We start from the raw sequence: 57,882 nt of genomic DNA on the forward strand, positions 1-57,882 counted from the left end.
TCTCAGAACTGGGACATTTCCTCAAACCGTGTCAACATTGAGGTACGGCACGCTAAAAGAGTCCACTGTGCATTGTCCTATCATCACCAAACTTCTGTCTCATGATCAGAGTCTAAGCCTGTACAGCTCTATGTGTCAATATTTCCTGAGTCATTATTTTTGTTTTTTTAGGCAAAAAGCATGCAACGCTTCAAATACATGTGCACCACCCAGTGCTGCTTTGCAGCCCTAGAAATTTTAGTCTTTAATTTAGATTTTCATCATACAATGTTCTCTCTGTCTCGCTCAGACTCCTTTTCATTTTATGTCTTTTGATGACTATCTTGGTTTTTCACTTCGGCGTCTTTGTCTCACTCTGTCTCCATCTCTCTGCACTAAAGCCTCGGTCTCCCTCACTTTCCCTGACTCACTGACTTGTGCTTCTCTTCTATTACTCGCCCCGGGGTGGCCAGACTCCACAATGTGTCGTGTGTCACCTCACCAAAAGGCGAACAATGAAAAACTAAAAATGTCTGGAGGAACCCGGGGGTGTTGCTGTATGTGAGAAAAGGAAGTGTTGGAGGATTAGGACAGAAAAAGGAGGACAAGAAAAGGATTTGTATCGGAGGAGCCAACAAGACACGTTTGGTATAGTAGAGGCAGAGCAGCGGGCTGACCTGGAACGTGCCGATTGCACACATAGAATTAATAGCTGCTCATTTTCTCTGCTCCCCATCAAAAAGAACCCGCTGAGGTGGGCTGTGAATGTGTGTGTCACAGTGTTGCTGCTCACAAATGTGGAAGTGCAGTGCTATTATGTGTGGAGAGCCTGCGTGCCTTCTATTGAATTAGCATGGAAATTATAATGATTATAAAAGTTATTATTAAAACCAGGGACATTTCTTTACTAAGTTTGATCATCATTTTGTTCATAAAGTTTTTATATGTCACATGTGTAACAGCCAACATTGTGAAATGTGTCTCTAAGACATACTGTGCAGGTTAGTTATACGAGAAGCAACGGCATCAGACTGTGCTTTATGTTTTTGAATGGCGCACCGTGGTGAGAGCGGATGCAGAGCTCATCCCTTCTGTTTTGGCTACATGTGGTTTCTGTTTTATTCATGTATGATAAAATAGATGCATTCAACCGCGGATGATAAGGTTGAGGTGTTTTTAGTATTAATTATATTATATATGTTTAACAAATGTAAGGATGTAAATCTGAAATGTTGTTTTATCACATAATTTAATTCCATGTCTTACACAAATATGCATTTTAGTACATTTTATTACTGAATTTTAAAATAATAGTAAAATTCCTTATTTAGTCATACAACTAAATGTATTAACAAATTACATGGCTTACACAAATACATATTTTAATACATATTTATATACTGAATTTTTAAAGCGACATTTCATTAGCGACATCGGGTTTGCAATAAATAAAAAACTCAGTCACCATTTTCCTGAACCACTTTTTAATCAATGTTCATTTGGTAGATGCAGTTATAATTTCATCACAGCAGGCTTACTGGAGCTCTAACTTCAGTATGGATGAACACGTTCATTGTACAGCTGCAATAAATGTAGAGGAGATATTAAGACATTGGGAAAGAACTTGATAACATTGTGTGACAGTCGTCAATAACCTGGACACTTCAGTGGTTTTAATAACAACTTGCTTGTTTACCAGCTCTGGGACTGAATTTATCCTGCAAGTTGTTCTCATGAACACAGACACACCTCTGGACTCGTCTCCCACTTCTCACGGTAAAGTGCTGCAGAGAAACATTCTGACACAATTTAATGGCCTTTCAAGACGTGAAGACCATCGCATTGGACCGGATATGGATTGCACAGAATAGCAAAAAACAAATGATTTCAGCACAGAGCGCTCATTCAAAACCAACCAGTGCTTAAAGTTAGTGATCAGAGTCTTCAGGAGTCACCTGAGCTCAGGACTCTGCCGCTCTGTCGCAGGACAAACACTTTAACACACAGAATAGCTCTTGTATTTGTCAGGTAAGCATAAGGCTATAGCTAGAAGCTATAAAAACTGTGATCTCTCCTTTTTCTGACATTTTATAGACTAAATGAAAATAATCATTAGTTTCTTATGTAGGTTAGTGGTAATGATCTGCCTGCTGGAGACATCCTGTGTGTTAGAGTGTTTATATCCTCACCAGACAGAACTTCACACATACAGATGATCTGATGTCAAATCATATGATACTGTGACATGCAATACTTTTACAAAAAACAAAATCAGTTTTAAATAGGCACAAGGATCCATATGGCACAATACAACAAAAATAATCTCAGCTGTGACGACAACAAACATTAAAACACGACAGAATTAAAACAATAACATCAGGAATCCCCACAACAAGGGTCTGAAATCAAACCTGAAATGAAAGTAAACTGAGTTCTGTGGAGGGTGAATGTTAAAGACACCAGAGTTAGTGGACGGTGTTTCCCAAACAAAACAACTTGTATTTCTGTGTCTGCAGGTTTGACTTAAGCAAACTTAAACTTCTCTGATCACTTCTCACAGCTCTCAAATCTCTGATGTCTGAACGACTGCGTCCGAACTGTCCAGAGTCTTTTTCCATCGCACCTTCATCTCATTTTTATTGATAAATAAACCTTTGTCTAATTTTCTAGCAAACTGAAAGTGCACAGTGAAGGTGGTTGGAAATGTTTTTACTGTAATTGGCAGCATCACGATTATCTGTTTTTTTTTGCTGCTCTTTGTTTTGTGCGACACTTTGAGTGCACGTCTGGTCTACAAGAGCGATTATGTTGTTCAGAACAAATCTACATCTGACCAATCGGGTTGCTTCATGTTTACTGAGCGGATCAACACAAAGTGGATTCTGGGCTGAAGAACTCACACGATTCTGGACTAACTGTGCAGAACACTGCTCAGTCCAATAATGTTCAGACCAAGCAAAGTGTTATTGATATAGATTCAAACGCACTTCCCTTCATATGAAGTCATTTCTGTCTGTCATGTGACTCTTGTTCTTCTTGTTAAATCTCATAATTCTCCTACAATCAACTATCAAAAAAATCTGCAAGTTCTGTACGTTTTTTCAACTCGTTTCCGAAGCAAATAAATGTTCTAATAGCAATATAAAATGTACATTTTTCTTGTCTCTACTGCAGTGACCTGTCTTATAAACATTTTGGAACTTAGATTTTTATTTTTTTTTTTTGCAGTGCAGCTCCTTATAATCCGGAGGCGTTCTTCTTCATTTCATCTGATGTCCTGCAGCGAGCGAGCAGCCGAGTCTGGATGCTACACGTCAAAGATGAGTCTGAGATGATTTCAAAAGAGGAGAAGCAGGAGTTAGGGCCATTTTCTCTACACTGCTCCAGGATCAGGACTGGGCAGCGCCATGACAACGTCAGAGCACATCGTTCTAGGATCCAGGATATTGAAGTTTGTCCCCCAGTGGGATCAGGCATCCACAGAGGCTCCAGGATTTGAAACTCAAGCATTCAGCAGCTCTCCAGACTCAGAGTTCACCATCATGTTATCTGGAGCCTGGTGGCTCCGACCCTCAGGGGCCAAGGATTCTCTCGAGTTCTTTGAAAGCGAAGACTGAGGCGTCAGTTCCTTCCTCCCACAGTCCTCGGTTCTCTCTACCCACAGCAATGGATTTAAAAAAAATTAAAAGCAGGTAAAAGCAGGAATGGAAATAAAAACAAAAAAACGGTACTTTGATTGGTTTTCACATCTCTGGGAGCAGCGACATGAACCGGACCACGATGCAGAACCAGTGGGTCGACATGTCGCTGTGATGATGGTTTGCAGGTGGAGGACGGGCTGCAGCGGCGGCGGGGGGGCGGGGTCAGGTGACAGGTTTGCTGCGGGCGGCGGTCTCGGCCTTCTTCAGTTTGCCCTTGCTGAAGGCCTGGATGGAGCTGAGCAGGGCGGAGCGACCTCCCCCTGCGCCATCAGAGGAAGACAGAGGAGGAGGAGGAGGAGGAGGACAGGAGGAAGAGCCCGGCATAGGAGGAGGAGGGGGAGGAGGAGGAGGTGGAGGAGCAGTCTGGGCTCCTGGATGAACGAGAGAAGAAGGAAAAATGAAGGAATGAGAGAGAGCAGCGGTTTCTAGTCACTTTCACTTTCCCCAAGTCCCCAGATGTTGGTTCCACAAAGATCTGTTCGACTGAGTCACGTCAGTTTCTCTCTTCGGTCTCAGGAGCGTTTTCATATCACAGCAATTTGTTTGCTGAAGATTAGAAAATGAGGAGAAGACGTTACATCACCAGACGTCAGCTCATTCCACAATTTACTAAATCTTTTAGTGTTAATAATTATAACAAACATCACTTTCTAATAAGAGACCTTTTACAAAAGGGTTTTAACCAATAGCTTCAATAAAATAAAATGGTTACTACATGATTTTTGAATCCTTTATTGATCAGTTATACGTCATTAACAAGAACCAGATTATCTTCTTATATCGTTAATAAAAAGGTTGATTTTTGGTCTTTTTGTCAAAATCATCTACTGCTGGAAATATCAAGAACCTGCAGATCAATGGTAAATGCAGCACTACTGAGATAAGGGAATTGATCAAGAGTTAAACGGAAGGGATCTAAAGGTCCTTCACACCAAGTCCGTATGTTTGGTAAGCATCTTTTAAATCCGTGATTAAATAAAAAGATGCTCAAAGATGCTGCGGGAGTTTAATCAATTAACCACATGTGAGCCTATATTTGTTTAAAGATATTTATCTCTGATGGTCTTTTGTAATTTAGATTTAAAATTGAGTTATGACATGTTTGACAGAAATTCATCTGATGCAGTATCTTTACAAATCGCTGGTGTAGCTTAACGGCTTAACGAAGACTTATAAAGGTTTGGTGAGATATTTACTTACAAAAGCTTTTAGTTACAAATACTGAACCTTTTTATAAAAGATGACATATTATTAATTCTGTGGCTTTTCCAGAGTTAATCTTTGTGAAACCACCACCTGCAGATCCGTGTCCAGGCTGAACTCAATCCACCACCAGTTCAACTCAACCTACAGTTCAGGTTGTCAGTAGTTTTTAATGCTATTGACAACGTTCGATTCCGGGCTTGATTTACATAGATCAAGTCAAGAGCTCCATTGGATCCTGGTTCTGTGTCTTATACATTTGAGCTGCTGTCCCTGGGTTCTCCAAACAGAGCTCAGTCTATTTGTTTGGTCAGAACCACTTTTGAACTGATGGTGAGTTGAACATGAACCTGGAACATCTCTTCCACTTCTGACACTTCTCTTCCCGAACCAGATGAAACCAAGGAGTGACGACAGGCAGCAAAGAAAAACGCTGCGGAGCTCAAGCGTGAAGCTGAAGCTGCGGCCGGCAGCAGCAGCTGGAGTCCAGGGAGACTCTGGGTGTGTTTTTGATGTAATACTCAGATGATTCTACACAAAGTATAGAGAAATTGAATTTGTGTGATCAAGCTTTGTGAGGACGAAGAATTATCTGAGTAAAAAATCAAACAAAACCAAAGAAATGCTTCAAAATGAAGTATTGAAGAGTTTGGTCAACAAACAGCTCTATTAGACTTTAAGGGGGGAAACAACATTAACAACTAATAGCTTAAAAGAAATGATCAGTTCAATAAGTGTTTAACATCTGAGACGTCTCCAATGTGAAATCCCAAAACACATGAAGCGCAAACGGGAACAGAGAAGGAAACAGATGAACAGACAGACATGCCAACTGACAGAACAGACGGGTCACAATCTCCAATGAGAGCACCAGGTCTGAGTCGGGGGGGGGGGGAGCTGGACCGGCTGAGACGTTTTTGGAAATCATTGCAGATTGTGAGGTTTTCATAAAGATGTGCGTACACCCTCATCCAGGCAAGACACTTCTTCACATACGAGAAACTTTCTTCTTTCGGTTTTCTATCTTTTCAGATGTTTAAAATTCATCTTCATCATCCGCCGGCAGTTTGGTTTATCATGATATGGTGTTAGAGAAAATTGAGATGGAGATTGTTTCTAAACTAATCGCTTCACCCTCAGGTTGAATGAAGAATCAAATATATGTATATATATATAATTTATGTCATAAAGGAACTAGGGAAGATCTCATTGAAGGAAAGAAACAGGCTTATTGAGAACTTCTTGAATTATAATCAAACTACATCGAGAGTATGTTTGTCCAGGTGAGCTCTCATTTCTCTTACAAACATTTTGATCCAAGTATCATAGTTTTGTGATTTGTGAATGTGAATACGAGCCAGATATAAATTATGATAATCGATGTATTCTTCAGACAATGATCATAAAGAAATTGAGGTAGAGAAATGTAAAAGTATAGTTTGTCCACCAGAGAGCGCTGTCAGGTTGATTGTTTCACTCCAGGATGTGCTACTCAGTAAAGTAAGAAGTAAGAACTGAAGTAAGATTGTTTAGGTTTAATAACAAATATTAAAGAGGCAATACATCATTATCAAACTTTTTCAAAAGCGGCTTTTCGAACATCTGGGCTGAAATGGCGAATACGCTGCGATGACCTGGTGACTGTGTGCGACCATGAGAGTGTTGTGGTTCCTCAGGTTTCAACTTCATCTTCTTCCTCACTGGATTTCATAACGTTGCGACAGGTCTTTGTGACCAGGAGCTTGCTGGGAGGCCTGGGTGTACGACAGCTTTAAAAACCACCAGAGACCTTCATCATCATCATCATTATCATTAGCGCCATTAAAGCTTTTACTTTACCCAGCGACATGGTCAGAATGGAGCATGCTCTATGGTGGAGACAGCAGAGGAAGGAAGAGGAGAGAGAGGCACATGACAGTTATCTGTTCAGTGGACCAATCGGCAATTACACAGTATCGACAGGACGGAGAGGAGAGAGGAGAGGAGGAGAGGAAACAAGGAGAGGAGACAGTAATACCAGGGTAGGAAGCTGAACTCAAATTTGTGTCAGCTTCTCACAAAAGCTGAAAAAAGAACATCTTGTGGTCTTCTCTATTTTTCTTATTGTCTATAAATCGCTGTAGGCCTCTTTCTCTAAAGCATCTTCATGGCCTCACTCCCTCATGTATCTGTGACGTTCAGGACAAGCTGGTTTAAAGTGAGATCCTTCAGCAGAAGTTTTTCTATCTGTGAAATACAAACTAATACCATGTGGGTTTCATTCTGCACAGGGGACTTTTTGACACTAAGAGAAATAGAGAAAATAACCAGACTTAGATTTCAGCGAAGTATAAAATCGAACCTTTGTGGTTCCCACCCTGAGTTCAGCTAGTTACAGACACAACAAGGTCATGAGGACACAGAGCTACAGCCGAGACAGACACCTGTCTCCAAACCAGGCAGTCGAACCATGAGAGAGACGGTGAAGAGACAAACAGGCAGGTTGAGGAAACCGCTTCAATCACTTAATCACACGTGCAGATTTCTGGTGCAATGATGCTGATACATGTGAGAGGACGGTGCTGCTGAAGAGCTACTGACCGAGTAGGTTCCCTCACCAGGGACTGGTTCCCTCACCAGTCTTCAACAGACAGACAGACACACAGACAGACAGAAGGGAGGACAGACATCTATGTGACAGACAGACCGACATACCTGTGGTTGATGGGGGGGTGGGGGAGGATGGGCATGTGGGAGGGGAACTGGCTCCAGAACCTGAAAATACAAAGAGGAACTGGATTTTAATCTTCATCAATAACCAAAACAGGTTTAGACGGGTCATTTTATAGAGAGTTAAGATTATCTGTATTTGAAGAAAGGTGCCACATGAAAAACAAACAGAAACAAGCAGACTGAGCTGCAGGAGGAGCAGTGACCTACCAGAGTTATTGTTGTTTCGGACAGAGAGGTCTTCTTCATTTTCATAAGCCGACTGTCTGGACTTCTGCAGAGACACAAACCGAACATGACCTCAGGCTTCACTGTGATGCTGCTTCAAACATTATCGGGCAAACGAGGTCTCATGTCTGGAACTAAACTATTCAACATCTCATGTGCATGTTGTGTTTGAGGGAAACACTTATGGGAATGCAGGCGGATGTCAAAGGTCAACGTTAAGTAGGTTGAACCCTGAGGGAAGCTGTGCTGTGGATTTGCTTTGCCACAGGAAGTGAAGGTTTTATTCGCCCCCTCACTGGCACAATTTCAGTCTTTATAAATGGGGGTTCTGTCCTTAACCCTAAAGCCATTTTTAGAAATGAACTTTGGACAACATAGCCCATAAGCCTTAGTCACAGAGGGTTACGTAATGGACTCCGCTGCCTACCTTCCTTGCCAGAATCTTCCTCCTCTTCTTCTCTTCCTCGGAGCCGTGGTGAGACTGAGCTCTGGTCAACCTCCTGTGCTGGTGCATCTTCAATCAGAAGTTCAGACACAACGTTACCCTCCCTACAAACAGCAAACTTCACAATCTGCTAACGAAACCTTTTAATAAAACCTGGACGGAAAAATGATAAAGTCACGGAACCAAGAGGCTTTCCCCAGATTAAAAAAGTCTGTAAACAATAAAAAAAATCCCAGAATTCAACATATACCGTATAATCTGGTCAAACTGCACCTTGAGAGGCTAACACCATATTAACCAATCAAGTGTTATCAAGAAAATACTGCATCTACTTAGTGAAAAAACTTTATTTAACTCCAAAGCCATTGGAGGATTTGAAAGAACTACTGCTGCTGCTGAGGGTCAAATTGGGTTTATTGTATTTGGAGTTTTGCTGCTCTTGAAATCCGCATCCTGTGCCCATGATGGCAACAGCAAGTTCAAATAATACCACGTCGATGTCAGCACTGAGTTTTTGTGGTTGCAACATGAAGAGGTTGTGGGAAAACTGTGTTGCAAGGTTTTTCCACGTCTATTTTGTCGTAAGAGCCACAACTCCTCGCTGAATCAATATTATGTTGCCCTTATCTGGAAGGTCCCTGTTGATGAAGGGTCGTGACCCCAACGTCTCCAGTCGAGCTGCTCAGCAGTTTGAAACAGGAAAAGTAAAATATGAACTCAAGTAGTAAAGGAGCTGCGTGACGCACCAGCCTCTGCTCCTCCTGCAGCCGCCTCTCCAGACTCTCCTTGGCCGTCTTCAGCGCCTCCTTCAGCCGGCTGGGAACCTGGAGGAGGAAGGTGGAAGACATGAACCCAATCTTTCTTTCAGAACATTTCCCCTGACAGAAAGAAAACAAACGAGCGAACCCAACTGACAGAGCTGATATCAGACCGAGCCTCCTACCTTGATCTGGAGTTTTTCTGACTGTTGGAGCTGGACATCACTGAACAACCTGCAAAACACAAACCGTTACACAACAGAGACAAAAAAAGATGCTGCTCTGGTTCCTGTACATTTCCGTTTTTAACATTCCAGCCGTTCCTCTACATTCAGGAAGAGGATCTTGTTTTATACACAAACCCATCGACTGTCCTTTCTCTTATGGACAGAGGCTTTACACTGATGTTTTGTGTTGACGCTCACTTAAAAAAACTAAACAGCCATTGCAACTTGTGCATACGACAAAATTTAAGAAGACACACAAAGTGAACTCAGCAGATTTAGTGTGGATGTGGTTTTGAGTCTTGCTGCTGGAGTGAACCTATGAACTCACGGTGTCTGGACGAGCTGTGACACCGTCGGCATCCCGCTCTTAAAGGCTTCTGAGGACAGGATGGACTGCAGCACTGACACTGAAAACACACACACACACATACATTAAGATCCGTCTCCCTTCAAAGACACAAATTTGTGTGCATAAGTACGAGGTGTGTTTGCGTGTTTACACGTACCCACAGCTGTGTAGGGGACAGACGGGAACTGATCCACGGGAACGCCGTCTGGCGGGCGGCCGTACGTCATCTCGTACAGTAAGTGACCGAAGCAGAAGACGTCGATGCTCTCTACGGTCTGCAGACACACATTTATTATCTTCTAAACATTGGGTAATGGATAGAGGTTTGTCATCATAGACACAAACAACCACTAACACACACAGCATCACATTTGTAGGCCATGTCAAATCGCCAGTTAACCTTACTGACTTTAACGAATCATTAACTGAACCCATGAGTACATACGTTGATCTTCCTGAGGGGGGTGAAGCTGGGTCGTAGTGTTGAGGGAACTCCCAGCATGCCGTTCTCCACGTCCATCAGCCGACACACGCCGTCCTCCACGACGACGTTAGACGCATGAAGGTGACCGTAAAACAGGCCACCATCGTGCAGGAGCTTCAGACCCTGCACACAGGCACACACAGACTTTAATAACACCTAGTGGTGACTGTGTGTTATTCTGTGTGTGTGTGTTTTTGTGTGTGTTTCTGTGTGTACCTCCAGGATCTGACGGCCGTACAGTTTGATCTGCGGCAGTTCCAGGCCCTGGCTCTTCTTCGGGTTACAGTACTTCTTCAGGTAACTCTCTCTGGGCTTCACCTGCAGAGAGGGAAGAGTCAACCGTTTCTACTGGAACTACTTTCTTCTATTTTCTGCTGAAGAAATAGTCCCAGTGAAAATCGCCTTGTATCCTCTGTGGTGTATCCAGAATTACAAAGACGCAGTTTCAATGAATAGCATAAATTAAATTCTAGTGTGTTGGGATGGGATAGAAATCGGAGATACAGATATTTCTCACAACCACAAATGTCATTCGTGAAGTGATACTGAAAATTGAATTCATAGATCAGATTAGCCCTCAGAGTCCTGGGCTATTTTGGCCGTTTTTGCCTTTTCATACCACATCAAAAATGTTTTATAAGATGCAATATTTCAACGCAATGAGCAGCACAAATTAAATTCTAGTGTGTTGGGATGGGATAGAAATCTGAGATACAGATATTTCTCACAACCACAAATGTCCTTAGTGGAGTGATACTGAAAATTGGATTCATGTATCAGATTAGCCCTCAGAGTCCTGGGCTATTTTGGCCGTTTTGTGTATTTTCATACCACATAAACGTACCTTACAGATGTGATCCCTCAGAGATCCTCGCTCACTGAACGGCCGGACGAGCAGAGCTGAAGACTCACTGGTGCTGGAGAACAACAGCGGACAGAGATATGGCGCCTGGGGAGGAAGAAGAGGAGGAGTTTACCCTAATTGAATTCCACAGTTAATCAGAAATGAATATCTATCTGTCAATCTCATATTAATAATCATATTACAAAAACTTACAGTTGAATAGGAGCATGTGATCTTACTTTATCTGAACCACTGTAAGGTCACTTTAGCAGGAGTTCACGTGAGTTTGTATTTCCATCGTGACTGGATTTAGCAACAGCCTCATTTAATAATAATGGTTAAACCAAGATATTCACATCGTCACATTTTCCAGCTGGGGAGTAAAACATCAGAGAACCAGACATCTCTGCACTTGAGAGGAAATGATGCAATTGTAGCAGCAGAAGTTGGTCTTCTTCTGTGGTTTTATTCCTTAAGAGTGGAAACTTTTAATTGATTTGTTTATTTTATAGGGAGTAATGTTGGCAGCCTGTCCGAGTCCAAGTGTGTTTTGTATTGTTTGTGCTCCTTTTATTTGTTACTTTTTTGTCCTCAGAATGAGTCAGTCTGTGGTGGTGCAGTCAGGCTCCTCCTGATAATTGACAAACACGTCGATGATACAAAACTTTTTCCTATTTCACACACACACACACACGCACACACAGTTACGTACAGAGAGGCTGGTGAGCAGCTTCATTGCTGACTGAAGGTCTTTGTCCGACAGGAACTTATCAGGACCGATGTCGACCTGCAACAGACACACAGATCTGAGCACTTCGTACAAAATCAACTCTTTTATTGATCGGTAAAAGCCGTTGTATTGAAGATTCATGTGTAAGTGTTCAATGTTCTGGACTCACCCAGCTCAGCAGATACCTCTCTTTGGGCTGCTCTTTGTTTTTGATTAAAAAATATTTCTTCCTAATCCTCCAGCCTGAAAAAAACAGAGCATCCATTTGAGTGTATGGTGATTATTAAGATAAAATCCATTCTCTAGTAGAGAGGTTTACTTTATGTTTGTCTCTGCACGGTAATTTCAGGTTTGTTTACATGTACTGACACCATTTCATCATGATAAAACTTCTCTTGTGAAAACTGAACTGATACCAAAGTGCGTCGTGTTGACAGAACTTTGTCTTTGTTAAAATGTTAGTCACTCAGTTTAAGCTCGAACCCGAGTCTTACCAATGTCTTTGAGAGGCTCCAGAACCTCCCACTTCAGGTCCGACCTGAAGAACATGGAGACCTGCTGCAGGGCGATCTCTGAGCCACAGACAAACAGAGAACGCTTCTTTAGTTCACTTATGAAAATTAAATTCTTTCTTTTCTCTTGGTTTTTAATGAAAATGAGGAATAAAGACCTGTGTAGTTGGCACAGTAGTTGTTGGGGTCCAGGAACTTCTTGATGGTCAGGGAGCTGCAGAGCAGTGGATGCTGGGTAATGGAGTCCAGGTAGCTTTGCAGTCCTCTCTGTCTCTCGGCTATGAACTCCCTGTCCATGTTTCCAAGCAGCTTCTTAGGAGGAAGAGGGAGACTGATCCCACACACCTGGAGGCAAAGAGAGAGAAACTGGTTCACCTCTCATTCATTGTTTGTTTTTTCTTATCACGATTCAAATTCCTTTTCTTTGATTTCCTTTTTTCTCGTGTTTCATTAAAGTATTTCATTCAAACTCCCACACAGACAAACAAACAGACTTTCAGGAGGTTTCCGAAAGTTCTGCTGTTTATTGACTGAGGTCGGGGGCTGATGGGAGATGGGGGTCAGAGTGGGACCTGGACAGGAAATGAGCAGACAAAACCTCAGCAGAAAAACTGCTAACTTCCTGTTATCCAGGAATGAGGCGTCCCGACCATGATACGAGACACAACCAGAACAGTTTGACACACGACTGGTTGAAGGTCCAAACTGCTGAGTTTGATGTCCTGGGCCTGTTTGGAATGTGAACCTTTAAAATGAAGCAATGTCTATTCTAACAACCCCGGTGCTCGAGTTAAGATGTTTATGATCTGTGAGCAGTTTCACATCTAACCTTCTCCGGCTGAGCAGCTTCAATGAAGGTCAAAAGAAGTCAAACTACCTGATATTACAAATGTATGTAGATCCCTCAGATTTACCCTGAGACCTATTAGAAGGAGACTGAACTCACATTTGAATCCACTATTCTAACAAAATCATTCATGGGTTTTTAGACAGATTTAGTTTCCTTCGGTTGTGGTCATGTTTAATAGTAACTGCTGGAGACCTTCTACAGGGGAATTGTGTAAACTCTCTGGAACGTAGCAGATTTATACAGAATGTAAATCTATAAAAGTCGCACTCACTCTGCATTCGAACACATGACTGATCAATGGTTAACGACACTGTGGGGCTGAGACCTCAGGTTTTACTGCAGCATGTCAGTGACCAGGCGTAAAGGTTCTAGTTTTCCATTGTTTTTCAATGGGAGCTTCTCATTACAGCGCTAGGAGCTAAATAGTTAAACGATTATCTCTCCTCTATCACAGGACCAGACAAGACTTCTGATGACACACTAACCACAGCTCTGACATGTCGTAACAGACCGGAAACAGAAAGGAAAATGAGCCAAGAAGAAGCTGGGCTGTGCTTCAGAGAGCGTGAAAGTGTGAACCGCGAGACTTCAGGGCAGCTTTTCTTATAAACTGAAACCAATCATCTACAATTCACTCTTTTTTACCATCATCCAAAGTCGACCAGCAAGTTTCAAACACGTCAGAACAATTTAATCTTCTTACTTGTGTCACCGGTAGAACTGAGAGTCATTTCAAATCATTTAAAAATTCGTCTCAAATGAGCAAAAATAATTCTCAAATAGCAAACAGCCCCGTGAGAACTTTGTCAAAATAAAATAGACTCAACTGTAAAATAGCAGAATATGATACTTGACAGTTTTTACTCAATAAAGGCTCCGGCACATCTGAGTCAGTACAAAGGAAGTACGTTCAATACAGCACTAGTCATCGCCTCTTTGAATATCCCTAAACTATGAGTTGAAAACAGAAAAACACAAAATCAGTCACCACAGGAAAACAAGGTGACATCCAACATACAGATGTTTGGTGGAAACATGTGAAACTCACCATCAAGCTGCTGTGGAGAACATCGAAGTCACTGTAGCGTCGAATCACCTGCAACACACACGTGAAACTGTCAGTCACAGTCATCACTTCACCTTTATGTTAAATCCACTTTCCATCGACCTTAAGAGAGAAAGTAAATGGCTTGAACTGAACAAAGATTAAGATTAAGATTAAGATTCATTTATTTATTTGTCCCAAACACATGCACAAGCACACTCATGCAAGGAGGGAAATTTAACCTTTGCTTTTAACCCATCTGGTGCAGGACACACAGAGCAGTCAACCCAGTATGAACATTAAAAAGGAAGGGAAATAAATCCAAGAATGAATTATGAATAAATAACAAAAATACAATACGTTACATAACCGATTTAAGGTCATAACATATATTTACACCTAGTCTAGTCTGAAGGAGGAATATTGACTCATTATTCATTCTTTTAATCCAGTTCTCAACAAATGCTTCTTTCTGAGTTCTCTATTTGAACACACATTTCTCTCCAATACATACATTTTACACACCACGTTGTTACATTCATCAACGATACCTTGAAATAACTCATATTTAATAATAGACTAATATTTTCTAGTATTTCTCGACAAAGCTGTCTATCACCCAGGTGGATTCTAACTGATAAGAGCCTTTCACAGACATATCGTTATCAGCCTTTCTTATGTGTGTCAATTTGAAAACCTTTATTTTACAGAATAAACAATGTAGAAAAGATGTGTTGTTCAATTATTACATATTTGGTTGTATTTGTTTTCTCTTTATTTACAGTTATTTATGATATCGTTTATGGATAAACTGTAAAGTATGAAACCTCATCAACATTTCCTTGTTGAGTTGAATAACATCATCTTTAATAACAACATCATCAATTGTCATTTTACAAATATATATCAGCCGATATACCTGTGTTGACATTTTTTTACCAATATATTGTATCAGCAAAAAACCTCTGATCCTGCTCTAGTAATTATTACAGGAGCAAAGGAGGAAGTTAGATGTGAGAGTCAGAAGAGTCACAAAGTCCACATGAGGAGGAGTTTGATTTCAATGTGTCAACAAAACACACGAGAGCCAATGTTTGTTTCACGTGTGACACTGATAATCAGAGTAGTATCTTTTATCAGAGTTTGTTTTATTGACAACAAATGTCTGGTGGACCTGGTGGAGACGTGATGTTGTGATTGGTTTATTTACCTGCCAGCTGTTGTCTGAAGACACGCCTCTCTGGACTCGGATGATGTATTCCTGAGAGATGGAGAGAACAAGGCCATCAGAACATGTTATATGATGCTATTCAAAAGAAATTAAATGTAAAAATAATCTGACATTGAAGTGGTTGAAACAATAAGAAAATACAGTTGTGGTTAAATAGTGGTACTATGGCTACCATAAATTGGTACTTTGAGGGTATCACACATTAATACACCAATTTACATTAGGTCGACAACATTGTATGAATTTTCTCAGCCTCACTGAGCAAGCTAAGCCCAATTCACTCACGACAACCAGGAAACTCTGACTCAAGTATTAACAAGCAGCTGTAAAGTTCAGTGAAGCCATAATCTTCACCACATCCCAGAAAACAAACTTACCGGAAAGATACAAACTTACCACAGTGCCTTACCACTTATAAGGCAAAAACAAGTCTGGTTTAAAAGTATAACCATGGATCCCACAACTCCAACTTTTGTCTAGTGAAACCTCTGTTTGAGACGCTGTGCCTGGTAGAAGTGCTGGTTCGTTGGTAGTGATGGTGATGGTGCGTACATTGGTTTGATGGACTGGGTAACTCCCGGCTGTGGTGGCCACTGACTCATCCAACAATTGGCTTTGTTATTGTATGGTTTTGATTAGTCTGTTTGGATCAGACACCAAATAACCTTTGAGTTACAAGCAGAGTTTTCAATGATTGTGAGGATGTCAGTTCTCTTATTATCCTGTTTGTTAGCAGTGTAAATTAATGCCAATCATATTTTGAATGCATTGTCCAATCCTGTCATCAGTTGGGAGCCTTATCATTTAACCCAGGGAAGATTCTGTTTAATGTTTGTGTTTTTCATCTCAACTAAAGATTCCCTGACATGACTTAAAATATAATGATGGAATTTTATCACAATAAAAGAGGGCCAACCGACCCTCCTGTGATTATTACAACTCATATATTCTTACTGTAAATGAAAAACACGGGTGTAAATCAACAGTGGTGCTGTGCTGCAGAGGTGCAATGCTACTGGTCTATAAAATAAAATAGATACCAAGTAGAAATTATCAAGTTATATATACATTTAATTACATGTTCTTGTGTGGGAGAGACCGGAGCACCCGGAGTAAACCCTCATGTACCTGTATTTAACGTTTTCACACTGTAGTGGGAGTATATGTCCATCATGGCAAGATTTTTGGCACCACAACAGAAAATGTACTAGAACATATCTACACAACACAATCTATACAATTCATAGAGGTAAGTTTGTGATGTGCTGTCATCACATGGGCGGTTCTATTATTCACATGGAGTCAGCGAAGTTAACGGTTTCCATCGTCCCGGGGGTGTGTGCAGCAGCACCGGTCTCATCACGGGATCAGAAGTCCACAGCAATCACCTGCTCCTTGGAAGGAAGTGGAGGTAGCGGGTGACAAAGCTGCAGCAGCAGTGCTTACCAACACTGCTACTGTTACATCCAGGTAAGGTACCGCGGCACCAAACACAGCTCGAGCAGGACTGGCCTCATGCAGTGCTGCTGAGGTTACGTTCATAGCGACTGCAGCGTTGTACCAAGCTGTTTCAACACTGCATGCAGTCGTAGCACTGGTTGAATGCAGTACTGCTGAGACGTTGCGCAAAGCATCTGCAGCATTGTGCAAGAGTGCAACCACGTTGATCACAGCTGAGACACTGGCCTCAGCGTGGAGAGCGGTGGTGTTAGAAGCAGCCGCTGCAGACCCGGTGTGTTGCAGAGCTACCCAGGAGTCGTACACAGCCTCTGCAGCGTTGTACAGACTTTGAGAAAGACAGATCACAGCTGCAACACTGGTCTTTTCCGGTGGTGCAGCGGCGCCTGACAGAATAGAAGAGGGACAGGTCCGTTCCAGTTCTGCCATCGCATGGAGAACAGTGTCTGCAGCGCTCGACAACGCTGCGTCCACCTGGGACACCGCTGCAGAACTGCTCGGGTCCAGTGACGCCGCCGCAGGTCCGATCTCATCCTGGTCTTCTTCAGAGCTGAACAAAGCTGAAGGCTCTGATTCTGCAATGGCCGATGGATTGGCCTCTGTCTCTCCAGCGCTAGTTTCTGATCCGAGTCGTTCAGTGATAACCATGTGGGGGGAATTGTTATCCTCCTCAATATGTACATTTCTCTCTCCAGTTAGAAGGAAAAGGTTGAGTACAGCCCTCAGAGTGATAGTTACAGTGATGCCGAACAGGACACCCAGGCTCAGGAGGGACATGTGGCTGGGTGTTATTCCTATGAAAGTATGCAGGGATCCCAATTAAGACAAATCTGCTTCTCTGGTTTCGTGGCTGCACAAAGTAATCTTTATTTCGTTTGTTTCACAGGTGGCCTCAGGACCATACAGTGCTATAGTAAAGTATTAAAGGCTTGGAGGACCAAAGGCATCGTTTTGTACCAGATGGACTATAGACTATATGGATTATAGGTCAGGGGACCTTGTACCATGCCGGCGTATCTTGACAGTTTCATCACTTCGCACTGCCCTGCTGACCTGAGCTCACTTTTAATGTTTCGATAAAGTTATTAATTAAATAATAACCAGAGTCATTAGGACACATACAGCTCTTGAAGTTTACTTTGTGTATGTTTGACTATCTCTAGAGTTTATCTGATATTTTTTCATGGACTCACACACGAGAGGCACACAGCCATGACAAAAGGTTGAATGGGAAAATCCTGATTCATGATCCGACACCATCCTTTAATAACTAAATGATAAACTGATTGTACGGCTTCTGATATATAGGTAAGAGGTTCCAGAGATGAGGTGTAGCAACTGCAAAGGACAGGTCGACTCTATTTTTGATCCTAGATCTCGGGACGTTCATCAGGTTGGTTCACGTTTAATTAATTCCATTATAAAAGGACATGTGGAGTCTGTTAAACTTGCTAGCTCCGCCAAAGATGTTATGTCCACATTTATCTGAATTTAAGTGTGATTTTGTTGTCTTTTTTAACTTTCCACAAAATTGGGAGATTGCAAACTGCATTGGGTGAAGTGGGAAGGAACTATTGTTTAGAAAAAGTAATAAATTGTTCAGCAACAAGTTTTTCAAATACATTCCATACTATGGGACAGATACTGATGGGCCTGTAGTTGAGTGTCAGAAGAGGGTCGGCCCCTTTGAACACAGCAGCAGGTTTCCATGCATGGTGCTGTGCTACAGAGATGCAATGCTAGTGATATATGAAATAAAATAGATACTAAGGTAGAAATTGTCCAGTTTTAATACTTTTAATTGAATGTTCTTTTGGGGAGAGACCGGAGCACCCGGAGTAAATCACACTGTAGTGGGAGTAGTTGAAGACAGCTTTAGTTTTCACTGGTAACATTTGAATGGGACAGCCCGTCATGGAAAAAAACTTTGGCACCACAACAAAAAAAGTTTGTTTGATAAAATATCCAAACAAACCCATATATATAAATCATAGAGGTAAGTTTGTGTTGTGCTTTCATCCACGGGCAGTTCCATTCACATGGAGTCGCCATAGTGAACGTTTTCGATCGGCCTGCGTTTGTTCAGCACCGGTTTCACGTTGCCAAGTCCAACGCCATCACCTCCGTCCTTGAACAAAGCCGAGGCTGACACCGTAGCGTTCAAGACAGCGACTGCGGCGTCGAACACGGCTCGGGCCGGACTGTCGTCATGCAGCGCCGTCGCCACGGTGTTCACAGCGAGTGTAGCGTCGCACCAAGTTGCAGCAAAACTGCCGGCAGCTGGACCACAGACTGGCTCCAGAGCTGCTGAGAGGTTTTTCAGAGCATTTGCAGCAGTGTACAACTCTTCAGCCAGGTTGTGCACCACGGAAACACCGGTCTCCCCCTGGAGGGCCGTGGCGTTGAAGGCAGCCACTGCAGTGTCAAACAGGGCTGCATCAGAGCGGGTCTGGTGCAGTGCTATGGAGGAGTTGTACACAGCGTCTGCAGCATCCAGAAAGCTCTCAGAATGCTGGAGCACGGCTGCCAGAGTGGCCTCGTCCGGTGGTGCTAAAGCTATTTCCAGAGGGGAAGAGGGGCAGGTTGTCTCCAGTGCTGCTTTCCCAGCGTGCACGGTGTCTGCAGCTTCAAACAGAGCTATAGCAACTTGGAACAGAGCTGCAGTGCTGCTCGTGTCCAGTGAGGCTGCGATGTCCAGCACAGCGGCTGCAGGTCCAACCTCATTCTGCTTCTCTCTGTCGTTGAACACAGCTGCAGGTTTCGACTCGGAGTCGTCAGCCTCATCGACGGCCGGGAGGAAATAGTAAAATATAAACCTCACAGTTTTGGTGACTGTTATGCCTACGAGGCCAGCGAAGGCCAGGAGGGGCATGATGCTGGGTTAGGGGTTCTACTCCTGAGCTAATGAGCTTCTTTGTGGGTTTTTAGGCAGGTGGCCTCATGATAACAAAGGTAAAGTAGCCGGTATCAAAGGCGTGGAGGATTATAGGCGTGGGGGGGTTATGATTTTCTCCCATCCATGCTGATCTGTTTTGAAACACAACCACTCTGTGCCTTTGATTCAATCACAGGGTTTGGACGAGTCGATAATGAAGATGATGAACAAAGGTTGTTTTTTTCTGAGTGATGTTTTGTTTTTTTACAGTGCTCTGAGTACAACAGACTAATAGAAGCTATAATATTGACCAAGCAAATTGTGTTTAATGATCCAAAGCGATGCTGCATCAACATCAACACTGACCTTAATCAGTGTTGATGTGACTGATCCACAATTAACTCGGTCAAATTCATACAATTTAGTGTTTCTGCTCAATTATTGAAGTCATTACAAGCTGCTGACTCAGTGACTTTCAGTGCCACGGTAATCTCTGACCTCATGTTACTTATCATATGACACAGTGAGGTATTCAGGTTTAAAGTTTGAGTATCAGCACATATCATGAGGTGAAGTTATGGGATTGGAACTAGAATGTCACGCAGTAAAGCGTCTACCTCCACGAGGCCCAGAGGTTAGTTCCCTTATGAAGCCTCATGAAAGTCCTATTTCCCAGTCTGAAAATAAGAGAATTCTGGATCCACACCAAAGTCAAGCCAAAGTTGAGTTATATATCACCACGTTTAAATGAATTCCATTATAAAAAAGATGTGTAGGTTATATTAGATAGATAGATAGATAGATAGATAGATAGATAGATAGATAGATAGATAGATAGATAGATAGATAGATAGATAGATAGATAGATAGATAGATAGATAGATAGATAGATAGATAGATAGATAGATAGATAGATAGATAGATAGATTACTTTATTCATCCCCGAAGGGAAATTAAGTCGTCATAGCAGCCGGTATATTTGAATACAATAAAATACAATACAATAGAATAAAATAAAAAATATTGAGGTAGAAAGAATAAAAAATAGAAACACAAGATAAATAGGTAGATAAGGTGCAGTGGTAATAGTACTGATGATATGATGGTAATGTTATTGTTATACAGTATATAAAAATAGTACAGTATATATAGTATATAATATAACATAATATATATTTATATATGATATTAATTATACCAATATAATAGCAGTATATAGTAAAAATAATGGCAGCAACAGTATATATAATAATAATAGTAAATAAATATTATAATAATAATAATAATACAATAATATTACAATCCTTGTCTGTTAGTTCATTGGATTGTTTGTTTGTAAGCAAGTTTACGGAAAAACTGCTAAAAGGATTTTCAACAAAGCTTGGTGAAAGGACGTGGAACTGGTCGGGGAAGAGGTCAGAAATATTCAGTTTGAATCTGAGTCAGGGTGGAGATTTTAAACTTTCTTTATAATTGTGAGATTTCTAACTTTTAGCTGAATCTTCGGAGGATAATTCATGGATCTTGATAAAAACATATGCGGCCAGTTTATTCTTTAGGGGACTGATGTGTATGTGTGAATGAAACCTGGTGCAGATCCGAATAAAAATCTGCATCTAGTAAATTTCAATCAATCAACGAAATTTGAATCGTAAATATTCAATATTCCCAAACCACCGTTTCTCTCAAAGGGCTGAACAAGGTTTGACATCCTCCGTCCTTCACCCTCAGCAAGAGGAAGAACTACCACTGGTTTCATGAGGGGACCCTAACCCTAACCCAATGGAGTCACGACATTTAATGACAATATAAGATGATGATTTGATTTGATTTCGTCATGTGGAATCAAACGACAACTGTGTCCATTATCCGACAGACAGAGAGTCTGCCCTGCTTTAATTTGAATACAAACAATTATCAAAACGTGATAAGCTGGTCCTCGACAGGCTCACTGTTTACCTGCCGGTTCGAGTTTCTGCACCAGGGTTCAAAGGTCATATCCCAGTCCAGGGTAACACCGGACTGGTTTCTCCTGAGCACTGAACTGGTGTCAGGCGATATCAGACTGTAAATCCAACTGTTTACTGTTTGCAGTAGACTGGTGAGTGTCAACAACGAGATGTATAAAGCAAATACACATTCAGACATTCCATAGTTTACAGAAGACACCACGTGATGCAATGCAGTCCTCGTTTGGCCCCGAGAAGCGGTCGATAGGGAAAGTGAAAATAACTCCATATTGGATTACAGGTGTTTAATGGAGGTGATAGTAAGGCAAACAGCTTTGTTCGTTGTGTATAAACTTTAGATTGTCAGTATTTTAAAAGACACATTTAGATGGAGGAGTGTTTGGTGGAATGTGGTTTTGGGATCATTCGGGGACAAAGCTCCGTCAGGTCGGCGGATCGCTGACTCCTGATCAGTGACAGCTGCCTGTCCGATAATGGACCCACTCGTAGCCCCACTACTTCCCAGCCGGTTGAGGACCCGTGTCAGCTGAGTACCAGGAGCCGGAGCTGCTCCTGGACTCCTCCAGACCCAGGACGAGTGGGACTAATGTCCATGTCCACCCGAGGACACACGAAGGAAAGCGTCCACTAACCATACAGGCTGTGCTACTAACGTGTCCGATAATGGAAGCGGTGACGCAGCGATAGACTCAGCCCTTCCTTTCAGAGGAAGTTGGCTGTTCTCAACAGACCAATGTTGGCCGACAGGGAAGCACCGAGCCCCGGGTTCACAGCCGAGCCTCCCCCCTGCTGGTGCTAACCTCCGGAGGACACTCACCGTGTGGGACTGCAGGTTCTGGCTGGCTTCGATCATCGCGGTCAGGGGCACGGTGTCGTCCAGCAGCAGCTTGCCGGGGGCCGGCTTCTCCAGGTAAGACATCCCGGGGCATGAAGGGTGGAAGTCCGAGCCGAGCGTCCGTGTGTCGGTGACTGGAGCCGGCGGAGAGACACTGAGGCGGAGCCCCGCTGACCGGAGGAGGAACAACAACAAGCCGAGCTAGCTGTTAGCTTAGCCTCATCGTAACCAGGAAGTGCTGTTCTGGCTGAACGTCATCACGGCAGCTTCGTCATCATTAATAGAAAGTGGGGGAAAGGACTCGAAGCCTCGTCACCGCCTCCTGCTGGTCAGGAGAAGGAAGTGCAGCCACACACCCGATTTCAAGGTCAAGAATAAACCTTCAAGTTCTATATGTTTTTAAACTGAACTTACAAAACCCATCAACTAAAATAAATACATAAAAACAACAAAAAGTAACTTAATAAAAATACATCAAATAAAATGAATAAATGCAAAGACTTGTGCATAAAATAAGCTGAAGACCTAATTGAAATCTAAAGCTAAGAAGAGGAAAGGAAATAAAACTCAGGTTTACTAAGTGACCGTGTGCAGCTTCTAGAAGTCGTGTGAGATTTGATTCCAACCTGCACGTCCAAAGACCAGACTCACCAGAAGCTAAAGGGACAGTTCACCCAATAAGGAAGATTCACTCATTATCTATTATACATCATTTACTCCATGTTTTTTTAGCCTAAATGCTGTTATCCTCCTAGTTGAGGCTGCAGTTCTCACGAGAGTAGTTTTGTGGACTCAAACTTTTCACCCACCCGTCCATCGGCATAGTGATGAGTAGATAGTGATGAGTGAATTTACATTTTTGGGTGAAGTATCCGTTAATCTGAGCACCAGTGTTACCAGTGGCTGCTGCACAGAAGCACTGGGAGGTTGAAGATTTCCCTGTCTTTACTATCTAGTGCTGACAGTTATATTCTCATACTGATAATGTGAAGGTCAGAATCCACCAAAACCAGCCGGACTATTGTCAGACCAAAAGAGACATGAGGGAGAGGCGGTGGACTAGTGGCAGAAACTTGGCGTATGGGCAGAAAAGGTCTCTGGTTCGTCTCTGGTTCGACTCCACGGAGAAACAACAAAAAGAAGAACCTGGATTGATCTGTCCAAAAATCCAAGAGGATTCTCCCTACCCTGTCTAGTGCCCCTGAGCAAGGCACCTTATTCCCCCAACATCTGGTCCCCGGGTGCCGTACATGGCTGCTCACTGCTCTGTGTGTCCTGCACCAGATTGGTTAAAAGCAGAGGTTAAATTTCCCTCCTTGCATGAGTGTGCTTGTGCATGTCTGTGCATGTGTTTGGGATCATATCTTATCTTAATCTTAATGTAAGGCTAAAGGCGGTTCAATTTAAAAGGCATTAGGAGCAACACTCAAAACTGAAGACATGTGAGATTTCTCTTACAGCAGCAAGGTATCAAGATACAAGATATGAAAATATAAGTGCAAGGGATTTTTTTTTTTTATTCCCAAATCTAATTTTCATGTCTTCTGTTTTTCATTAACTTAGGCAATAGTTAATAAATAATATGTTTGTTGTACTGTTGGACAAAAGCTATTTGGAGACAACTTGGGCTTTAGGGGATTCAAACATGTACTTTACAATAATGTCTAATGTTTTACAGATCAAATAATCTGGAAAATATTTGGCAGATAGATCAACCACGAAGATATTTGTTGGTTATTCTACAGATAACATGCTGAGGTGATTGGTTGGACTGAAGAGCAGCCGTTGGTCCACCGTGGACGGCCTACACACAGCACCAGTGAGGCAACAAGGGGATGTTAAAGAATTAAATCCAACGATAACTTCACAATTTTATTCCACGCAAAAATGTATTACGTTAAACAAAATGCAGAGCAGAGCCAACAAATTAAAAACACTGCATTCTAAATCATCGTCAGTGTCTGTGATCTGCTCAGTGTTCTTCTTCTCATGGTTTAAGATCAGAAACAAAAATGGAAACAATAGCGTGAAATCTTCAATGTGCAAATTCCACTGGGTAGAAAAGTTGTTGCAAACCAGAAGCAACTTAATCCCGGAGAAGCTGAGCCACAGCACAGGCAGCGGCGGCCATTTTTAGTCCCCGAAACTGTCACATCATCTGAACTGTTCACTGTCAGCCTGCTGTGACCTCTGACCTCTGACCTCATCTCAACCCTTCTTCTGCTGATCCTCGGGCATCATCACCATCACATCCCCCTGCATCACCACCTTGTCCTTCACCGAGCACGTCACCGCAATCAGGGCGAACGACATCTTGATCTTGACGACCTCGGCTTCGGCCAGCACCTCCTCGCCGATATACAGAGGCGCCGGGAAGCGGATCTCCTGGTGCAGGAAGACGCAGCCCGGGCCGGGCATTCTGGTGCCGAGCACCGCCGAGATCAGGCCGTTGATGAGGACGCCGTGCACGATGGGCGCCTCGAAGGAGGTGGTCTTGGCGTAGGCCGGGTCCAGGTGGAGGGGGTTGGTGTCCCCCGTCAGCGCGGCGAACAGCTCCACATCCTGGGTGGAGAAGGCTTTGGTGAGGGAGGCTCGCTGGCCTACGTGGAGCAGCCTACAGGGGGGAGGAGCTGCTGCGATGGTGGAGAGACACAGCTTCGATCTGTTGAAGACGCTCCTCCATATGAAACTCATCTTGAACCAGACGTTGCTTCTCCTGCGTCAGTCCAGCTGCAGCTCTCGGCTGTTTCCTGTCAGCGCCAGAAGATACGGAGACACCTGAAGACAGAATGTGTGAAACGCGTCAACCTGACAGAAATGTTTCCTCTCACACGCAGAGGTTCACCCTTCACCTCTGAAACCCAGCTGTGATAAAACAATCTGAACTTAACACTCCCAATTTTAATTTAAATGTCTCATGGTGTACGTATTTGCAGCTGATTTCTGTTAAAAAAATGTAATAGGGTTGCAAAATTCCGGGAATATTCAAAGTTGGAAACTTTCCATGGGAATTAACGGGAATTAACGGGAATATACAGGAATTAACGGGAATTAACGGGAATAAACTGGAAATGTTGTGGGTAATTTATACTAACTGTATTTACCTTGTCATATACAGACATAAATATAAACATTTTGTTGTTTCATAGGCTGATTTGAGCCCTGAGGAAACTTTGGGCACTTGACTATATGCTTCTGCATCGTTGTGTCATTCTTAACATAGGTCTTTGCACAGTATTTGCAAATGTACACAGCCTTTCCTTCTACATTGGATGAGGTGAAATGTCTCCACACATGAGAGAGTGCACGTGGCATTGTTCTGTAGAATAAGATGAGAAAAAAGTTTGTAAAAATGCGCTAATGCAATGCCAGAGATATGAATAGTTAGCCAAACAATTGGAATTGTCTGTAAAAATATGTTTTTATTGCTCAGCGTTTAATTTGCATAGTTTTTTTTTTTTCCCAAAATTCCCCATATTCCCAAGCCTAATATTGGCGTGGAAAGTTTCCGCCCCTTCGCAACCCTAGCATTTAATGATGGATTTTATTGAATTAACTCTGTCAGAAGGAAAGAAATACTGCCTGGTAATAGTGTGCATGTTCAGCAAATGGGTTGAAGTGTTCCCTACTTCTAAGCAGGATGCAGGAACAGTGGCAAAGATTCTCCTGAGATTGCATCTGCAACAAGAAGGAATCTGTTTGTATAAGCAGCTTTTGGAGTAATTGATGAAGTCTGACCTGCAGCACTCTGAAGGCACAGGCCTGGTTCTGGTAGGAGCCCAGCAGAGTCAGGGAGCTCCACAGCTTCACCAAACCCCTGAGAAAACACACAGAACTAATTCAGTCCATCACATGTAGCAGGTGGTTTGAATCAGAAAGTGACTCGAGAGTGGAAACTTGTTCTGGTCCTGCGGCTGCGGACTGAAGCTCACCTGCTGTAAACACGCAGCAGAGCCGAGCGTTTGTCTTCATCGTACTTCAACACGTCAAAAGGTAAAGCTGCTCCCACCTAAACAACACAAACAACACATAAACAACACAAACATTCATGAAAACTAAACTGCCTCCACATCTCAGGGGGTCTGTGGCTCTGTGTGCTGAGGTACAGTCGACTGTGTCAAAATGAGCACATCACATTTGTTCAGCTGTGGTGGGAATCGAACCGTCGGGCCGTACATTATAATGACCTCACCTCTCCGTACAGGCTCTTCAGGCCTGAGACGATAAACAGCTTAAATTCAACTCCACTCAGTTTGGTCGACTCATCTTCCAGGACACTAAACACACAGAGATATGATTTGTGAGAGATGGGCAGGAATCATGTATAAAATGCACTTTTAGAATATTTAAATATTTTGGAGCAGACACTAAGTTACTAGATTTATTTATCACACTAAATGGTTACAGTGACTTACAGGCAGACATTCACGTAGTGGTGTGGCGCGGCGTTCTTTAACACCACCCGTTGGTAAACACCAGATTCGTCCTTCTTGACGACGACGCTCATGATATCACAGCATCGGTGACTCCGGCTCCTCGAGTGATGATCGGCCGGCCAATCAGCTGACGTGTCAAACTGGAACAGATTTAGATTTTAGATTTAGATTTCTTTATTTTATCCACACAACGGGGAAATTTGTTACAGCAAATAAGAGAAAACAGAATTTAAGTAACAGTGCCGAAGCACAATAAAAAAGATCACAATATGTACACTACTAAACTACACATAATGAGAGTACAGAAACAAACAACCTGCAAAACAGACACTGTGCAAAAGCAGGTACTGGGGAGAAAGTGGAGTGATGTAAGTGTTATTGTAATGAAAACAAAAATATTATAAGTAATATTGCAACAGTAGTGACCATGATACAGAAAATAATTAAAAAGTAAGTGACCATAATATAAATAATACTACAAGATAGCATAATGGAAATATAAATATTGCAATGTAACCATTAGAAGTGACCATGATATAAATATAGATGTAAAGTGTTGAATATTATTGTGCATGGTAGTGATCTGAGTAAAAAATAAAAAATAAATAAGAAAAATACAAATACAGCTATGGTGAGAGGTTGAGTGGAGATAGAGATAATAGACAGGGACTACAACATTATCAGGTGGTGCTGGTGTTGTAGAGCCTGACTGCAGCCGGGATGAAGGACCTGCGGAACCTCTCCTTACACCGTGGGTGTAACAGTCTGCTGCTACTTACTGATTAAAAGAGATGTTTCTCAAGTTCGATGTGATTTTTGAATATAATAAGTCAAACTTCAGGGTTCATACACATTTTGACCAATGGATTTCACAACTTTCAACCAAATTTCCATGTCCAAACATTGTGTGATATCTCTGTGTATACATGAGAACCTGACAAAATGTAGTATTTAAACTAGCAATGAGACTTCTAAGGCTTACAGTACACCTTACGCATACGCTGTCATACTAACTCAGTTAGTTTGAGAGCGTATGGCTGCTTATATTTTGAGTGTATTTCTTTAAAAGCATATGAATTATTTAAAACTCAGCGTAAATGAACGACATGAAATCATTAATATAACAAATTTCCATGACTTTTCCAAAACTTTTGGGATTTTATTTTTTCCCAGGACTTTTGCAGGCCTGGAAATGCACATTTTACAATTCCATGACTAATCCAGGTTTTTCATGACCGTAGGAACCCTGAAACTTGAACGTGTGTTTGTTGTTTTCTGAGGTAGATTGTGACTAAACTACTTCAAAACAACCGGATGTATTTTTGCAGAAGCCTAATAAGCTTGTTTTTGGTATGGATGTGTCTGATTGGTTAACACACCGACGAACCAGAGGTCGGCCCCTCTATCTCCAAATGTTAATGCCTTTTATTTGATGCACTTGAAAACTCAATATAGAACTTGTGCAAATGTTTGGGAACTTTCTACTTCTTGAAACACTCAGTGCTTCATCTCTGTCCATAAGACTTAAGCGACTCATTCTCACAGACTAATCTCCAGTGCTCTTCATTAGTTTGCACCAGGGGCTGTAGTCACTTCATTCACATATACACATGTATGTACACACAATGCAATAGATCAGCTCCGAATCAACATAAACAACTAGAAGAAGAACAAAGCTCATATCTGCCTTGTGGACAAGTCACTGTGTCACATAGTTGTACCCACCTGAAGCTAAACTAGCTGACAAGAGGTCAAACCGGAGCTAAGTGACGTAGCTAACGAAGCTAGCTCGTAGCTGTTGGGATGTCCTCTAAACACAGCTAGCAAGCTAACAGCTAATGGTGTTTAACATGAAGCTGCAGGATGTTTACTCACAGTCCAAGCTAACAGGCTAACAGCTAACAAGCATGTTGATATGATGTCTAACATGAAGCTGCAGGATGTTTCCTCACAGTCCAAGCTAACAAGCTAACAGCTAACAAGCCTGTTGTTGTGGTGTTTAACATGAAGCTGCAGGATGTTTACTCACAGTCCAAGCTAACAAGCTAACAGCTAACAAGCATGTTGATATGATGTTAAACATGAAGCTGCAGGATGTTTACTAACAGTTCAAGCTAGCAAGCTAACAAGCTAAGAGCTAACAAGCCTGTTGATATGATGTTTAACATGAAGCTGCAGGAAGTTTCCTCACAGTTCAAGCTAACAAGCTAACAAGCTAACAGCTAACAAGGCTGGGGTTGTTATGATGTTTAACATGAAGCTGCAGGATGTTTACTCACTAGCTTCACTGACAGTTCAAGCTAACAAGCTCACAGCTAACAAGCTAACAGCTAACAAGCTAACAGCTAACAAGCTAACAGCTAACAAGCCTGGGGTTGTTATGGTGTTTAACGTGAAGCTGCAGGAAGTTTACTCACAGTCCAAGCTAGCAGGCTAACAAGCTAACAGCTAACAAGCCTGTTGATATGATGTTTAACATGAAGCTGCAGGATGTTTATTCACTAGCTTCACTAACAGTCCAAGCTAACAAGCTATCAAGCTAATAGCTAATGGTGTTTAACATGAAGCTGCAGGAAGTTTACTCACAGTCCAAGCTAGCAAGCTAACAAGCTAACAGCTAACAAGCCTGTTGATATGATGTTTAACATGAAGCTGCAGGATGTTTACTCACTAGCTTCACTGACAGTCCAAGCTAACAAGCTAACAAGCCTGGGGTTGTTATGATGTTTAACATGCAGCTACAGGATGTTTACTCACCAGCTTCACTAACAGTCAAAGCTAAAAACGTGTTTTGAAAACACGTTTTCCACACAAGCTCCAGGGCAGAGGTCACCAGAGCGCATGCGTGCTCCTTATGGTGCGTTCGCGTCTTCACGTTTAATTCCACACTGATATTGTGTGAAGTTAAAGGGATGGTTCACCCCCAAAAATGTAAATTCACTCATTATCTACTCACCACTATACTGGAGGAGTGGGTGAGTTCACAAAAGGCTTCTGGAGTTTCAGGGGTCTTTACATAGAGAGATGAACTGTGGAGAAGAGACGAAACCAGGGGAGACGAGGACAAACTGTGAGCCGAGGACATCCTCTGAGCCAATGGGGATTTAGGATCAGCCTCTACGTCACTTAAAACTGCGTGAAACTCATCCACTGAGGTTGTAAAAGTAAAGTGAAAGTAAACACAGCACATTACATCTAGTTGAGTTCGAGCAGCCTAAAAATGAATTCATAATAAAACCACCACAGTAATTTTTCTTGTCATGTGTAAAATGTCTTTGTCATTTTCCTGTTGAGAGTCACAGGTTTGACCAAATAGCTTTTTCCTTGCTGCTCTTACAGGTCAAATCCACATTAGTTTATTCTCTGGGACGATAAGGAACATTTGAACTTTCACAGATGGGTTGAATTTTTCTACACGTTGAATCACAAAGAGGCAGAAATCCCAGAGAACATCAGAGACTTTATTGAAAACACAAGAACAAAAGGAATGAAACAGCAAAGCATCTTAATTTAACATGTATTAAATAAAATATAAATATAAATATAAAAACCAGATACAAGAAAAATGTAGCCTCAAACGTTCAATTTCTACACAGTACAAATGAAAACTTGAATTTGTGTTACTGCGATTTCTAAATATAATCAACAGAGAATGTTTAATGGATTTGTAAACATATTTGCCTCAACTAACTTCACTCAGTTAAATTTGTAAAGTTGCTGAAGTTAAGTTGGCAAAACACAAAATGGAACGATTGTGATATGACACGTCTCATGTCTCATCAGGGGAAACGTGACCTAACGTCATGAAGGTGAGTGTTTAGGTTCAATACAGGAAGGAAATTCTGGTTCTGCAGCTGCATGTTTTGGCGGCTGTGGCTCAGGAGGTAGACCGGATCGTCCACTAACCAGAGGAGCACAGGTTCGATCCCCAGCTGCTCCAGTCCGCATGCCCAAGTGTCCATAAGGAAGAATCAGAACGCTTAAACTACCCCTGACAGCTTCGTGGACAATGTGTGTGATTAACGTGTGACAGAACAAACACTGAGTGAGTGAATGTGACTGAGTGAGTTCGGTAAAGTGTGTGAGTCGTCAACAGGACAATATCAATGTATTAAAATGTTCATATGGAGAACATCACTGCTCAGGGTGATCAATTTCACGTCTGCATGTGGAATAAACTGCTTGAATCCTCTGGAGCCTGACGAGCAGGGACACTAGAACTCACAGCTTTGAGAAAATGTGAAGTTTTAAAAACTCACGCAAGATAAGTTCGGTAATTTTGCGAGGTTCGAAACCTTTTAATTTTTGCAGTGTAAATGTTAACAAGGCTTAAACAGAAAAGTCCCTTGTCCCTAAAAACTAACATAATAAATATTAAGAGAACATTTCATATGAGATACTTAAAACATCCCACAACCCTTTTATAATCTCCACTAAAATGAACTTTAAAGGTGAAGAACACAGCAACGCATGAATATAACCAAACATAAAAACAAGCAACTCTGGATTAATTAAGTTCTTGTTCAGGCCAAATTAGAAATAAAATAAAATCTGAATATATACACATCTGGAAAACTAATTTTGCTACAAGAGTTCTGCTTCTCGTCCATAAACCTGAAGAGAGAAAAAATAAATAAAAATGAAATGTTCAGTTCCACAAAGCCACGTATTTTATGTATTTACAGTATTGAGACCTAATATTTCCAAGATTTTCTCAGTGAAATTAAAGTTTACTCAGAAAAAATACACTAATCTTAAATTGATAAGTACTAAATATTGGGTTTATTAACATTTGAATTGTTGCTGATATTTGAGTTTTAATTCAACATTTAATCTGTCCTTTTAACGTGAAGGTTTCTGATCTGTTTCTTGCTCTCAGCAGATGTTTTTATTTTTAATTAAAACAGAGGTTTTACACCTGATCACACATATGTTACTTTGCTCTTAGTTTGAGGCAGTTTTTTATTTAACAGATGAAGCAACTCACTGTGTTCAGGAGGACGTCTCACTTGGAGAATTAGAACCTCCATCACCTGGTCTCAGCGTCTGTAAGACAACTGGATCTGTTCCAGCTGTGAGGTCAGAAACACATCGTTAGTCCATCCTCCTCTGAGCAGACACTTTTATTACAAACCACCAACACTGCAGGGAACAGTCCTGAAAACTCTCTTCAGCACAAAACCAACACTATCTAATCTACAGAGGGTTTACTAGAGTCCTGCACTGGGTCAGGTTCCTGTGGGGAGCAGTAGTAGTGTAGACAAGGCCTTACCGAACATTTGTGGCAAATTTGAAGAAATTCCCTCAAGGCATTCCTGAGATACCGTGTTCACAAGATGGGGACGAATGGATGAACAGCCTGAAAACGTAACGCCTCTCTGACTGGCGCCGGGGTGGACCAGTACAAAGTGGACTAGTACAAAGTGGACCAGTACAAAGTGGACCAAAGAGGTATTGGGGGAGTTTTATAAAACTAGACATGTTAGTACTTTCAGCTGCTGTGCAAAAGTGACGTGATGTCCTCATAAAGCATGTTAGTATAAAAAGAAAACAGAATAGAAATAGAAGTTTTACTTACCAGGTGAAGTACTTTGGGCTGAAATAAAAAGAAAATACAAATGATTTCAGTAATTACAGTAAAAACACTAACAGGATTGTGTCATGTTTTTCTCTCGTGGCGATCCTCCTCAAACGATCGACAACATACTGTCACTTTGTATTGTTTGTGTGCTGGGCGCTGTGTGCAGAGCTTTTTATAAACAGTCTATGGTGCAGAGGGAAGTGAGAAAACTTTGTGTGAGCACAACTTGCCCCGAACCTACAATCGATGGGTTAAGGAAGTTCTACACAACTTAAAGCTGGAGAGATCAAGGTTTTCCCTCAAGGGCTCTCTGAGGAAATTTGACAAAATCTGGAACCCCTTGTTGTTCATTATAGACTCATTAGATATTACACCTGAGGAGTCAGATATCTGAGTTCTGCTGACGTACCACTAGAACTTACATTCCCAAAATGTAATTTTTTCTTTAGTTTACGCTCTATGTGTACCCCCCCCCCTTCACCTGGAGACAGGTAGGGTTGGGACCTCTATAGGGGAAGGAGGTGTGGGTGGGTGTGTGAAAGGGGGGCTGGGGGTGGGGAGTCACTGTAAATTGTAAAATTTGGAAAAATGTGAGCATAGTACAGCATGTCTTTAATGTCCTCATTTTGTATCGTCGATGCTAAATAAACATACTAAAAAAAAAAAAAAACTTTGTCTGAACCCTGCAGCTCTTGAAACAGATGTTGGTGTGTCAGGAACTGAAGTTTGTTTCATGAGGTTTGATCTGAACGAGCATTAATTAGAAAGTCTGAAATCAAAACACCAAAAACATATTGGGCAAAGCTTCTGTGTTGGTCTATCACCTTTCTTCCTCCTGTACACGATGAGTCCAATGACAGCGCTGACGACAGCGAGAGCGACCACTGCAGCGATGATGGTGATGCTGGTGGTCACGATGATGGGCTTCTCTGTTAAGCGGAAAAAAACAAAGCATCACAACCTGAACAGATGAAACAGGTTGGACGACAAGAAACTCCCTGAACCACAATCCTGTCCTGAGACACAACAGACACACACAGACACTAAACGTGTGAGTTTGTCCTGCTGTTGTTTCTACTTTCAGTTTTCATCTGTACATAATGACTGTTTCTGTGCTTATTCACGCTGGTTTGTCTTAAACTTTACTTAACTAAATAATTTCATGGACTCATCTTCTACAGCAGAGCAGCAGTCGAGTCTTAACAGTGACTAGAATGTTCCAGTCTCACCTCTGTTGGACTCGACTGAGTCTTTGTCCAGTTTGGTGACGATCACCTCCGTCATACCAGAGATGTGGAACACACACTCGTAGCTTCTCCAGTCTTCAGGGGAGTTTAATGGAACCTTCAGGTCAGCGCTCATCTGGAAGGTCCCGTCATGGTTGGGGAGAACCTCTCCACGGTACACGTCCTCATGAAGATCCTCCCCGTCTTTCCTCCAGAACAACATGGCGCTGTCGGGGTAGAAACCTGTAGCGTGGCAGGTGACTGGAGAGGAGGGAGACTTCTGGAGGAGAGAGATCCTGGGAAGCTCTGGGGAGGAAAAAGAAAGACAGTTTATGGGTTTTGCATTAGTCGTGTTTGTTAATATACGAGACAAGTGAACCGCCTGTGAGATGTGAGTGAGAGACAGAGGCTGAAGTGATGCAAAGACACTGGGGAGGACGACATGACGTAAAGGAGGGAGGACGCTCCGGCTGGGTCTCAATTCAGGGACGGCTTCCTTCAGAGGACCCGGTCTAATCCATTCATCAGTGACTCCAAGTGAACTGTTCCAGATGTAATGAAGTTCCCTAGGGTCAGTGCTATTATGTCACATTCACAGTAACATGAGGTCACTGTGACCTTGACCTTTGACCCCCAGGCACCAAAATCTAATCAATAACCAATCAATCTTTGAGTCCATGTGAAAGTTTGTACCAAATCTGAAGAAATTCCTTCAAGCTGATGTTAGATATCACATTTAAGAAAAACCTATTGTTTGAGGACACAGTGACCTTGACCTTTGAACTTTGGCTACTAAAATCAAGTGAGTTAATCCTTGATTCAAAGTGAATGTTTGCATCAAATTTGAAGAAATTTCCTCAAAGCATTCTGGAGATATGTGTTCAGAACTATTGGACGGACGACCGAGAGCATGATGCCTGCGGCCACTAGGTGTCGCCAGAGCGGAGGCATGAGAAGATTAGTGAGAGATAGAGAGAGGGAGAGAGAGTGATGATAACAGAGAGGGAGCAGACTCCCAGCAGGTGTTTGTGAATTTGCTCTCGTTCACTGCCACAGAGAAAGAAAGAGGAACATTGAGTTGATGGAGGTTCTGTGATGTCACCTGTTCTCAGCAGAGAGCTCCTCCCCTGCTCCAGGAACTTCTTCAGATAGGAGGGACACTCCTTGGTGTAGTAGTATTTTTTGAATGTCAGTCGAGCTTTCTCCTGATCCCACTTCAATTTGATGATATAACTCTGTGGTGTTGGAGCGATCCACGTCTCTGTCTCCATGTCCCATGATATGAAGTCTTCTCCATCATAACCATATTGATCATAAGCTTTAACTTCTCCAGTCTCATCGTCCCATTCACATCCAGACGTCACCTGGAGAATGTGAAGACCTGAGAGAGACAGAGAACTGAGCTGTTATTATCACATCTTCACCATAAACACACACACACACACACACACACACACACACACACACACACACACACACACACACACACACACACACACACACACACACACACACACACACACACAGAGAGACACATACAGAGACACACAGAGGCATTTAAATATCTATTGATCACATGTTTGATCAATTAGTAAATATTACGGGGTCAAATCTAATGAATAAAAATGTCGGTATGTGTCTAAATGTGAGTGTGCGTGCGTTTATGTGTGATTGACAGTGTGAGTGTAATGTGTGTGTGTGGATGTGATTGTGGATGCGTGTTTATGTGTGTGAGAGTGTGAGAGAGAGTGTGTGTATGTGTGTGTGTGTTGTGTTATCATTAGAGAGTGAAATGTAAACAAACCTCCAGTTTGGTTGAAGCGTTCCTGTATGATCTTGATGTACTTTTTGAAGTTCTGCTCTACAGTTAAAGCAAGCTGAGTCTGACCCTTCCAGAACTTTGCATCAGTTGCGTTTAACATCCAGTCCTGTTTGGGTTCGAGTTTCTTTGTGTTGCTGTCATAGTGAAGGATCTGAAGTTCATCGACCAAAACAACAGTCACAAACTCTGGAAAGTTTGTGACTTGAGAGGAACCAGTGAGGAAATACTTCAGATAGTGAATCCCTGCAAGAAAAAGTTCAAGTCATGACCTTAGTTTTAAGACTGTTTTATAAATCACTAAAAACATTACAATAGACCTGAAATCATTTCAGTGTCTTTTAAAAACATGGAGCATTTTTCTTTTCACTTCAAATCGACCAAATACAATCAAATAAAGTAGAAACGTGACTTTAACTCACGAGCCGTCGCACTGTGTGCTCCTGTCAGTAGAAGAAGGGAAAGAACAGAGAACATGGTGAGCTGTGATGTTTCCTCTTTACTGGACTGAAGGTAGATGAGCTCCCGTCTTTACACAGAGAGACGGACTGTGTAGAAAAGAGATGAAACCAGGCGAGACGAGGACAAACTGTGAGGCGGAGACATCCTCTGAGCCAATGGGAATTTAGAATCAGCCTTTCTGTCACTTAAAACTTGGAAAGGAAAAATGAAAGTAAAGATCTGCTTGTGACGACATGTTTGTGTAGAATGAAGACCCGAGGTTCACACCCACAGGATCCTTCAGGGTCATGACTTGTGGTTATCAGCTGTATTGTCACAACTTCAGCCTGCTCTTAACATTTTTATTTTTCTTATCTTATTTTTTGCATATACTTATACTAATGTCATTTCAGAATTCAGCCACTCCCCACTCCTCTGCCATCCCTCGTTCCACAGATACCATTACCTGCCCCACCCACAGACGCACCTGCTTTTCATCAAGTCATTAGTTCTCCCAGTATTTCTACCAGCTCATTTCCTCTGTTCTCTGCCAGATCGTCTAGTGAGTTCTCTCCTTGCCTGCCAGGGTTATCTCCTGACTAAGTATTCTGCCTGACCCCTGCTCTGACCTCCTGGACCCTGGATTCCCTTTTGCCTGCTCCCTGTCTGCTTTGTTTTTTTGACCTGACTGTCTGCCTGGCTTCTGACCCCCTGATCTGCTATTAAACAAGAACTTTGATATTCCGGGTTCACACTTGCCATTTTCGCCCGTCCCCTGACATGTATGAACAATCAGCAAAACTGCTTTGGTGCAGATTTGAAATTTTTCTTGTCATGTGTAAAATGTCTTTGTCATTTTGCTGTTGAGAGTCACAGGTTTGACCAAATAGCTTTTTCCTTGCTGCTCTTACAGGTCAAATCCACATAAGTTTATTCTCTGGGACGATAATGAACATTTGAACTTTCACAGATGTGTTAAATTTTTCTACACGTTGAATCACAAAGAGGCAGAAATCCCAGAGAACATCAGAGACTTTATTAAAAACACAAGAACAAAAGGAATGAAACAGCAAAGCATCTTTATTTAACATGTATTAAATAAAATATAAATATAAAAACCAGATACAAGAAAAATGTAGCCTCAAACGTTCAATTTCTACACAGTACAAATGAAAACTTGAAATTGTATCAACAGAGAATGTTTAATGGATTTGTAAACATATTTGCCTCAACTAACTTCACTCAGTTAAATTTGTAAAGTTGCTGAAGTTAAGTTGGCAAAACACAAAATGGAACGTTTGTGATATGACACGTCTCATGTCTCATCAGGGGAAACGTGTCCTAACGTCATGAAGGTGAGTGTTTAGGTTCAATACTGGAAGGAAATTCTGGTTCTGCAGCTGCATGTTTTGGTGGCTGTGGCTCAGGAGGTAGACCGGATCGTCCACTAACCAGAGGAGCACAGGTTCGATCCCCAGCGGCTCCAGTCCACATGCCCAAGTGTCCATAAGGAAGAATCAGACAGATTAAACTACCCCTGACAGCTTCGTGGACAATGTGTGTGATTGACGTGTGACAGAACAAACACTGAGTGAGTGAATGTGACTGAGTGACTGAGTGAGTACGTGAGTAAGTGTGTGAGTCGTCAACAGGACGATATCAATGTATTCAAATGTTCATATGGAGAACATCACTGCTCAGGGTGATCAATTTCACGTCTGCATGTGGAATAAACTGCTTGAATCCTTTGTAGTGTAAATGTTAACAAGGCTAAAACAGAAAAGTCCCTTCTCCCTAAAAACTAACAGGAAATATTAACAGAACATTTCATATGAGATACTTAAAACATCTCACAACCCTTTTATAATCTCCACTAAATTGAACTTTAAAGGTTAAGAACACAGCTACGGATGAATATAACCAAACAAAAAAAACAAGCGACTCTAAATTAATTCTATTCGTGTTCAGGCCAAATTAGAAATAAAATAAAATCTGAATATTTACACATCTGGAAAACTAATTTTGTACATACAATCAATGTCTGACTCTGAATATCAGTTTATGATTTGAGTGATGAATAATCAATGAATTCCCAGCGTAAGGGCAAGACTGTGGTGACACTGCTTCTTGTCCTTAAACCTGAAGAGAAAAAATAAATAAAAATGAAATGTTCAGTTCCACAAAGCCACATATTTTATGTATTTACAGTGTTGAGACCTAATATTTCCAAGATTCTCTCAGTGAAATTAAAGTTTGCTCAGAAAAAATACACTGATCTTAAATTGATAAGCACTAAATGTTGGGTTCATTAACATTTGAATTGTTGTGTCACTGCTGATATTTGAGTTTTAATTCAACATTTAATCTGTCATATCAACGTGAAGGTTTCTGATCTGTTTCTTGCTCTCAGCAGATGTTTTTATTTCTAATTAAAACAGAGGTTTTTACACCTGATCACACATCTGTTACTTTGCACTTAGTTTGAGGAAGTTTTGTTGAACAGATGAAGCAACTCACTGTGTTCAGGAGGACGTCTCACTTGGAGAATTAGAACCTCCATCACCTGGTCTAAGCGGCTCTAAGACAACTGGATCTGTACCAGCTGTGAGGTCAGAAACACATTGTTAGTCCATCCTCCTCTGAACAGACACTTTCATTACAAACCACCAACACTGCAGGGAACAGTCCTGAAAACTCTCTTCAGCACAAAATCAACACTATCTAATCTACAGAGTATGCTTCTACGTTCTCAGTTTCTCGGAGAGGGCTCCACAGGGGGCAAAGAGTATTTTTGATTTTTACTTTTCCGACCAGTGTACGTCGAAAAAAATTCACCGCCAAACCCATAGGGGGCGCAACGGAAGACGAGCTCAGAGAAGCCTACCCCATTTGGGAAGAAGAAGTCCACGTGTCTCTGTTTACATCTGTCAGCTTGCGTCCCACACACTGAACCATGGCAACTAACAGAACTAAATAAAGTGACACCCAGCGGGTCAAGATGCTGATGTAATCGTTTCTTAGCGCAGCGGTTCCCCGGTCTTGTTTCCGAACTGTGTTGCTGATTCCACAGCTTGAATCTGCTTGAGGCTACATGTAGCTAGAAGCTACCCGGAGCTAGCTCCCCCCCAGCTTCCACACACAGTCAGCAGGGACTCCCGACACTAACTACTACTATCCAGTGTTTGCTTCTAACCTGACGGTATTATAGAAACAGTGTCATGATAGAAGTGGAATTAAAGTCGTGACGGCGGGTTCTTGCACTGTTACCACCGCAGTTAGCATGGTGGCTAGCCCGCTAGCCTAGCCTGCTTGCGCCGTTTTGAAAGCTCGTTATAACCGTCTGTGACCGTGCACACATGCCCTCAGTGCTCAAACGAGCCACCGTCAGCCGGACAACTCCGCTGGCTTAACACACACGTCACATTAATCGTAGAATCATAGTTGTGATTGGGTTTGATGTGACACAGGGAAGGAAACAGGAAGTGTGAGGTCCGGAAATGACGCCGTACGGAAATGACGCCGTACAGAAATGATGACGTTCGCAGACCAATCACAGCCAAGAGCTGTCCGTGGGCTCTCCGACATAAAGACGGAGAGTTAGAAAATCAGAGGTGTACGTAAAGCTCTCCGAGGCGCTCGGAGAGGGCGTTCCACGGCGGTTAGGGCGGTCTTATCTATCCGTTTTACAATATACGCAAAAGCATAAATTGGCCTTTACCGAACATTTGTGGCAAATTTGAAGAAATTCCCTCAAGGCATTCCTGAGATACCGTCTTCACAAGATGGGGACGAATGGATGAACAGCCTGAAAACATAACGCCTCTCTGACTGGCAGTACAAAGTGGACCAGTTCAAAGTGGACCAGTACAAAGTGGACCAAAGAGGTGTTGGGGGAGTTTTATAAAACTGGACATGTTAGTACTCTCAGCTGCTGTGCTAACGTGACGTGATGTCCTCATAAAGCATGTTAGTATAAAAGGAAAACAGAATAGAGATAGAAGTTTTACTTACCAGGTGAAGTACTTTGGGCTGAAATAAAAAGAAAATACAAATGATTTCAGTTATTACAGTAAAAACACAATCAGAAATGTTTTTCTCTCGTGGCGATCCTACTCAAACGATCGACAACATTCTGTCACTTTTTATTGTTTGTGTGCTGGACGCTGTGTGCAAAGCTTTTTATAAACAGTCTCTGGTGCAGAGGGAAGTTAGAAAACTTTGTCTGAACCCTGCAGCTCTTGAAACAGAAGTTGGTGTGTGAAGAACTGAAGTTTGTTTCATGAGGTTTGATCTGAACGAGCATTAATTAGAAAGTCTGAAATCAAAACACCAGAAACATTTTGGACTAAGCTTCTGTGTTGGTCTATCACCTTTCTTCCACCTGTACACGATGAATCCAATGACAGCGCTGACGCCAGCGAGAGCGACCACTGCAGCGATGATGATGATGATGATGGTGGTCACGCTGATGGGCTTCGCTGTTGAGCAGAATAAAAAACATACAACATAGTAATATGAAGCAGCAGTTTACAGGGTGAAGGAGTGAGGAATATTAAATTAAATAATATGAATATATGTGTAGTAAGTAAGTAGTAAGTGTAGTTGTATGAGTGGGGAGGCAGAATGTACATGTTACTGTTCAGTGAGTCAGTGTTGCTGGTTCAAAAGCCTTGCGGCCTGGGGAAAAAAGCTGTTTTTGAGTCTGGTAGTCCGTGCTCGGATGCTCCAGTAACGTCTGCCAGACGGGAGCAGTGTGAGAATTCCACAACCCTGGTGGCTGTGGTCCATGATGATGTTCCGTGCTTGTGCTGTAGATGCCTTGCACGGAAGGTAGTTGGCAGCCGGTGATACGCTCCGCTGTCTTCACCACCCTCTGCAGGGCCTTGCGATCAGCAGCAGAGCAGCTACCATACCAGGCAGTAGTGCAGCTGAGAGGATGCTCTCGATGGTGCACCTGTAAATGTTTGTTAGTGCTTTTGCAGCCATGCCAAACTTCTTGAGTCTCCTCAGGAAGTAAAGGCTCTTCTGTGCAGTTTTGACCACCGAGTCCGCTTGTTTGGACCAGGTAAGGTCATCCGTGATGAACACACCGAGGAATTTGAACTCGGAGACTCTCTCCACTACGGCTCCGTCGATGTGTATCGGATCGTGACCCCCCCCCCTCTGCAGCTTCCTGAAGTCCACAATCATCTCCTTGTTTTCAGGAGGCCGACGGTACCGCAGCATCCGGGCCCGCACCACCAGGCTCAGAGACAGTTTCATCCCCCAGGCCATAAGACTTTTAAACTGCTTTTAAACTCCTCTGAACTGCAATAACTCCACCAAACCAGCACCCTGGAATATTTGCATATTTGCACCAGCACCATAATAAGCCTATTTGAATATTTGCACTACTGCACCAACTGAACATTCATCTGTAAAGATATATATTTAGATGTATATATTTTATTTTCTATTTTTAATTTTTGATATTCTATTTTATTGTTATTCTATTTTATTCTTTTTTATTCTATTTTATACTATTTCTATTTTTATTTTATTTTTTTGGGTTGAAATTACTGAGCATTGCTTAAAGAGAGAATGGGACCCAAGCATTTCATTGACAGTGACTACTTCATGTTATCTCTGTTCATTTGACAATAAAAATCTTGAATCTTGAATCTTGAATCTTGGTCTTGCAGAAGTTGAGAGACAGGCTGTTCTGATGTTATGATGTTGGAACTGTGTGTTGCCACACAGTCCTGCGTGTACAGGGAGTACAGGAGGGGACTGAGTAGACAGCCCTGAGGGGCCCCAGTACTCAGTGATGAACACAGTACTCAGGGTCAGTGAGGAGGAGGTGTGGTTGCCCATTCTCACCACCTGGGGTCTGCTCGTCAGGAAGTCCAAGATCCAGTTACACAGTGGGGTTTTAAGACCCAGGCTCCTGAGCTTAGGGACGAGCTTGGCAGGCATAATAGTGTTGAACACTGAGCTGTAGTCCACGAACAGCATCCTCACGTATGTGTTGGCCTTTTCCAGGTGGGAGAGGGTGGTGTTTGTTGTCAGGGCGATAGCATCATCCGTAGACCTGTTTGGGCGTTATGCAAACGGGAAGGGGTCAAGGGTGTCGGGAAGGGTCCAGCAGATGTGAGTTTTGATCAGACGCTCGAAGCACTTCATGATGGTGGAGGTCAGTGCTACAGGGCGGTAGTCATTCAAACAAGTGACGGATGGTTTCTTGGGTATGGGGATGATGGTGGCCTGCTTGAAGCAGGGGGAGTCTGTTGACAGATGTAGGGAGAGGTTGAATATGGAGGTGAATACCTCCGCTAGCTGGTCGGCGCACCCCCTGAGGACACGGCCTGGAACTCCATCGGGCCCAGATGACTTTCGAGGCTTCACTCTTTGAAGCTCTCGCCTCACGTCAGCCACGGTCAGGGACAGAGTGCAGTCATCGTCTCGGTCCTCGGCCAGTCTCGCGGATGGAAGGGTGTTGGTTGCCTCAAACCGTGCGTAGAAGGTGTTGAGATCATCAGGTAGGGAGGCGGCAGGCTGATCATCACTGCTTTTCCTCCCTTTATAGCCTGTGATGTGTCGCAGGCCACCCCCCAAGCGTTGGGGGTCAGAGCTGAGGTAGTTGGATTCCAGCTTGTCCCTGTAGTCTCTTCTTCCATCTCTGATGGCCCTCCGTAGGTCCCATCTGGACTTCCTCAAAGCCTCCGGGTCAGCAGAGTTATAGGCAGAGGACCGTGCTCTGAGCCTAGCAGGAACATTACGATTAACCCAGGGATTTTTGTTTGGGAAAGTCCTAACACTGACCCTAGGGACGACATCATTGATGCATTTCGAGATATATGCAGCAACAGTGTCTGTGTATTTGTTAATGTCCCCATCCGCTGCAACACAGAACATCTGCCAATCTGTGGTTTCAAAGCAGTCCTGGAGAGTGCTAATGGATTCAGTCAGGCACCATAGGATCCAGTCAGGTCTCAGTGAACGCCAGCACACAGCAGTTCGCGATGTCCCGCTGATAGTTAGTCCGTGCATGTAGCTCGTCCATTTTATTGTCCAGGGATTGAACATTCGCGAGTAGAATGCTTGGTAGCGGGGGATTGCAGCATCTCGTCCGAGATCTACACAGGATACCGGCACGCTTCCCTCTCTTCTTTCTCCTCTGTCGGCGTATTGGTAAACAGATCGGCGGTAGGACAAAGGAGCCACAGCAAGCACTCCGGTAAGTTGCAGACACATTAAAACTTCATTTTCAGGGTCACATGATCAATCAATTTGATTGATCATGATGACTAAGGGGGCACATGCACTGGTTTAACACTGATCTAAATTAATTTATATACATTGATGAAAGAAAAACTTCTCCTGCTACACATTAGCCAACATGTCTCCAGTCTCACCTCTGTTGGACTCGACTGAGTCTTCGTCCAGTTTGGTGACGATGTCCTCCTTCACACCAGAGATCTGGAACACACATTCGTACCTCCTCCAGTCTTCAGGGGAGATGGAGGAAACCTTCAGCTCAGCGCTCATCTGGAAGGTCCCGTCATGGTTGGGGAGAACCTCTCCACGGTACACGTCCTCATGAAGATCCTCCCCGTCTTTCCTCCAGAACAACATGGCGCTGTCGGGGTAGAAACCTGTAGCGAGGCAGGTGACTGGAGAGGAGGGAGACTTCTGGAGGAGAGAGATCCTGGGAAGCTCTGGGGAGGAAAAAGAAAGACAGTTTATTGGTTATTGAAATCTATTGTACACTAATAATATCATTCCTGTTTGATTCTATTTATTTTGCATTAGTCATTAGTCGACACTCCGGCTGGGTCTCCATTCAAGGACGGCTTCCTTCAGAGGACCTGGTCTAATCCATTCATTGGTGACTCCCAGTGAACTGTTCCAGATGTAATGAAGTTCCCTAGGGGCAGTGCTATTATGTCACATTCACAGTAGTGAACGTATGCACCAAATTTGAAGAAATTCCCTCAAGACATTCTGGAGATATCGTGTTCATATACGGTCTATGGTTCAGAGCAATGGGACGGACGACCCGGGAGCATGATGCCTGCGGCCACTACGGAGAGATTGAGAGTGAGAGAGAGAGAGAGAGAGAGAGAGAGAGAGAGAGAGAGAGAGAGAGAGAGAGAGAGATGATAACAGACAGGGAGCAGACTGAGTCCAGCAGGTGTTTGTGTATTTGCTTTCGTTCGCTACCAAAGAGAGAGAAAGAGGAACATTGAGTTGATGGAGGTTCTGTGATGTCACCTGTTCTCAGCAGAGAGCTCCTCCCGTGCTCCAGTATCTTCTTCAGAAAGGAAGGACACTCCTGGAGGAGGTAGTTCTTAATATATGCGAGTAGAGCTTTATCCTGATCCCACTTCAGTTTGGTGATGACACTCTGTGGTGTCGGAGCGATCCACGTCTCTGTCTCCATGTCCCATGATATGAAGTCTTCTCCATTATAACCATACTGATCATAACCGTTAACTTCTCCAGTCTCATCGTCCCATTCACATCCCTGCATCCACTGGACTATGTGAAGACCTTAGAGAGAGACAGAGATCTGACCTGTTATATCACATCTGACACACAGAGAGACAAACACGGAGACACACACACACACACACACACACACACACACACACACACACTCTCTCTCACACACACACAGACACATATTTCTGTAGCATCAAACTAGAACCTCCCTCAGTGGAGTACAAACCTCCACCAAGGCCCAACAGTCACTCATAAACATCCGTCTCCTAAACGTGTCTGATTTGTTTCATCATGATCCGCGAGTTTCTCTCTGAAAATCAAGGAAACCATTGAAAATCTTAAAGAGATGAAAGCTGATCCTGGATCAGCTCCTGACCTGCTCCTGAGTTTCATGAGTTCTTCTCTGACTGAGTTAACTGATATCAACTCATTCACAGCTGTTGATCTTTATTATTTTCTGCTGATCAAGTTATAAGTTAAATGTATTGTTCAGCACTACAGTATATAAATGTCTTCTGGCTTTGACTCTGTGTTTCGGTGAATCTAATCTAACGTGTAATTCTCTGCTGTGTTTATTTCTTTGTGGACACACTGTTGTCAGCACAGGGGCGTTCATCTGCTGCTCTACTGTTGATTTTATATATTTAAGGTACAAACTCATCATTCTTGTAGATTATGTATTTTTTAAATGAATCAATTACTCGTTTAAACTGAAGAATATATCAGAAAGTAGTGAAAATGACTGTGACTGTTTTTAATTCATCAAAAAGTACGAGAAGCAACAAACTCTAATATTTAAGAAACATCCCAAAACATCTGAGATTTTTACTTGATAAACAAAATTGTGATCTTTAAAAAAGTCTACTGATCACATGTTTGATGAATTAGTAAATATTTTGGATCAAATACACTTTTATTAAAATTTCTGTGTGTGTTTGTGTGTGAATGTGAGTGTGTTAGTGTGTGTGTGTTGATGTGTGAGTGTGTCTGTGTGAGCGTGCGTGTGATGGTGTGTTGTGGTGTGTGTTATATATTATTTGCGAGTGAAATGTAAACAAACCTCCAGTTTGGTTGAAGCGTTTCTTTGCGGTTTCAATGTTGTGTTTGTAGACCTCCTGTGACCTCAAAGCAATCTGAGTCTGCCTCTTCCAGTACAGTGAATCAGTTTCCTTTAACATCCAGTCCTGTTTGGGTTCGAGTTTCTTTGTGTTGCTGTCATAGTAATCGATCTGAACTTCATCGACCAAACCAACAACCACTAACTCTGGAAAGTTTGGGACTTGAGACGACGCAGTGGTGAAATACCTCATAGAGTGAATCCCTGCAAGAAAAAGTTCAAGTCATGACTTTCGTTTTCAGACTGTTTTATAAATCACTCAGAGTCAAGAAGACTTGAAGCAGATGCAACACAACTTCAGCTGTTGTGAGGGAAACAAACACAAAAACACATTCATAGATAAAACGTCTGCTACAGAGTCCAGACGCTCTTTACTTTGAATATTCTGCTAGGTCTTATAAATGGATTCAATCTAATGACTCAAATGTTTAATATTAGAAAATAACATTTTCTACTGCAGAGTATTTAATGTGAAGTGAAAACTACTTCAATTTCCAGTTACTCGATGAAACTTTTATTCTTAACATCTTTAAATAGTTGGTTTCTCTCTCTTTATGTATCAATATATATTTATCCATATATACACATATACATTTATACTGGACCCAGTTAACAAAACAAAGTGGGACATTGTTACAGGAAGGGCTTGTCTATTTTTTAAATGTATAGACTCAGAAAACATTGACAACAATAACAATATGACAACATGTTCATTCGGTTGTCAGCACCATTTCTGATTCAGCATTTTCCCTTTCACTTCAAATCAACCAAACACAATCAAATAAAGTAGAAACGTGGAGTTTAACTCACGAGCCGTCGCACTGTGTGCTGCTGTCAGTAGAAGAAGGGAAAGAACAGTGAACATGGTGAGCTGTGATGTTTCCTCTTTACTGGACTGAAGGTAGATGAGCTCCTGTCTTTACACAGAGAGACAAACTGTGTAGAAAAGAAACAAAACCAGGCGAGACGAGGACAAACTGTGAGGCGGAGACATCCTCTGAGCCAATGGGAATTTAGCATCAGCCTTTCTGTCACTTAAAACTGGGGAAAAGGAAAAGTGAAAGTAAACTTCTGCTTGTGACGACATGTTTGTGTAGAATGAGGTAGGTTCACACCCACAGGATCCTTCAGGGTCATGACTTGTGGTTATCAGCTGGATGAACAATCAGCAAAACTGTTTTGGTGCAGATCTGACATTTTGACATCAGATTTGTCATGTGTAAAATGTCTTTGTCATTTTCCTGGTGAGAATCCCAGGTTTGACCAAATAGCTTTTTCCTTGCTGCTCTTACAGGTCAAATCCACATTAGTTTATTCTCTGGGACGATAAGGAACATTTGAACTTTCACAGATGTGTTGAACTTGTCTACACTTTGAATCACAAAGAGGCAGAAATCCCAGAGAACATCAGAGACTTTATTAAAAACACAAGAACAAAAGGAATGAAACAGCAAAGCATCTTAATTTAACATTTATTTATAAAAACGAGATACAAGAAAAATGTAGCCTGAAACGTTCAATTTCTACACAGTACAAATGAAAACTTGAAATTGTGTTACTGCGATTTCTAAATATAATCAACAGAAAATGGAACGTTTGTGATATGACACGTCTCATGTCTCATCAGGGGAAACGTGACCTAACGTCATGAAGGTGAGTGTTTAGGTTCAATACAGGAAGGAAATTCTGGTTCTGCAGCTGCATGTTTTGGCGGCTGTGGCTCAGGAGGTAGACCGGATCGTCCACTAACCAGAGGAGCACAGGTTCGATCCCCAGCTGCTCCAGTCGACATGGCCAAGTGTCCATAAGCAAGAATCAGAACGCTTTAACTACCCCTGACAGCTTCGTGGACAATGTGTGTGATAGACGTGGAACAAACACTGAGTGAGTGAATGTGACTGAGTGAGTTCGGTAAAGTGTGTGAGTCGTCAACAGGACGATATGAATGTATTCAAATGTTCATATGGAGAACATCACTGCTCAGGGTGATCAATTTCACGTCTGCATGTTGAATAAACTGCTTGAATCCTTTGCAGTGTAAATGTTAACAAATCTAAAACAGAAAAGTCCCTTGTCCCTAAAAACTAACAGGAAATATTAACAGAACATTTCATATGAGATACTTAAAACATCCCACAACCCTTTTATAATCTCCACTCAAATGAACTTTAAAGGTTAAGAACACAGCAACGCATGAATATAACCAAACAAAAAAAACAAGCAACTCTTAATTCATTAATTTCTTGTTCAGGCCAAAATTGTGAGGATTGTGTTGTGGTTGTGTTGTTGTGTGGTTGTGTCTCCTCCCTCCTTTCTGTATGCGCCCTGTGTGTGGTGTTGTGGTAGGGGGCGTGGCTGGCTCCTGCTGATGCGGACGAGGCACACCTGCACCCAATCTAATCTAATCATCGCCTCCATAAGTATCTGGTCGTCTCAACACTTCGGCGCCAGATTTTTCCGTCTTCGATGGTATTCGGTGTGTAGTTTATCTCGCCATTTTCATGCCTCTTGGATTACCCTCTAACCATTGTGTCCTCCTCAACCCAGAACCCTGGTGTGCCTCACCGCGTGGATCTTCTACCTGCCGTGTTCTCTGCCTGCTACCTGCTACCTGCCAGCTGCCACCTAGCCAGCCAATAAACACCGTTAATATCATACCATCCACTCTCCGTGTCTGCTTTGGGGTCCAACCTGTACTAAACCTTAACAAAAATAGAAATAAAATAAAATCTGAATATTTACACATCTGGAAAACTAATTTTGCAACGAGAATTCTGCTTCTCGTCCATAAACCTGAAGAGAGAAAAAAGAAATAAAAATGAAATGTTTTTATTTATTTTAAGTATTTTATGTATTTACAGTATTGAGACCCAATATTTCCATGATTCTCTCAGTGAAATTAAAGTTTACTAAGGAAAAATACATTGATCTTAAATTTATAAGTACTAAATATTGGGTTTATTAACATTTGAATTGTTGTTAATGACAAATATCAGCTGTATGTGTGATCACATAGAGGAATCGCAGGATGACCGCCGCGGAGTTAAGAGTGTCCGTATTTGATTCTTCAAATGTAACTAAACAACAGGAAAACAATAAAAAATGGCTCTATACTGCTCCTGTGTCATCCAAGTGTTCGTAAGTCCAGATATTCAAATTCGAAACAGCTTCATGTACACTGAGTTTTAAAGGTTCAGTTTGTAGGATTTAGTGACATCTAGTGGTGAGGCTCAACACCCCTCACCTCACCCTCCCCTCCCAAACTTGACAGAGAACAGGTGGTAACCTTCAGTTGTCATTCAAACTCAAAAGGTGTTTAGTTTGTCCAGTGAGGGCTACTTTAAAAAACATGGCGCCCTCTGTAGAGAGGCCACCGCTCCCGATGTGAATTTAAAGTATTTTTAAATATAAACGGCCCATAATACTGTAAAGAAAACAACAATGATTATTTTATATTCAATTTCTGCCACTAGATCCCTTTCAACTAAATTTTACACACTGAAACTTTAAGCATAAATGTTTAGAGAAGTTATTGCTGATGTCATCATGTCATGTGACCCTTGATGTCTATTTAGAAATTACAGAAAACACTTCTGATAAAAATAATGAATTTCACGTTAACTTTTTAGTTTTAGATGAGGATGAGGGAGGATTTATGACTTTATATGCAGCCAGCTCTCAGGAGGCGATCACGAGGATTTGAGCTGTCATCATGTCGTCCATCTTTAGCTACAGTTGATGAATATATAGAAATACACTGAGTTATGTCATAAGAGTGTAATTGATGGATGTGAAGATTTAAAATGACCAGACAGGATTAAATACCTGTCAGTGATTTGAGACACAAATTATTCGTCATATTTCTTGTTACAAGGTTGTTTTTATTGGGAGTTACACGACTGTCTTTATTGAACATACTGCAGGTAAAGAGCAAAAGTTTTATGGAAGAATATGAAACATTTTGATTCAAGCTTTGAAATTCTTCATGAAACTCTACGGCTCAGTTGCCACACAGTGAACTAGTTTTCATTTTTCATGGTGAATCCTTTAACAAGTGATACAATTCTTAAATAATATACCAAATTTCTATAGTTGCTAAATTGAAGTAAATAATAAAAATTACACAAAAATCGTGTATCCCATTCACCATTCGGAATGTCAATCTAAATGTGTTTTTATGACATTAAATATTCAGCAGGAGATTTGAGACAGACAGACATCTGTCATTCAGTGAAACAAGAGACAGAAATACAGTTTTATGAAAGAGAAATATACAAAGTCCTCACATGGAATGTTCTCACTCAGTTTTTAAATCTAAAACAGAAATAAAGTCCTGGTGCTGTGTGAAATCCAAAGTGGTTGAACACTTTTATAGGACCTCAGTCTGTGGCATTTTTGTGCGTTTGTTTAGTTTCACAGATCCTAAGGCCGTCTTGGAAAAGTCTTACAATGAACAATACCAGTGCTTCACCACCACAATCGTCATTTACACCATCACTATTCTAATCTTCATCTTTACAATCACTCTCTTCATCGCCGTCATTCATCGTGAGGTCAGGGGTCATCGGAACATATCAGTAGTTTTCCTCAGGATCGTTTCTTAGCGTCTTCTCCGTTGACTTCATCCATGAAGTCCATGACGAGCTTGGCAGACTTCCTGGGCCGCTCCAGCATCAGAGTGTGACCACAGTTGTCCAACAGCTCCACCCGACAGCCCGGCTGTGCCGCCTGCAGCACCCCCGCCCCCGACACATCCAGCAACTGAGGGACACACGTTTATTAACAGCTTATTAACAGCTTATTAACAGCTCATCATATTTGTGGTTCATTATATCTTTTCAATAACAGTGTGAGCAGCACGGCTCCATGGATGACGATAAGATAGTTAGTCTTCAAAGTAGGGAAAGAAACAATTTAGACCCATTTAGGATGAACTTAATTAAAACAGAAAGAAATATATATTATAGTTTTAGAATTTATCCCAAAACGCACATCAACCTAAGAACTGCTGACATGATTATAGACTATAAGAATGTTTTTTGAAATATTAAATGAAACCTTATTTTTTCCTCTTTGAATATTTGGCTTTATTTTCTTAAACTGTGTATTATTTCACTTACAGTAGGAATTATCCAATCATTTTTCTTAATATATTTGGTTTCTCAGCGACCATCGTGATCACTGTGATTCCATTACCTGGTCTTCCTTCCCCCAGATGACCTGCAGGGGCGCTGTGATCCGATGCATGTTTTCCTGCAGTGAGTAACGAGACGTCTCCCCAGAGATCTCCTTCAACACTGAAAACATAAAACTGTTAAGATGATGCCAGCAAAGTTTAACACTTTGCCTTTCTTAATTTGGATCATTAACATCCACAAAGTGATCCACAGTCTTCAAATTATAATTTTCATTTAATAAGGATTCGGACAATTTTTTTATTTTACTCTCAACTGCTGAAGGGCTTTTATTGTGAAGTACACATGGAAGATTGTAGACTGACCTTCTTTGAAGAAACTATTGTCGGGGATTCTGTTGTCTAGGAAACCTTGGAGGATCTGATAAAACACACACACATACACACACACACAACTTAAATGACCGGCCTGCAGTCACATGATTAGCTCCAGGAGCTCCTGAGGTATCCCATTCACAAGACCCAAAATATATTTGGGTATTTTTCCAGATAAACCAGCAGCAGCAATAAACCGATGGAACGAAGTTGTGTGAAGCCCTGAAGGATGAATGTTCCTGAGGCAGCCGGGTCCTGTACCTGTCGGTGGAGGTTGAGGGGGGCGTGGCAGCAGAGTCGCAGCATGTTCTTCAGCTCCTGAATGGTGGTGGGGATCAGAGCGATGGCGTCCTCCTTCTGATTCGCCTCCATCTCCTTCAGTTGAGTGATGAACTCAGAGTCTCTGGGGAAATCCAGACCTGGAGCACAGAGAGGAGGACGAGAATAAGAGTCACGATTAATTCTGCCTCATGAAACGCTCTCGGGTTTGAATCCCAGAGGAAGACGATTTACCTGCCGGGCACATCAAGGTGACGCTGGACAGGTGGGCGGGGTGACAGGCGGCGTACACGCCAGCAACATTCCCCCCCATCGAAATGCCGAGCAGGTGGAAGGGTCTCTTATCCAAACCGATGCTCTGCACAAACTGCACAGACAGAGAAGTGATCCTTTAGACCAGACAGGGCTTTTTAATCCGGCCCGCCGAACTTGTCCAAATATTTTTTTTTGGAAACTAACAATTTAGTAGCAATTAAATGGCACTTACTTACAGCACTTTGTAGTTTGCTTTATTTTTGAAGAAATTGTACTTTCTTGCACTTATTGTAAGTCGCTTTGGATAAAAACGTCAGCTAAATTAAATTTGCCCGGTAGTGTGGTGAATAGGGCTTGAAAGGGCACATGATCTCCCTTCACTTTTCCCCTTTGCCCTGTGAGCTCTTCTGTAAAATGAGCGGATCAAGGAAACAAAGAGTGGACAATGAGTGCCGAGTGTTTAAAGGGACTCTTACCTTTGTTGCATTTTTACACTTTTTTTGGATAAGGTTAAATTGGTATTAATAAGGTAATGACACTCTAAAATGCAAGACAGACCCACCAGGAGTAAAAACAAACAATTATTTCACTCTCATAATATTTAGTGAAAACTTCAACCAATAAAATTCTTCGGACCGAAGGACCTTATTGGCCGACAGACCTGTCTGTTTGCTGCATGGACATGCAGGTTTTCCGTCTGCTTCTTGTGGTGCATTCGGGCCCGCGTCATCAAAGCATGTGAATGTAAATGTATATAACTTACCGAATCCATTGATTTGGTAAACAAAAACTCACGTGCGTGCGCGGAGGCAGTAATTGTAAGTCTGCTTGTAAATAAAGTTTCTTCAAAAAAACACCGCCGATGGCAACGAGGGGGTGGGGCATTGGAGGAAGGCGGGATGATTTGAATGTGCTGTAATTCTCAAATGCAACAAAGGTAAGAGTCCCTTTAACACAGAGTCGACAACAAAATACTTTTACACAAATTTTAGAACCCATTTTGGCCCGCGGGTCAAAAAGTTTGCCCACCCCTGCTTTAGACTCTGAAACACAAACCGTTAGTAAAGATGGACGACATGACAGCTCCGAAGAAGTGAAGCCGAACCATCATGATCGCCCCCTAGTGGCTGGCTGCTGTATGGTCGTAAACACACCTTGTTTATTTCAGTGGATGGGACAAGGACCAAACTAAAACTTCAAACTACACCTTGTGCTCCGCCTTAAAGATGGTAGACCCAGAACTCGATGGAGGGATTTCACACTCCATACGGCCTGGTCGTCCATATTCACATTTCTTCCATATTCACCTGTTTTTTCGGACTGAAACTGTTGGACTTGAACTCTGCGTGTTTTGAACAGACCTGGTGGACTCGGGCGACCTGGCCTTGGATGCAGTAGTCCTCCACGCTGGTGCGACTCGTCTCCCCGTGTCCCGGCAGGTCCACACACACTAGATGCAAATTTTTGGGGAAGAACTAGCGGCGAAAACAAACACACAGAAGACAGAGGGAAATAAAATGTGAGTCCCAAAGCCAATTACAATGTAGTCATTCCGGTTCTGAGCCTTTCAAACCAGAAAAGCTTGTTTGTATGTTAGTTTGTTACATGTAGTACAGAACTTTTATGTGTTATGGATTTGGGACTTTTAGACTTTCTTCCTTTCTTCTGTACATTGGTGTCTTTCTTTCTTTCCATCCTTCATGCTTTCCTTTACTCCTTCCTCGTCTCCTTTGGCTTTCCCCATCTCTCATTCCTTTCTTTCTTTCCTTCTCCCGACTCAGCTCTCTTCTACATCCATTTTGTTCCCTTTATCCTTCGCCATCCTTCCTTCCATCCATCCATCTTTTCTTCAGGAGGATACTCGCAGACCGCACTCATAATTCTTACTTTGCGAGTATATGAGAAAAACAATGATTGTGTGTGTGTACTACCTTTATGAAGGGCAGCCACATGTCCTTGTTGCCGGAGAAGCCATGCAGCATCAGCAGCGATGGCGTGGCGCCCCCTGGCGTACCGCGGCTGGAATAACAGAAGCGGTAACTTCCACTGTTAGAGTAGCTGACCACCATCCCCAGTCTGCGACGTTCAAACCTGCGGAGGATCAGAGAAGAATCACTGGGAGGCCAGGATGCTACAGAGCTGAGATGTTGAAGAGGACACAGAGCTGTGCAGAAAGCTGCTGTCCTCAAAAATCTAACTTCTTTCAACTCCATCAGGTGAAGTATCAAACAAAAACATTAACAAGCATTAGCCAGTAAAGGGTTCATCCTCTGGAGAGCAGGGTGTGGCCAGGAAATCTTCTCATTCAAAATGACATAACAGATGAATGTTCCAGTTTCTCTAATAACGACCTAATCTCAGCACTAAACTTATTACGTCATGTTTCAGTGTTTCAGTTTTTTCTCTCTTGATCTTGAACTTTTACTCAGTTTCAAATCTGCTGATAAAACTGTTATATGACTGTGACTCAGCACTTGTGTGTGTGTGTGTGTGTGTGTGTGTGCGCGTGTGTGTGTGTGTGTGTGTGATATTAAGATAAAGATATTCTGTGTCTCTCTACAACTTGGAACAAAGTCCAGTATTCGCTCACATGAGGTCACGTGTAAGTGTATTTTGGAGACATTGATTATACAGCTCAGCAACAGCTTGTTATGTTCATCTGAATACACTATCATTATTATAATTATTTGTATTATTATACCACCCCCATCCCCCCCCGGCAAACCTAAACCACCATCCAGCCTGGAAAATCCATTTGATGATCAGTAGAAAAGAAGAGTGAAAGAAAGCGAATAGAAATGTGCAGGAGAACAAACCTACATGAGCTACAGATCTTCAACAGCCCAAATAACCACGAGATAACCTAGATAATCACTCCACATATAAATATACAATTTTAAAGTGACTTAAGGACTTTGGCCAATGTTTGTGGTGGGCCCTTGCGCCCCTGGCTGTGTGTGTGTGTGTGTTTGTGTGTGTTTACCAGTTGTAGGCCTTCAGCATGGCTCCTGGCCAGTAGAGGAAGGTTATTAAAGTGAGGAAGGGGAGGAGCATTATACCTCCTGCTGGAATGATCATTTTAGCAACATTCAACTCCATCGCTGCAAACGCCTGTAATAATAAATAAATAAAATACATTTTACAGGACGAACATGTGCACATGGATCAAGTTTAAAGCAAACACAGGCGTCAACTGAGCAAACAGGTTGGATAATATGTATATACCAGATATATATACAGTATATATATCATATATAAAAAACATATAAAATCAAATTGAATTGATTTGAATATATATACATACATATATTCAAATCAATTCAATTTGAATATATATATACATACATATATTCAAATCAATTCAATTTGATTTTATATAGCGACTAATCACCAATCAATATACATTATGTCAAGGCTCTTTACTATGAAGGTCGAGTTCTTAAATATTATAAAGAAACAGTTCCCACAATGAGAAGCAGAAGAGTGAGGAGCCGCTCACGTTCACGTGGGATCACGAAGGACATTTAGGATCAAAACACTTCAACCATCGCTGCACCGGCCAGTGGTGAGTAGATAATAAATGAAGTTTCATTTTCGGGTGAACTATCCTTTTATAGGAACTTAAACAGAGAGAAGTGGTCTGAGTCTCATCTGGAGCAGAGTCCTTGGATCCAATCCTCCCAATAACTTGAGTGTATATAACAGTGTTAGTTGGTTCAAAATAACCAGATCATGAACTGCAGGTTCCATAAAGACTGAGTCAGTCAAGCTGCTGCTTCTTAACATATTATCATCATCACACATGAAGATCTGATCAGACCTGTAAAAGGTACTGTACCTGTCAGAGTCCTCTTCACTGTCAGTCTTCACTTCAGTCTTCTCTTCAGTCTTCTCTTCAGTCCACTTCTCTTCAGTCCCCTTCTCTTCAGTCTTCTCTTCAGTCTTCTCTTCAGTCTTCTCTTCAGTCCTCTTCTCTTCAGTCTTCTTCTCTTCAGTCTACTCTTCAGTCTTCTCTTCAGTCCTCACTTCAGTCCTCTTCGTGCTCTTTCACCCACTTTACCAAACGTCAGATCAAACTTTCATGTGCACTTAAAGGGGAAGTACAACGAAGGGGCTGTGCTGCGTTCAGGTACCGTTTTAAACAATGCACCGTTTGTGTTTGTGAATAAAACTGCAACCAAACACCACACGAGGGCGCCACCACCTCAGGCCAAATACTGTGACTGAGGTCACAGTAACCTCAGTCACAGTGTGACTGAATTCAAATCCTAAAGTGTGACTGACCTCAGCTGGATTCAGGTCCTCAGGTTTATTCTACTATATAATATTTGTGTATAATCATGACATGTATGATACAGTACAAGCCAGTGTTATTATTTCCACACAAATCTTTGCTCCAGACATGAAAAGAATAACCGATATGCTGTTTGACAGAAAATAATTTGATAAGTAATTGATAAAGTAACTTTATAAAGCTGATATGCTAAAAAAAAAAACAGCACACAAGCATAGTAGTACAACAAGCTTCTGAAATGTGAATATTTTCTGGTTTTGAAAGTTTTACCAAGACAGGAAACTCAGCATCTCTGTGTTTTCAAGAAAGCGATTTTAATATATAATTTATATATATATATACATTTTATTAAATGAAAAGATAATTTGAAAGGGGGTTTACAAATCATTGTATTATTATTGTTATTATTAGTTGAAGATTGGTTTCAGGATTTATCATCTTTTTAAGCTTTACTGATTTGTTTCTTACTCTATGATGCATTTTGAGCATGTGTGGATTTTCTTCTTGTCGATGTTTGGGTGAACTCGTCAATTTTATACACAAAACAATCAGTTAATTAAAAAAGACAAAAATGATTTAAATACAGAGAAAAACACAGAGGTAATTTCAGATATTAAATACAACTTTGTAATAAAGAAGTTTACACAATGTAACAAAATAACCTAAAACAACTCAGCTCTTGAACCCAGATTTCAACACAAGTCTGAAGCCACATGTCGGAATATGGGACTCGACACAGTTGTTACTGTAAGTGAGTGATGAAAATTCCAAATCAATTTTCAGTTAATCAAATTATTTAGACCCGAGTGATTCTGTGGCTGCCCCCTGGGGAGTTTCTGACGATTTTCTCCAGCAGTAAAGGAACATGTGTTACACTCAACAACACAAAGCTGGACTCATTAAACTGATCACTCCTCTCAAAACATATTAAATCACCCACTTTCTTATGGAATCAGACACAAACACTAGATTTTCTGTTAAATTGGAAACTGTCTTTAGCCTCAGAATGTTTTTTTTGTTTTTCTCACAGGTTGAAAGTGGTGATGTCTCCATACATGGGTATTTAGAGCTGTCTCCGTAGAATCAGCTGCCTGCTGGAGCCCTTGAATTACATCATGAGAGCATGAGGGTGAACTAAAGCAGTTACGATGTGGAACGATCAGATAAACAAATGAACTGAAACCCAGTGTGAAGCTCCATCAGGCCGCTTCCCGCAAACAAACCCTCTTGTCACTGTCGCTTGCAGATCTTTTATAGGATTTTTATAAATGTATATCATAAAGATATGAGTTTCGCATGAAGATCTCCACTTCCTAACTTGACGAACAGGATGAGACCCGGGATGGAGACAAAGAGATGGAGCCAGGATTCTGTTTTTCCCTCTGTTCATTGTGAGATCCCAGGGGAAAGAGAGTCAGGCGTATTAAGGAGACGGATCTTTATGAGTGTGGGAGATTCGAAGCAGCTTGAGTGGATTAAAGTGAATCTTGGTCCCTTGTGGAGTTGATCACTCTACTCAGTGTCATTCTAGTCGTGCACATATGTAATCATGTCCACATGAATCCTGGAGGGGTCCCACAGGAGGGATGTTCTAACTCCATTACTCTGGATTCAAGGATGAAATCTATAATGCCAATAACAAGGTGGGACATTTGTAATAAGCTGGACAGATGAAGCTGGAGACTCTGAATGTCCCATCATTCTAAATAAAAGCATTTAGCCCAATCTGAGTATAGAATCACAGGAAGTGCTGAAACAGTTCCTCTGTGAACCCCCTCCCCCCCTGCCCGATGATGGAGTGTGCTATTACAGACCATTATACTCAGCAACCCAAACACATTTATCTCAGTTAGGGACTAAAAATATCCTTTTCTGGTTTTTCTTTCACAGTTTAGGTAACAGCTGCCAGGCGCTCAGCTGGGTGACGCAGCCGCTCAGGAACGTCCACCGAGAAACCACAGGAATAATTCACATTCCTGCAGAAAGTACGTCAGCATGAGCTGGCACA

At 42.0% G+C, this 57,882-nt stretch overlaps 6 protein-coding genes across 7 annotated transcripts; all 6 read right to left on the minus strand.

Annotated features, from left to right (window-relative positions):
* Positions 1-1,443: 1,443 nt before the first annotated feature.
* pxk (PX domain containing serine/threonine kinase) lies at positions 1,444-22,650 on the minus strand. The gene is made up of 18 exons (XM_061070655.1): positions 22,416-22,650; positions 15,275-15,325; positions 14,068-14,115; positions 12,328-12,514; positions 12,152-12,229; positions 11,827-11,900; positions 11,640-11,714; positions 10,928-11,032; positions 10,300-10,401; positions 10,045-10,206; positions 9,757-9,874; positions 9,579-9,657; positions 9,209-9,257; positions 9,012-9,089; positions 8,248-8,334; positions 7,803-7,866; positions 7,578-7,637; positions 1,444-4,051 (listed from the first exon to the last, which is right to left on the minus strand). Exons 1-18 carry the CDS (start codon positions 22,515-22,517, stop codon positions 3,843-3,845), a joined length of 1,728 nt encoding a protein of 575 aa, XP_060926638.1. The 5' UTR covers positions 22,518-22,650; the 3' UTR covers positions 1,444-3,842.
* A 1,642-nt stretch (positions 22,651-24,292) lies between these two features.
* LOC133000104 (hydroxyacyl-thioester dehydratase type 2, mitochondrial-like) lies at positions 24,293-25,127 on the minus strand. Its single transcript, XM_061069980.1, has one exon. The coding sequence runs from the start codon at positions 25,125-25,127 to the stop codon at positions 24,642-24,644; it is 486 nt and encodes a 161-aa protein (XP_060925963.1). The 3' UTR covers positions 24,293-24,641.
* Positions 25,128-25,142: 15 nt separating this feature from the next.
* On the minus strand, positions 25,143-29,875 carry rpp14 (ribonuclease P/MRP 14 subunit). 2 transcript variants are annotated; one of them, XM_061069982.1, is made up of 6 exons: positions 29,826-29,875; positions 26,849-27,009; positions 26,626-26,710; positions 26,366-26,442; positions 26,172-26,250; positions 25,143-25,211 (listed from the first exon to the last, which is right to left on the minus strand). In XM_061069982.1, the coding sequence occupies exons 2-6, from the start codon at positions 26,938-26,940 to the stop codon at positions 25,155-25,157; spliced, it is 390 nt and encodes a 129-aa protein (XP_060925965.1). In that variant the 5' UTR covers positions 26,941-27,009; positions 29,826-29,875; the 3' UTR covers positions 25,143-25,154. The 2 variants fall into 2 exon arrangements, with proteins under 2 accessions (XP_060925965.1, XP_060925964.1); XM_061069981.1 differs by lacking the exon at positions 29,826-29,875 and adding an exon at positions 29,627-29,697.
* A 576-nt stretch (positions 29,876-30,451) lies between these two features.
* Positions 30,452-35,988, minus strand: LOC132999851 (major histocompatibility complex class I-related gene protein-like). The gene is made up of 8 exons (XM_061069630.1): positions 35,918-35,988; positions 35,481-35,741; positions 34,779-35,057; positions 33,680-33,982; positions 33,275-33,379; positions 32,448-32,465; positions 31,857-31,941; positions 30,452-31,483 (listed from the first exon to the last, which is right to left on the minus strand). Exons 1-7 carry the CDS (start codon positions 35,970-35,972, stop codon positions 31,862-31,864), a joined length of 1,101 nt encoding a protein of 366 aa, XP_060925613.1. The 5' UTR covers positions 35,973-35,988; the 3' UTR covers positions 30,452-31,483; positions 31,857-31,861.
* Positions 35,989-37,181: 1,193 nt separating this feature from the next.
* Positions 37,182-46,454, minus strand: LOC132999850 (major histocompatibility complex class I-related gene protein-like). The gene is made up of 8 exons (XM_061069629.1): positions 46,348-46,454; positions 45,481-45,741; positions 44,190-44,468; positions 43,331-43,633; positions 40,307-40,414; positions 39,948-39,965; positions 38,454-38,538; positions 37,182-38,075 (listed from the first exon to the last, which is right to left on the minus strand). The coding sequence occupies exons 1-7, from the start codon at positions 46,400-46,402 to the stop codon at positions 38,459-38,461; spliced, it is 1,104 nt and encodes a 367-aa protein (XP_060925612.1). The 5' UTR covers positions 46,403-46,454; the 3' UTR covers positions 37,182-38,075; positions 38,454-38,458.
* Positions 46,455-49,397: 2,943 nt separating this feature from the next.
* On the minus strand, positions 49,398-55,620 carry LOC132999756 (monoacylglycerol lipase abhd6-B-like). Its single transcript, XM_061069514.1, has 9 exons — positions 55,419-55,620; positions 54,564-54,691; positions 53,512-53,671; positions 52,942-53,055; positions 51,560-51,692; positions 51,308-51,465; positions 51,038-51,092; positions 50,734-50,834; positions 49,398-50,298 (listed from the first exon to the last, which is right to left on the minus strand). Exons 2-9 carry the CDS (start codon positions 54,677-54,679, stop codon positions 50,125-50,127), a joined length of 1,011 nt encoding a protein of 336 aa, XP_060925497.1. The 5' UTR covers positions 54,680-54,691; positions 55,419-55,620; the 3' UTR covers positions 49,398-50,124.
* Positions 55,621-57,882: the final 2,262 nt, after the last annotated feature.

Source organism: Limanda limanda, chromosome 4, assembly GCF_963576545.1.
Source record: "Limanda limanda chromosome 4, fLimLim1.1, whole genome shotgun sequence".
Lineage (NCBI taxonomy): Eukaryota > Metazoa > Chordata > Actinopteri > Pleuronectiformes > Pleuronectidae > Limanda > Limanda limanda.

What these genes read in the sequence shown, in the direction of transcription:
- pxk (XM_061070655.1), bottom strand. Translation starts at nt 22,517, where the DNA reads ATGTCTTACCTGGAGAAGCCGGCCCCCGGCAAGCTGCTGCTGGACGAC. An exon ending in TTCTCCACAGCAGCTTGATG is followed by an intron (nt 12,515 to 14,067) that starts GTGAGTTTCACA and finishes CTTTGCCTCCAG; the next exon opens with GTGTGTGGGATCAGTCTCCC. An exon ending in CTACTGTGCCAACTACACAG is followed by an intron (nt 12,230 to 12,327) that starts GTCTTTATTCCT and finishes TCTGTGGCTCAG; the next exon opens with AGATCGCCCTGCAGCAGGTC.
- LOC133000104 (XM_061069980.1), bottom strand. Translation starts at nt 25,127, where the DNA reads ATGAGTTTCATATGGAGGAGCGTCTTCAACAGATCGAAGCTGTGTCTC.
- rpp14 (XM_061069982.1), bottom strand. Translation starts at nt 26,940, where the DNA reads ATGAGCGTCGTCGTCAAGAAGGACGAATCTGGTGTTTACCAACGGGTG. An exon ending in TGAAGAGCCTGTACGGAGAG is followed by an intron (nt 26,443 to 26,625) that starts GTGAGGTCATTA and finishes TGTGTTGTTTAG; the next exon opens with GTGGGAGCAGCTTTACCTTT. An exon ending in GTGCCTTCAGAGTGCTGCAG is followed by an intron (nt 25,212 to 26,171) that starts GTCAGACTTCAT and finishes TTCTGTCTTCAG; the next exon opens with GTGTCTCCGTATCTTCTGGC.
- LOC132999851 (XM_061069630.1), bottom strand. Translation starts at nt 35,972, where the DNA reads ATGTTCTCTGTTCTTTCCCTTCTTCTACTGACAGGAGCACACAGTGCG. An exon ending in ACGCTTCAACCAAACTGGAG is followed by an intron (nt 35,058 to 35,480) that starts GTTTGTTTACAT and finishes TGTCTCTCTCAG; the next exon opens with GTCTTCACATTCTCCAGGTG. An exon ending in CTCAGTCGAGTCCAACAGAG is followed by an intron (nt 33,380 to 33,679) that starts GTGAGACTGGAA and finishes TCCGCTTAACAG; the next exon opens with AGAAGCCCATCATCGTGACC.
- LOC132999850 (XM_061069629.1), bottom strand. Translation starts at nt 46,402, where the DNA reads ATGTTCACTGTTCTTTCCCTTCTTCTACTGACAGCAGCACACAGTGCG. An exon ending in GAGCTCTCTGCTGAGAACAG is followed by an intron (nt 43,634 to 44,189) that starts GTGACATCACAG and finishes TTTCCTCCCCAG; the next exon opens with AGCTTCCCAGGATCTCTCTC. An exon ending in CTCAGTCGAGTCCAACAGAG is followed by an intron (nt 40,415 to 43,330) that starts GTGAGACTGGAG and finishes TCTGCTCAACAG; the next exon opens with CGAAGCCCATCAGCGTGACC.
- LOC132999756 (XM_061069514.1), bottom strand. Translation starts at nt 54,679, where the DNA reads ATGGAGTTGAATGTTGCTAAAATGATCATTCCAGCAGGAGGTATAATG. An exon ending in TGTGGCTGCCCTTCATAAAG is followed by an intron (nt 53,056 to 53,511) that starts GTAGTACACACA and finishes TTTCGCCGCTAG; the next exon opens with TTCTTCCCCAAAAATTTGCA. An exon ending in TCTGGGGGAAGGAAGACCAG is followed by an intron (nt 50,299 to 50,733) that starts GTAATGGAATCA and finishes TGTGTCCCTCAG; the next exon opens with TTGCTGGATGTGTCGGGGGC.